At 46.9% G+C, this 72,089-nt stretch overlaps 1 long non-coding RNA gene across 1 annotated transcript; it reads left to right on the top strand.

The window, feature by feature from the left end:
• Positions 1-20,804: 20,804 nt before the first annotated feature.
• On the top strand, positions 20,805-62,323 carry LOC139274817 (uncharacterized). Its single transcript, XR_011595619.1, has 3 exons — positions 20,805-21,030; positions 32,336-32,403; positions 62,206-62,323. It is a non-coding gene; the product is annotated as an uncharacterized lncRNA (long non-coding RNA).
• The last annotated feature ends 9,766 nt before the right edge of the window (positions 62,324-72,089 follow it).

Genomic DNA, 72,089 nt, shown 5'->3' with positions numbered 1-72,089 from the left:
AACAAAATGAAGGGGGTCGATGATGCAGATCGGTGCCGGGCCGTGTTCCTCACTGTGTGCGGCTCAAAGATCTACGGTCTGATAAAGAATCTACTCATGCCTTGTGATCCAACAGAGAAAACGTACGAGGAGTTTTATACATTGGTTCAGGAGCACCTCAAGCCAGATGACAGCATCATCATCTCAAGATACAGGTTTTATAAACACGTTCGATCGGAGGGCCAGAGCGCGGCGGAATTCATTGCCGACCTGAGACCTGAGCGGGACCATGCCAGTTCGGGACAGTGTTGGCAGACATGCTGCGGGACTTCTTTGTTATCAGTATCAACCGCGAGGTGATCCTGCGCAAACTTCTGGTGGTGGAGGAGTTCGATTTAAAAAGGGCCATCCAGATCGCTCAATCATGTATGACGATGGACAGGAGTCTAAAGCAAATAGCGGTGAAGTACCGAACCTCGGCAAGTACTGTAAATGCAATTGATTCGGCGTTCGGCAGAGCGGCACATGGCAGGGCCTATCCGGCTGCGTTCGCGAAACCTGTGGCTGCCCAAAGTCCGCCAGCGGGAATGTATCCGACTTCTCTGTGTTGGCGTTGTGGGGGAAATTATCGGCACCAACAGTGCCGATTTAAGCAAAATATAGTTGCAAAGGCTGTCTGAGAGTGGGGCATCTCCAGCACAAGCGAGCTGCGACACACCACGTGGAGGACGAGAGTCAGACTTGCACTGATCCGGATACGCAATCCGAGATGCCAGAGGAGGAAGTGTATGGACTGTACTCCTTCATAACCAAGAGTAAACCAATTTGGATTAATGTGAAGTTTAATGGGCTACCGGTATCGATGGAACTGGACACGGGGGCGAGTCAATCGATCATGAACGAGAGGGCATTTTATAAGCTGTGGGATACTAAGACTGTGAGGCCCAGGCTGAGCCCTGTTAACGCCAAGCTGCGCACGTACACCAAAGAACTGATAAAGGTGATTGGCAGTGCACAAATTAATGTGTCATATGACGGTGCGGTTCATGTGTTACCGCTGTGGATTATTCCAGGCAATGGCCCACGCTGCTCGGCAGGAGCTGGTTGGAGAAAATCAGATGTGACTGAATGACATAAAGACATTGTCATCGGAGGAAGATACATGTGCCCAAGTATTGAGCAAGTTCCCCTCGCTGTTCGAACTGGATAACGGCAACTTCACGGGAGCCAAGGTGCAGATCCACGTGGACTCAGATGCAAGACCCGTCCATCATAAAGCATGGGCAGTGCCGTATATGATGAGGGAGGTGGTCAATATTGAACTGGACAAATTCTAACGTGAAGGGATCATATCACCGGTCGAATTTAATGAATGGGCCAGTCCCATTGTTCGTGTGCTAAAAAGTGATGGCACAGTCAGAATTTGTGGAGATTACAAGGCTACGATCAACAGGGTTTCGAAACAAGATCAGTACCCATTACCGAAGGCTGACGACTTGTTTGCGATGCTAGCCGGAGGGAAGTCGTTCACAAAACTGACTTGACGTCGGCCTGTATGACACAGGAGTTGGTCGAGAATTGGAAGAGACTTACATGCATTAACATGCACAAAGAATAGTTTATTTACCACAGGTGCCCTTTCGGAATTCGCTCGGCTGCAGCAATATTCCAGAGAAAGACGGAAAGTCTACTGAAGTCCGTTCCCAAAACCGTCGTGTTCCAAGATGACATCTTGATCACCGTGATTCCGAGGAACATCTGAACAACCTGGAAAAGGTTCTATTGCATTTGGATAGAGTGGGACTCAGACTGAAACACTCGAAATGTGTCTTCATGGCATCAGAGGTTGAATTCCTCGGGAGGAAAATCGCCGCTGATGGCATCAGACCTACTGACATGAAAACCAAAGTCATCAAGAATGCACCTAAGCCGCAGAATATGATGGAGCTGCGTTCATTCCTGGGACTACTCAACTACTTTTTTAACTTCCTATCTAAATTGAGCAGCTTACTAGAACCACAACACATGCTATTGAGAAAAGGCGACAACTGGGTGTGGGGCGCATCGCAAGACAGAGCTTTCGAGAAAGCCACCAATCTGCTTTGCTCGAACAAGCTGCTGGTACATTATGACCCATGTAAATATTTAGTTTTGGCCTGTGACGCATCATCATATGGAATTGGTTGCGTACTCCAACAAGCCAATGAGTTGGGGAAACTTCAACCTGTCGCGTATACATCCAAAAGTTTGTCTAGAGCGGAAAGAGCCGACAGCATGGTAGAAAGAGAAGCTTTAGCATGTGTGTACGGTGTTAAAAAGATACATCAATAGCTGTTTGGTCTGAGGTTCGAATTAGAGACTGATCACAAACTGCTCATTTCATTGTTTTCTGAGAGCAAAGGTATCAATACTGTGAAGTCCTGTCCCCTCAGTACATATTCACACGAGGCATGTAGTGAAGTCAAGGTCACTCTGGACCTGCACCTTTTATTTCACAGCTCTGGAATGCTCCACTTGCCTGAGACCTGTGCTTATATACCTGTCTCTTGCAAGTGCACACCTGGTGGTAAGGAATGCTGGTGGTTACAGGTCATATCTTATTACAGTCATGAAAATCATGTTGGGATACAGTTATATATAATAATGTAAGATACATGACATCACCCTCCCCCAAGGTCTTATTGTCTTTATAGGTTCAGTCTCTCAGGTGGTCTACGCTCTCACGTGGAGCGTCTGAGTTGTGGTTCAGTTGATTTACTTGGTGTCTGTTTTTCTTTGGGTGTGGTTGCTGGTATCTCGCCTGGGCTGTCTGTTTCGATTGGTGTGATTGTTGTTGACTCACCTGGGCTGTCTGTTGGGATTGCCCTTTCCTCAGGTTGTTCCCTCTGACTGTCCACCAGGTGTGGTACGAGTTCCACATTGTAGTCTGCCTCTGGTTCCGCAGTGCTGTTGGTAAATCTGCTTTTGACTTGGTCTACATGTCTCCGGCAGGTTTTGCCATTGTCCATTTGTACTATCAGTAGCCTGTTTCCTTCCTTGCCCGTTACTGTCCCTGCAAGCCATTTGGGACCCCTGCCATAGTTTACTACAAACACTTTGTCCCCTATCTCATTCCATCTCCCCCTTGAATTTCTGTCATGGTACTCAGTCAGCTTACGACGCTTTGCCTCAACGATTCGTGCATGTCTGGGAGGATTAATGAGAGCCTTGTTTTTAAAGTCCTTTTCATCAACAGTTGCGCGGGGGGGATCCCAGTCAGTGAGTGCGAACAAGATCTGTATGCCAACAGCAGTTGCGACAGGCGACCCTGCAGCGTGGGACCTTGGATTTTAAGCATGCCTTGTTTAATGATTTGTACTGCTCTCTCCGCCTGGCCGTTGGAGGCCGGCTTGAACGGTGCCGTCTTGACGTGATTTATGCCATGGTCAATTATAAAGTCTTGGAATTCTGCGCTGGTGAAGCACGGACCATTATCACTGACCAATATGTCAGGGATTCCGTGCGTTGCAAACATGATGGAGGTTGTGCTCGAGTTTAAAATGGTGCATTCGATCCACTGTGAAAATGCATCTACAACTACGAGGAACATTTTGCCCATGAATGGGCCCGCACAGTCGACGTATACCCGCGACCACAGTTTGGTAGGCCAGGGCCAGGGGCTCAGTGGAGCCTCCCTGGGGGCATTGCTGAGTTGGGCACAAATGGTGCACCTTCGGACGCAGAGCTCCAAGTCCGGGTCAATACCAGGCCACCAGACGTGGGATCTGGCTATGGCCTTCATGAGAATGATCCCCGGTTGCTCACGGCGGAGCTCCCGGACAAATGCCTCTCTGTCTCGCAGAGGCATGACTACTCGGCTGCCCCACATCAGGCAGTCTGCTTGTAGTGATAGCTCATGCATGCGCCTGTGAAAGGGTTTTAATTCCTCGGAGCAGGCATCATGAGCCTTTGCCCAGTCACCGGTTAGGACACATCTTTTTACTAAGGATAACGTGGGGTCGGTGGCCGTCCAGGCTCTGATTTGGCGAGCCGTCATGGGCGAACCTGTGGACTCAAAGGCATTGATTGCCATGACTATCTCACAGTCCTGTTCGTCAGACCCTTCCGTGGTCGCTAGGGATAGCCTGCTGAGCGCGTCGGCACATTGTCTGTGCCTGTTCTGTGCCTTATGGTATAGTCGTAGGACGCCAGCATGAGTGCCCACTGTTGAATTCGCGCCGAGGCGTTGGCGTTTATTGCCTTGCTCTCAGATAGGAGGGTCGTGAGGGGCTTGTGGTTGGTTTCTAACGCGAACTTGGCCCCGAAAGGGTATTGGTGCATCTTTTTGACACTGTACACGCACGCGAGCGCCTCCTTCTCTACCATTCCGTACCCACGCTCCGCCCGCGAAAGTGACCTGGAGGCATAAGCTATGGTTTGTAATTTGCCCACACTATTGACATGTTGCAAAACGCACCCGACCCCATACGCTGACGCATCGCATGTGAGGATGAGCTTTTTACCTGGGTCAAAGAAAGTCAAAACACTGTTGGAACACAGAAGGTTGCGTGCCTTATTGAAGGCGCGTTCCTGGGCGTCCCCCCAAAACCAATCGCACCCCTTCCTGAGTAGCACGTGTAGAGGCTCCAGCAGCGTGCTTAAGTTCTGCATAAAGTTCACAAAGTAATTGAGTAGCCCGAGAAAGGCGCGCAGTTCTGAGACATTCCGGGGCCTGGGTGCCAGGCGAATTGCTTCTGTTTTGGACTCTGTTGGGCGGATTCCATCAGCGGCAATCCTTCTGCCCAAAAATTCAACCTCGGGTGCAAGAAACAGGCACCTGGATTTCTTGACTCGTAGGCCTACCCGATCCAACCGCTTTAGTACTTCCTCCAAATTACGGAGATGGGAGTCGGTGTCCCTGCCCATGTCGTCTTGAAATACAACCGTCCCCGGGATGGACTTGAGCAGACTCTCCATGTTGCGCTGGAATATGGCAGCTGCCGACCTGATGCCAAATGGGCATCGATTGTACATGAAAGGGCCTCGATATATGTTGATGGTGGTGAGTAGCTTGGATTCCTCGGTCAATTCTTGCGTCATATACGCAGATGTGAGGTCTAATTTTGAGAAAAGTTTACCTCCAGCCAATGTGGCAAATAAGTCCTCCGCTCTGGGCAGCGGGTACTGGTCCTGTAGGGAGACTTTGTTTATGGTAGATTTGTAGTCCTCACAGATTCGTACTGATCCATCAGGCTTCATGACTGGGATGATGGGACTTGCCCAGTCGCTAAATTCCACAGGTGATATAATGCCTTCCCGCAGAAGCCTGTCTAGTTCGTGTTCAATCTTTTCACTCATCACACAGGGTTCAGCTCTGGACTTGTGATGGACTGGTCTAGCATTCTGTGTGATGTAGATTTTGACTTTGGCCCCTTTGAAAGTGCCCACACCTGACTGAAAGAGATGTTCAAATCGCTTTATAACTGTTGAGCAGGAGGTCCGTTCCTCGAATGACATGGCATGGACATCATCCCATTTCCAGTTTAGTTTTGCCAGCCAGCTTCTCCCCAGCAGTGCTGGGGATTCTCCGGGGACAATCCACAGGGGAAGTCGGTTCACTATCCCTTCGTGTGTGACAGAGAGCATGGTGCTGCCGAGGACTGGTACGATTTCTTTGGTATAGGTCCTTACTTTGGTGTTGACCCTTGTGAGTTTTGGTCTGTCTCTTTTATGCGGCCACAGTTGTTCAAATTGTTGAGCGCCCATGAGAGATTGACTCGCTCCTGTATCCAGCTCCATGTTGACAGATATCCCGTTGAGTAGGACCCTCATCATTATAGGAGGCGTCCTGTCGTAGGAGCAGCGGCAATTGATCGTGTTGACCCGCTGTACATCGGTGTCCCGGGTACTGTCCCCACCATCTTCTGGTCCGCTTTCCGACCCATCCGATTCGTATACCAGCCGAGCTGTCGTTATTTTGCACATGCGGGCCAAATGCCCTGTATATTCACAATTTCTGCAAACAGCCTGCTGAAATCGACAACCCCTTGATGAATGCCCACCCCCACACCTCCAGCACAGACTGCTTGCAAAGAATGAGCTGCGTCTGGCTGATCTCTCTTGAGCCTCTCTCAGTTTGTAGTTGATTGCTCGCATTATGGGTTGATGAGGTATGAACGGCCATTCCTGTGGCCCTTGATGGCTTCTGTTGCTACTGCTTGCTGTCGAAAGCCTGTTCTGCCAGTTTTGTCTGTGTGTGGGGTTAGCAGCTTTTCTAATGCTATGAACTCCTTGTTCCATTATTTCGTTAGTTGTCGTACCTGCATTGTAAATCAACCTTGTTTCTTCTTCCCCTACCAAGAATGTCTGTGCAACCAGTGCTGCTGCCTCTAAGGTCAGGTTCTTGGTCTCTATGAGCTTTCGGAATATGCCTGCGTGGCCTATTCCTTCAATGAAAAAGTCTCTCAGCATTTCTCTCCTCAGTTCATCGGAGAACTCACATAAACTAGCCAACCTCCGAAGTTCCGCCACGAAGTCGGGTATGCTCTGGCCCACACAGCATCTGTAGTTGTAAAACCTGTGTCTGGCCATGTGTAGGCTGCTCGCTGGCTTCAGGTGGTCTCTTACCAGTGTGCTCAATTCTTCAAACAACTTGCTTGCTGGTTTCTCAGTTGCTAACAGATCCTTCATTAAAGCATATGTTTTCGAGCCACAGCTGGTCAAGAGATGGGCTCTTCTCTTGTCTGCCTTATCATCGCCTAACCAGTCTTTGGTTACAAAGCTTTGCTGGAGCCTTTCTATAAAGTCCTCCCAATTGTCTCCCGCATTGTACTTTTCATCTGATCCGTTGTTCGCCATTCTGTGGATTCTGTAATCCCGTAACCCGTCGCCACTGTAAAGTCCTGCCCCTCAGTACAGATTCACACGAGGCATGTAGTGAAGTCAAGGTCACTCTGGACCTGCACCTTTTATTTCACAGCTCTGGAATGCTGCACTTGCCTGAGACCTGTGCTTATACACCTGTCTCTTGCAAGTGCACCCCCGGTGGTAAGGTATGCTGGTGGTTACAGGTCATATCTTATTACAGTCATGTATAACATGTTGGGATACAGTTATATATAATAATGTAAGATACATGACAAATACCAACGCTTCATCCCGCATCCAAAGGTGGGCGCTGACATTATCTGCCTATGATTATGTCATTCGCCACAGACCTGGCAGAGAGAATTGTGCCGATGCTTTGAGCCGGTTGCCTTTGCCCACACCGGAGGTGGAAACGCCACAACCGGCAGATCTAATGTTAATCATGGATGCTTTTGCGACTAAAGGAACCCCTGTCATGGCTCAACAAGTTAAGACCTGGAACAGCCAGGACCCGATTTTATCGGTGGTAAAGGGTTGCATCCTCAAAGAGGATTGGTCTGCCATACCTAAGCAAATGTGCGAGGAGGCCAAACTGTACATTCGTCGCAAGGACGAACTGTCTATTCAAGCACATTGCATATTGCGAGGCAATCACGTTGTAATGCCCAAGAAAGGGAGAGAGAAGTTCATGCGTGAGTTACACAGCACACATCCAGGTATAGTGATGATGCAGGCCATTACCAGGTCCCATGTATGGTGGCCAGGAATTGATTCTGAGCTGGAAGCGTGCGTGCATCAGTGCAACACTTGCATACAGCTCAGCAAAGCACCAGCAGAATCGTCGCTGAGTCTGTGGTCCAAGATCCATGTAGATTTTGCAGGTCCCTTCCTGGGCAAGATGTTTTTAGTGGTGGTGGATGCTTATTCAAAGTGGATTGAATGCATAATCATGTCATCCAATACATCCACGGCAACCATAGGGAATTTCAATGTCATGTTCGCGACACATGGTCTGCCTGACATAGTGGTGAGCAACAATGGGTCGTGCTTCACCAGTCAGGAGTTTCAGGAGTTTGAGAAACATAATGGCATAAAACATGTAAAGTCAGCACCGTTCAAGCCTGCATCCAATGGGCAAGCTGAATGTGCAGTACAAATTATCATGCAAAGCAAAGGGTCACTGCAGACCCGCTTGTCCTGCAAAGTGCTGAGTTACAGGACAAGACCCCACACACTCACAGGGGTCTTGCCTGCTGAACTCATGAGGTAAAGAGGTCTTAAGACCAAGCTATCGCTGGTACACCCGGATTTAAATTATCATGTTGAATACAGAAGACAAAGTCAACAAGGGTACCATGATCGCGCAACTGTGTCATGCGAGATTTCTGTTCATGATCCTGTATATGTGTTGAACTATGGTCAGGGTCCCAAATGGATCACTGGTACAGTCATGGCCAAGGAGGGCAACAGAGTATTTGTAATTAAGCTCAAGAATTGGCAAACTTGCAGGAAACACATGGATCAGACAAAGCTGAGGCACACAGACGAGCCAGAACAGTCGGACGAAGAAATCATCAACGACCAACCAACCTACCAGCAATCTTCAGAGGACTCAAGGGTTATCAGTGAACCTGGAATTTCCATCACGGACCTGTTCAATAAAAATGGACTTACAATTCCTGACATGGCCACTGCCACCTCCAACCAGTCAGTCATCCAGACATCAGTCACAACAGACCCCGCACACTCACCCAAGGCTGGAATCGAACTGAGACGGTCAACCCAGGAGCGCAAAGCACCAGACCGTTTCAACCTGTGAAAGACTGTGATAAGATCTCAGAGGGGGGTATTGTCATGTATGTAGATTTTGTTTGTAGCCACCAGATGGCATCATTGTTGGAGGCCACTGATCAGCACGCAGATAGTGCTGCTCAGGTATAAAAGGCCAGCAATTTTGAGAGTCAGACACTTTGGGCCTAAATAAAGCAGAGCCATGGTTGTACCTTGCTTAGTTAAACAGTACTCAGTTTGAACCTTTATTGCATACGGAACAATTACCATGGAGAACTGTCTTCACAGACTCAGGCTCAGCCAACACAGATACAGAGCTGTCCAGCTCATCTACCTCCACTTTTTTGTCCTCTTTGTAAAAGAAGGAGAGATATCAGCTCTGAAGGTTAAAGGCTGCCATAACAAAACCCTCAAGCTCTCAGTGGTAGTATGAAATGGGCAATGTCCACAACACTAGGGGCTGGTGAAGAAACTGATGGTATCTACATTAACTGTCTCCAGCTGGATGGTACCCTAACCTACACAAATATAACTTGGAATCATAGAATCATAGGCCCCAAACTTGGTGGAAGCTAAGTTCCATCCAAGTGCCGCCCAAAGGACCGCTGAGATACCTGACGGTACTTTGGGCGGGAGTTTTATGGAAAAGTCTTGGAAAGACCGCCCAGCGTCAAAAAAATGACTTATGCCATGAAACTGGGTGGAAGCGAGTGGTACCTCCCAATCTCGGCGCCAAATGCAATCCTCGGTAAAGTACCGCCGAGGATTGAGTCGGGCCCAGGGAGGGGGGATCATATAAACTTTAAAATTTCCACAAAAAAAAACAACACTGGAAAACGTTCAGGGGACCCCATCTGCTGAATCGCTGGAAAAAAACTAAATAAAAGAAGTTTACCAATTATTTTTGCAGGTCTTCATACTTACTGTTGAGGTTAGACCTGCCTCCATGTGACGGTATTTTCCCCCGCTGCAGTGGACTCACACCCGGACCAAACTAGCAGTTTGGTGGACGGGAGGACACTTATGTGAGCTGTGCGCCAGTGGACGTCAGTGGGCAGTTCCCAGCAGTCTTTCCTCCCCGCCGGCGTGAGGCCTCCACCAAAGTTGCTCGGAGGGGAGACTGCCCAGAAAACTCGAGGGCAATCGGCGACAACGGGAAGCAGCGGGTGGCGAGTCTGCCAAGTTCGGCCCCATAGAATGGTTACAGCATGAAGAATGACTTTCAGCCCGTCTAGCCCATGCTAGCGCTTCAGCTAGTCACACTTCCCCGCCCTTTCCCCGTAGGCCTGTAAATTTTTTCTTTCGGGTGTTTATCCAACTCTCTTTTGAAAGCAGTGATTGAGTCTGTCTACATCATGCTTTCAGGCAGTGCATTCCAGATCCTAACCACTCGCCGTGTAAAAAAGTTTTTTCTTATGTCGCCCTTAGTTTTGGATTTGCCAATCACCTTAAATCTGTGTCCTCTGGTTCTCGACCCTTCTGCCAATGGGAAAAGTTTCTATCTATCTATTGTCTAGACCCCTCATGATGTTGAACACCTCTATCAAATCTCCTCTTAATCTTCTCTGCTCTAAGGAGAACAACTCCAGCTTCTCCAGTCTATCCATGTAATGGAAACATAGAAACATAGAAACATAGAAAATAGGTGCAGGAGTAGGCCATTCAGCCCTTCGAGCCTGCACCACCATTCAATAAGATCATGGCTTATCACTCCCTCAGTACCCCTTTCCCGCTTTCTCTACATATCCCTTGATCCCTTTTGCCGTAAGGACCATATCTAACTCCCTCTTGAATATATCCAACAAACTGGCATCAACAACTCTCTGCGGCAGGGAATTCCACAGGTTAACAACTCTCTGAGTGAAGAAGTTTCTCCTCATCTCAGTCCTAAATGGCCTACTCCTTATCCTAAGTATATGTCTCCTGGTTCTGGACTTCCCCAACATCGGGAACAATCTTCCTGCATCTAACCTGTCCAGTCCCGTCAAAATCTTAGACGTTTCTATGAGATACTCTCTCATCCTTCTAAACGCCAGTGTATAAAGGCCCAGTTGATCTAGTCTCCCCTCATATGACAGTCCAGCCATCCCGGGAATCAGTCTGGTGAATCTTCGCTGCACTCCCTCAATAGCAAAAACATCCTTCCTCAGATTAGGAGACCAAAACTGAACACAATATTCCAGGTGAGGCCTCACTAAGGCCCTGTACAATTGCAGTAAAGACCTCCCTGCTCTATACTCAAATCCCGTAGCTATGAAGTCCCTCATCTCTGGAATCATTCTCGTGAATCTTTTCTGCACCCTCTCCAAAGGCCTTCACATCCTTCCTAAAGTGCGGTGTCCAGAATTAGACATAACATTCAAGTTGAGGCTGAACCAATGTTTTATACAGGTTCATTATAATTTCCACGCTTTTGTACACTATATCGCTTTCTCAACCTGCCCTGCCACCTTCAACGATTTGTGCACGTATACCCCTGGGTCGCTCTGTTCATGCACTCCCTTTAGGATTGTACCCTTTAGTTTATATTTCCTCGCCTCATTCTTTCTACCAGAAAGTATCACTTCACCTTTTTCTGCGTTAAATTTCATCTGCCACGTGTCCGCCCATTCTACCAGTCTGTCTATGTCATCTTGAAGTCTATCGCTATTCTCCTCACTGTTCACTATACTTCCAAGTTTTGTGTCATGTGCATATTTTGAAATTGTGCCCTGTACACCCACATCCAAATCATTAATATATATTCCCCCAGTCTGAAAAACAATCGTTCAGCACTACTCTCTGTTTTCTGTCACTTAGCCAATTTCTTATCCATTCTGCCACTGTCCCTTTTATTCCATGTGCTTCAACTTTGCTGGCAAGCCTATTATGTGGCACTTTGTCGAACGCCTTTTGGAAATCCATGTACACCACCTTAACTGCATTGCCCTCATCAACCCACTCTGTTACCTCATCAAAAAACTCAATCAAGTTGGTTAAACACAATTTGCCGTTAACAAATCTGTGTTGGTTTTCCTTAATTAATCCACACCTATCCAAGTGACTGTTAATTTTGTCCCCGATTACTGTTTCTAAAGCTTCATCACTACCGAAGTTAAACTGACTGGCCTGTAGTTGCTGGGTTTATCTTTACACCCTTTTTTGAACAATGGTATAACATTTGCAATTCTCCAGTCCTCTGATACCACTCCTGTATCTACTTTAAGTACAGCCAGCCTTTCTAATACCTCTTCTTTATTAATTTTTATCCTATCAAGTGTCTCCGCTACCTCCTTCTTCACTATGTCTATGGCAGTATTCTCTTCCTTGGTGAAGACAGATGCAAAGTACTCGATTAGTACCTCAGCCTTACCCTCTGCTTCCATGCATAGGTCTCCTTTCTGGTCCCTAATCAGCCCCACACCTCCTCTATTTATATGCCTATAGAAAATTTTTGTTGACTGAGGATTGCTTGGCAAAGCAAATTGGTTCTCCAATAAACCTGCCATCAATTCATCCCACACTCCTCCATAAACATAGAAACATAAAAACATAGAAAATAGGTGCAGGAGTAGGCCAGTTAGCCCTTCGAGCCTGCACCACCATTCAATATGATCATGGCTGATGATGCAACTTCAGTACCCCATTCCTGCTTTCTCTCCATACCCCTTTGATCCCTTTAGCTGTAAGGGCCACATCGAATTCCCTTTTGAATATATCTAACGAACTGGCATCAACAACTTTCTGTGGTAGAGAATTCCACAGGTTCACAATTCTCTGAGTGAAGAAGTTTCTCCTCATCTCGGTCCTAAATGGCTTACCCCTTACCCTTAGACTGTGACCCCTGGTAAACCTTATAGATATAAAGGTACATTTTTTTTATACATTCACGGAATGTGGGCGTCACTGGCAAGGTCAGCATTTATTGCTCTAATTACCCTTGAGAAGGTGGTGGTGGGCCACCTTAAACCACTGTAGTGTGTCGTAGCAGTTTGGTACAACTGAGTGGCACGCTAGGCCATTTAAGGGCAGTCAAGAATCAACCACGTTGCTGTGGGTCTGGAGTTACATATAGGCCAGACCAGGTAATGATGGCAGATTTCCTTCCCTAAAGCACATTAGTGAACCAGATGGGTTTTTACAACAATCTGATAGTTTCATGGGGCTAGAGTTTCCTCATTTTTTGCATGCTTAACGTCCACTTAACGTTCATTTTACCGCTGAAATTACGTATAACGTCCATATATCGCCCATTTAGCCACAAAATGGAAACTGACGGGCATTTTTCGGAAACCTATCGGCAAGCGTTACTTTCCCCATGTGCATAACACTGGGAAAAAATAATATCGCCCGCCCACTTTTTTTGGGCGGAATCATTAGAATGGGCAAAATCAAAGCCCATAATATCGCCCAGCGTTAGTTTCCGCACGGAGTTAACGCCGAGATTCAATAATACTAACCGCCCATTTTTTTTTGTCGTAAAGAGCACATTTGGCGAAACTAACGCCCAGGAGATTGTCCACCGTCACTTTCACCACCTCGCACACATATTGCCCACAATCTCGCTCGCCCAAAAAAATGCCCAGAAAAAGTGGAACTGTTCTGAACTAAAGCCAGCGGTGTGGCTGCCATTTTTAAAATTGCCGTACGCTTCATTCAAAAGGCTGTTTCAACTTCGGGGGAGTTTGGATTGACTCTGGAGTTCTTCTCAGGTGAAATGAACATCTCAACAGACATATTTTCAGACTCTGGACTATTGAAGATTTACTTTAGGTGTATTTTAGTGAGGAAATTATTGCTTCTGATTAATCGCTATTATACTTTCATTGCAACGGGGCCAGCCATTTCTCAGCCCGCATCGATTAATACACAGATGCTGCGGAGTGCAGATGGCTCAATGTGTGATGCACATCATTATGTCCCCAATTTAAGACGTGCAAGAATGAGGAGGGCCAGACCATACACATCCCACACATACAGGGAAAAAAGGTCTTACCTCGACATGTCCGACCGCACCTGCCTTCGGAGACTGCGCTTCCACAAGGTGGTGATCAATTAAATATGTGAGCTCATCAGGCCACATATGCAGCCTGCCATCAGGATATCAGTGTCGGTTGAGGTCAAAGTCAGCGCGGCACTGTCTTTCTATGTGTCTGGTTCTTTTCAGGTCTCCGTGGTCGAGATTTGCCCTCTGCCACACATCGTTGCATTGGACAGGTCACAGAGGCCCTGTACACGAGAAGGATGGACTTTATCAGCTTCCTCATGACCACGGAGGCTCAGACTGACAGGGCTGGAGCATTCTACCACATTGCCAAGTTCCCCAGGGTGCAGGGAGCTTTCCAGTGCACTCACATCGCCATGCTGCCAACTTCTCAGGATCCGGAGCTTTTTCATAACAGAAAAGGATTTCACTCCCTGAAGGTCCAACTAATTGATGACCACAACCAGATCATATGGCAGTGAATGCCAAATGTCCGAGCATCTTTGATGAGGCTCACATCTTGCGTGAGAGCGCTGTCTCTGACATCTTTAAGAGACAGCCACAAGGACAATGCTGGTTGCATGGTGATAACCGATATGGCCTAGCCACCTGGCCACTGACTCCCCTGTATGACACCCACACCGAGGCCGAGAAGCGATACAACCAGAGCCACAGAGACACATGCAATGTAGTCCAGAAAATGCTAACTGTGCTTAAGCAGCGCTTCAGATGTCTGGACCACTCAGGAGGGGCGCAACAATATAACCCTGAGCAAGTAGGTAAATTTATGGTCATGTGCTCCATGCTGCACAATCTGGCTATCAGGAGGGGCCAAGAATTGCCAGAAGGGACTGATGCTCCACCTCAGGAGTGAGAAGAAGAGGAGGACGAGGGGCTGGATGCTGACCGAAGGCCAGACAATCAGGCTGGTTATGCGACCATGCCCATAAGCCCCTCCAGACCGTAAGAAAGAGCCCGTGGTGGCTACATAGCTGCAAGACTCTTATGTGAGGAGCTGATATCTGAACGATTTGCCTGAAAGAACTGCTGTGTGTGTGCAGCTCAGACATTAATGGTGCCTATCAGCTTGGTGCCAGTTAAAGTTTACGTTGATTGAAATTACATTTTATTTAAACCTTTCATGTTAAGGAATCACCAGTGTGTAACGGTCCAGCTATCTGAGACAATGCGCAACAAGATTATATTCAATAAAAAAAAATTTATACCAACATTGGTCTGAAATCATAAATATCATGGGCAAAAACACCCAAACCCCGCCCACACCCCACTTTTTCCACCATTGACATCAATCAAATGTTCAACATGTCCAGCAACATAGAATACAAAGGCAAAGCAGGAGAGTGGTCCCCTTCCCCCATACATTACAACAAATTGCATACACCCAGATAGGGATATAACACAGCCATCACCTGTGGACATGCACCTCACTTTCCTTCCCCCCTCCCCATCTTCTCCCCACCTCTACCCCTTCCCCTCCTCTCTCCATGGTGCCTGGCCGAGGAGCTCCTCAGGCTGTGCCTCATTGGGGGGATGAAGGCAGAGGCTATGGTTGCACGGGTATGGGAGTAGGGGGTGCCGAGGGGGCATCATTCTCTGTTGCAGAAGCAGGAGCTTAGTCCTTACTCTCATCTGTCGTTCGCAGTGGTGGTGCGGAACCGAGGGGTGCGCTCTGGGACCACTGGGAGGCCTGTGCCAGAAGTGTTCCTAGCTATCGCATCCAGGGTTCTTCCGCCATCCGCGGAATGCACTCAGTCATGGTGGCCAGCTGTCGGGATATGCCCCCCAATGCTTTGATGAGCTGGACACCAATATCTACAGTCCTCCTGGACAACTGTACCATCTCTCCGTTCTCATGTGGCGCTCGTGGACCAGACCTGCCGTGACCACGAAGCCTCCGCAGGGTTGGCGCCATCCTGGGGACCAATGGGGTGCCCTGTGGTGTGGTGCTTGGGGCCAGTACCTCCAGAATGGAGGCAGGAATGACCGGAGGACCACTAGATGGCCTTGGGGTGGAATGGCTTCTGGAGCATGGAGATGCAGGTTCCTCGAAGTCCGTGCTCTCATCTGTAGAGAACAGACCCAGCGGATTGACGGGTGAGAATCGGAGCTCCCCAGCACCAGATGTAGGACTGTTCGGAGAGTTGGGCCCGGCGCCCCCACCTTCTGGCCTCTGTGGTCTTACCTGGGGCCACGCTGCTGACTGAGTTGCAAAATACAAATGAGGTTTTTAGAGGAGAAGTGGGTGCTAGGGTCACAAGATGAGTCCAGCGCTACACACAGCATATAAGAACATAAGAATTAGGAACAGGAGTCGGCCATTTGGCCCCTCGAGCCTTCTCCGCCATTCAATAAGATCATGGCTGATCTGATCATGGACTCAGCTCCACTTCCCTGCCCGCTCCCCATAACCCCTTATCCCCGTCTATTAAGAAACTGTCGATTTCTGTCTTAAATTTATTCAGTGTCCCAGCTTCCCTCTGTGGAAGGACATTCTTGCTATTGAGGGAGTGCAGTGAAGGTTCATAAGAACATAAGAACATAAGAATTAGGAACAGGAGTAGGCCATCTAGCCCCTCGAGCCTGCTCCGCCATTCAACAAGATCATGGCTGATCTGGCCGTGGACTCAGCTCCACTTACCCGCCCGCTCCCCGTAACCCTTAATTCCCTTATTGGTTAAAAATCTATCTTTCTGTGATTTGAATACATTCAATGAGCTAGCCTCAACTGCTTCCTTGGGCAGAGAATTCCACAGATTCACAACCCTCTGGGAGAAGAAATTCCTTCTCAACTCGGATTTAAATTGGCTCCCCCGTATTTTGAGGCTGTGCCCCCTAGTTCTAGTCTCCCCGACCAGTGGAAACAACCTCTCTGCCTCTATCTTGTCTATCCCTTTCATTATTTTAAATGTTTCTATAAGATCACCCCTCATCCTTCTGAACTCCAACGAGTAAAGACCCAGTTTACTCAATCTATCATCATAAGGTAACCCCCTCATCTCCGGAATCAGCCTCATGAATCATCTCTGCAGGCCCCTGATCGAAATTCAGGCAAAAAAAAATGGCGTCCTGCAGTAAGGAGCGGCTGGACACGCCAGTTTGCAGGAGTTTGGGTGGCTTGATTGCAGACGTGTTACCGCGGAGAATGTGCTAATGTGTAGTTAATGATCCAGCTGCTCCCTGGCCTTCTTAAAGGCCAGGGTCTGCAGCTGGGCTCTGAGGAAAGAAGGAATTGGGTTGCAGGATGGCTGGTGCTCGTGGACCAAGGAGGGAAGCAGATTTACCGATGCAGAATTAAGACCCTCATGCAGACTGTCGAGGCCAGGAGGAGACTGATTTATCCAGATGTGGGGAGACCCACTCATCAGATCTTAACCAATGCATGGAGGGAGATTGCTGGGGAGGTTTCAGAGACCTCCATTCATAACCGGACTGTGATGCAGTGCAGAAAACGTTTGAATTATATCACCCATCTTATGAAAGTGAGTACCTGTTTCACCAACGGCTGACCTTGCATCTACGAGCGTCTCCTTCAACATTCTTTTATTTCCCATCCTCACTGTTTAGTCATTGAAGCAACATTTCATTGTTGACGCCTTTATGTGTGTGTGTGTTCTCGCAATGGAGGCTCCCTTTCATCGCACACTTAAGCTGCATGTCAGGGACAAACATTTGTGTACCCATTTCTGATGCATCATCACATGGTACTCACCAACCATTCTTTGTTTTGCAGGCCAAACTGACTCACAATCGTATGGAGCAGTGGATCACTGATGGTAGCAAGGCAGAGATCCCGGTTCTCACACCCATGGAGGAGAGGGTCGAGCGTTCATGGGCGGACATGGTGCCTTCCCTGTGGACCTCGGTACTGCCAGCGCTTACTGTGCCTTTCCTTCTGGAAGTCTGCTAGTTGCAGGCTCCATGCCTCAATCCCCTATCTCCCCCTCATGGCAGTACTTCTCCCATTTATGCTTGCAGATGATAGACTGAATGGCAGCACACCCAGTACAGTGGGGAGTGAGGAAAGACCTCGCAGACCAGCTGGAGGCCTGGATGAGACACTTCACAACATCCCAACAGAGACGTCAAATGAGAGCAGTGACGACATTGAGGGGTCAAGCCCTGGTGACAGTATGGAGCACATTCCATTGTTTGGGGATATGACTGATGAGGAAGAGGAAGAGGAGGACACTGCTGGCGCCAACGTGTCACTGCTTCTACCCACACGCGCCAGCTCAGATACGGGGAGTGCGCTGTCTGATACAGTTGAGGTAGTACAGGGGTCTGCACTGGGTGTGGCACTGGGGCCTAGTTGGCTGTAGCAATGTGACAGGGCGAGGCAAGCTCAGGTGCCACCTCTTCGGGGGACGAGTTCGCACCGGAGCGCTGTCGAGGAAGACTCAGACGATGTCATTGATGTTGCGACTTACGAAAGAAGACTGGAGGCCATGTACTCGCAGATGTTGGGGGCACTGACAAGGGTGCCAGAGCGGCTGTCGGAAGTGGTCCACCCTCTGTGCACACCATGGAGCCTATCATTGTCCGTGCGGATCCAGCTGTGATGTTGTAACCTGCAGGTGATGTGGCAGTGAGGGAACAAGTGCATCGGTGCTGAATTGGAGAGGATGGCCGCGGTCCTGGAAGCTCAGAATGCTCAAGCTTTCTGGGCAGCAGGTCACGGAGCGTCTTACTGCTGCCATGGTGCGTCAAACTGCTGCCATTTCTGCCGACTTTGAGACTCTAGCTGCTCTCATGCAGTCTCAGCTCGATGCCACCCAACACCTCAGTGGTGTGGTTGAGGCTGGGTCCAACACGGGCCACGGGGGACCTTCCGGTGTCGTACCACAGCACCGACCTGACCTCCCTCAGATTGGTGGTGGTGATGATGTGCCGCCCCCGGTGAGTGACGCAGGCTCCTCGGACCACGACCATGATGATGTGCTCACTCAGGATCACACCATTCCTGGTGCCAGACCTGTCACTCTGCCAGTGCCTCCAAGCTTGGCCTCGCCCGAGCCAAGCCAGACTGAACTATCCCAGGAGGGTGGTGACCAGTCTGCACCTGGCCCTTCCAAGGTCGAGGGCATATGAGAAGGACATCTGCATCTTCCGCACAAGAAACACAGCAGCCTTCCCAGACCCATGATGTAGCCACAGGGGAGAACTTAGGCATAGTAGTAGGATAGGCATGCATAAGAGGTGTTATAAGGAGGTGCACAAGGGTGAGAAATGATGCTTTTGTGTAAGTTTCTTGTACTGTTTTTTGTTGTGTTGTCTTTTTGCACTGACTTGGATCATGTCATAAATTTTTATTTTTTGCACATATATCAGGGCAGGTGTATCATTTGAAAATGGGCAATTCTGTGTAAAAGCACTCATTAGGATGGCCATGGAAAGTAGGAGCTGAAGGGTCATGTGGGGATGAGATTATATGAATCGAGCAGTAATGAATCGTGTCTGCATCTGCAGCTCCCTTGCAGGGTTGCAATGGCGATGACGCATCCTCCTGCGCCTCCTCCTCATCAGGTGGTGCTGCTGGCTCGACCTCCAGCGGCAGGCCCCTCATGAGGGCCAGGTTGTGCAGCATGCAGCAGACTACCACGAATATGGAGACCCGTTGCGGAGAGTACTTACTGCAAGGCACCACCAGACCAGTTCAGGCAAAGGATCCTCTGCTCGATGATGCACCTGGTGCCAGAATGAGCATTATTGTAGGCATGCTCGGCCACTGTCCTGGGGTTCCAAAGTGGAGTCAGCAGTCAAGTCGACAGGGGATATCCCTTGCATCGACAATTGATTTGGCCCAGTAAAGAGGGCAGGCACACTGGTCTGGCGCAGATTGAATGAATCATGGTTGTTGCCTGGATACCTAGTATCAACTGCCAGGATCCTCCACTGGTGGTCGCACACCAGCTGTACATTGAGGGAGTGGAATCCCTTCCTATTGACAAAGAGTTCGGGATGTTGTTGTGGTGCCCTCAGGCCAATGTGTGTGTAGTCGATGGCACCCTGCACCCTGGGGAGCCCTGCAATGCGGATAAATCCAGCCTGCCGCTCAACTTGCTTCTCCCTGGTCATCGGGAAGGAAATATCATCCACTCTCCTCCTATGCAGAGCATCAGTGTCCTGCCGGATGGAGCGATGGGCAGAGGATTGGGAGATGTTCGCGATGTCAGCAGTGACAGACTGGAATGACCCGTAGCATAAAAGTTCAAAGCTATGGTGACCTTGGTCTCAATGCTCAGAGCGGTCCTCAACTTTGTGTGAGGCTGGAGATCTTGCCACAGGACATTCCACAGCTCCCTTAGTACGTCATTTCTAAATATGAGCCTTCGTAAGCATTGCTCATCACTGAGCTCCAGGAAGGAGAACTGACTTCGGTAGACCCTTTGACAATAGGGCCTCCTTCCTCCAGATCTATGTGGCCACCTCCCATGGGAGCTGGCTGATCACCTTCTCCCTGTTCCTCCTCATGTTCTGGAGCCTCTGCACGCTGCTGCTGGCAAGGCTCCTGGCCCAATATGTGGTGTGAGAGGTCAGCATACCTGACCCTCCTTCTCACGCCATCGTCCTCTTGGCCACTCTCTATATGTTGGAGATCTGTGGCCACCTGCAGGCCCTTCTTGATGTTGGGCAGCCATGGCTGCTGACTCCCTTGCCCGCTGCCTCAGTACCCATTGATGACAGCACTGCCTTCTACTGCATGCCGTCCTGCGTCTCACAAGGTGGACAAGACGTTCCCTTGCCAACATTGAGCCCATTCTGTCTGAAGGCTGGACCCTCACAAGCAGGCCTCTGTGGGGCAGAGAATGAGGCCTATAGGCCTCCACTAATCACTGAAAGTTAAAAAGTCTTCAGAACTCTCCAAAACTTATGAATAGTACTCTGCAGGTTTACCAAATTGCACAGAATGCAACAAAAAAAGTTATGACCAAAAATACCCGATCACGGTAATCCTCTGTTCTCCTCCTCCAACGGTGTCAAGTAGCACGGCAAAGTGCTCCGACCAAGAAAACTGGCGGGGCCACTGTGGAATAAAAAGCGCCGTTTTTGATGCTGAACTTTGGGTGGCATGGCCGCGTAGCAGCAACGCGCATCCTGATGACGTAGGTACATCCGAAGCCCCATACCACGGCGGAAGTCGGCGGTTTGCAGCGGATGTGCACACCGGCCAAAAAACTCCCACGCTGAATATGCGTCACGGGGCCAATCGACTGGAACACAGCGGACACTCGATTTTGCCGAATGGCTGCTGAAAACCCACCGCAACAATTCTTCACGGGACCCTGAATTTCGGCCCCTATAATTCTTATAAGAATCACGAAGATGCTGAAGCAAGATTTTTATTTCCCCATTGAACGGCATGGAGGAGATCATGATGTAATGATTCATACACTGCACTGCACGAATACTGAAGATTGTGTCCACTACAGGTATAGGAAGGAAGTTGATGAATTTTGAGTGGTCTCATTAGAAAAAGAGTGTAAAAGTTTAGATGATGAATGGAGAATGTCACTGCTATTAAAAAAAAAGACCAGCATGGGAGAGAACACAGCCCTAGGGAACCGCTAAGTTAATGGGAAAAGTTAACAGGATGAATTAGCAACTGCAGCATGGCTAAATCTTGAAGTGACACCATAGGATAATTGATACGCTCATAATAAAGGATGAAACTGAGTACTGTGAACAATGTGTAACTATGACCTTAGCTCCTTTAATAAGACTCCAGAGTGCAGGTACATTGTGGGTGGTGTGCTTATATACAATGCTCCCAAGGGATGCTGGGATCCCTTGGGACTCCAACAGGTAGGCCCTCTGGTGGTGGTGTGATACAGGTTACCAAGGGTTAAATACATAACATCACTCACTCATAAAGTTAATAGTACAGTTATTTACTGAGTGAGACGATCTGGGGCTTTTCGCTCTCTTGTCGATCGTCTCAGTACAAATGCTGGTGTGGGTGAGTTGGTTAGTTCTTCACTGGGCTGCTGGGCAGCCGGCGTTGCCGGGCTGCTGGGGATGGTGAGTTTGGCTTCATGGTCAACCATGATGTCGGTTGCCACTTGTGTGTGTGTGTTGGAGGGTCAAAGTTGGTGGTGTCTTCTTTGGGTTGTTCGTGGCTGTTGGTGAACTGCAATTTGATTTGGTCCAAATGTTTTCTGCATGTTAGCCCATTGGCCAACTTGATCTGAAACACCCTACTCTCTTCTTTGGCTATGACCGTGCCAGTGAGCCATTTGGGACCATGTCTATAATTAAGTACAAACACAGGATCATTGACCTCGATATCGCGTGGCAAATTTGCACGGTCATGGTACATACTTTGTTGATGCCGCAAGCTAGCACTAATCGTTTATGTTATATATTTAAACCTGTATATACCTTGTATAGCCACCAGAGAACTCATGCCCTGGAGTCCCAAAGGATCCTACAATCCCTTGGGAGCACAGGTACTTAAGGAGTCCTCACAGGTTGGAGAGGTACTCTGGAGACCTGCAATAAAAGACTAAGGTCACACTTTACTTTGAGCTCACAGTATCCAGTCAGACTCTTTATTCATACAAAACAACTGGTGATGAGATACAGATGATGAACCCAACGATGCAGAGAACAGTGGGCATCCTGGAGAAATTCTCGGAGGGAGATGATTGGGAAACCTTCGTGGAGCAACTCGACCAATACTTCATGGCCAACGAGCTGGAAGGAGAAGCGAATGCTGCCAAATGAAGGGAGATTCTCCTTACCATTTGCGGGGCACCAACGTATGGCCTCATGAAAAATCAACTTGCTCCAGTGAAACCCACAGAGAAATCATAAGATGATTTGTGCACAAAGGAAAGCATTCTGATGGCGAGGTACCGGTTCTACACCTACAAAAGGTCTGAAGGCCAGGAAGTGGCGAGTTATGTCGCTGAGCTAAGACGCCTTGCAGGACATTGTGAATTTGAAGGACATTTGGAGCACATGCTCAGAGACTGGTTCATACTTGGCATTAGCCATGAAGTGATACTTCGCAAACTTTTGACTGTAGAGACCCCAACCTTGAGTAAAGCCATAGCGGTAGCCCAGGTCTTAAACAAGTTTCCTTCGCTGTTCGAACCAGGCATCGGGAAGTTCCAAGGAGCAAAAGTGCAGATCCACCTAATTCTGGGGGCGCGACCCATCTATCACAAGGTGAGAGCAGGACCGTACATGATGAGAGAAAGGGCAGAGATCGAGCTGGACCGGCTGCAATGAGAGGGCATCGTTTCGCCGATCGAATTCAATGAGTGGGCCAGTCCGATTGTTCTAGTCCTCAAGGGAGATGGCACCGTCAGAATCTGTGGTGATTACAAAGTAACTATCAATCGTTTCTCCCTGCAGGATCAATACCCATTACCAAAGGCTGACGATCTTTTTGCGACGCTGGCGGGAGGAAAGACATTCATGAAGCTGGACTTGTCCTCGGCATACATGACGCAGTAGCTGGAGGAATCACCAAAGGGCCTCACCTGCATCAACACGCACAAAGGTCTCTTCATCTATAACAGATGCCTGTTTGGAATTCAATCAGCCGCGGCGATATTACAGAGAAACATGGAAAGCTTACTGAAGTCAGTCCCATGCACGGTGGTCTTCCAGGACGGCATCTTGGTTACAGGTCGGGACACAGTCAAGTATCTTAGTCGACTCAACCACGTGGGGCTCAGGTTAAAATGCTCAAAGTGAGTTTTCCTGGCACCTGAAGTGGAGTTCCTGGGGAGAAGAATCGCAGTGGACAGCATCAGGCCCACCGATTCGAAGACGGAGGCAATCGAGAACGCACCGAGGCCACAGAACGTGACGGAGCTGTGGTCATTTCTAGGACTACTGAACTACTTTGGTAACTTCTTAACGGGTCTCAGCGCACTGTTAGCATGCCTTACTGCATAAAGGAGATGAATGGGTATGGGGCAAAAGCCAAGAAAATGCCTTGGTAAAAGCTAGAAAATTGTTATGCTCAAACAAATTGCTTGTGTTGTATGATCCATGTAAACGTTTGGTACTAGCATGTGATGCGTCGTCGTACGGCGTCGGGTTTGTATTGCAACAAGCTAATGATTCTGGGAAATTGCAACCGGTTGCTTATGCATCCAGAAGTCTGTCTAAGGCTGAGAGAGCTTACAGCATGATTGAAAAAGAAGTGTTAGCGTGTGTTTATGGGATAAAGAAAATGCATCAATATCTGTTTGGGTTCAAATTTGAATTGGAAACTGACCATAAGCCACTGATATCCCTCTTTTCCGAAAGTAAGGGGATAAATACGAATGCATCGACCCGCATCCAGAGACGGGCGCTCACGTTGTCCGCATACAATTATGCCATCCGCCACAGGCCAGGCACAGAAAACTGTGCCGATGCTCTCAGTAGGCTGCCATTGCCCACCACAGGGGTGGAAATGGCACAGCCCGCAGATTGAGTCATGGTTATGGAAGCATTCAGAGTGAGCAATTACCCGTCACTGCCCGACAGATTAGAACCTGGATGAGCCAGGACCCTTTACTGTCCCGAGTAAAAAATGTTGTGCTTCACGGGAGCTGGTCCAGTGTCCCAGTGGCAATGCAGGAAGACATAAAGCCGTACCTGCGGTGCAAAGGTGAAATGTCTATACAGGCAGACTGCCTTCTATGGGGTAATCAGGTAGTGGTCCCAAGAAGGGCAGAGACACCTTCATCAGTGACCTCCACAGTACCCACCCAGGCATCGTAATGATGAAAGCGATAGCCAGATCCCACATGTGGTGGCCCGGTATCGATGTGGACTTAGAGGCCTGTGTGCACAAATGTAACACATGCTTGCAGCTAAGCAATGCACCCAGGGCGACGTCACTAAGTTTATGGTCTTGGCCCTCCAAACCGTGGTCCAGGGTGCATGTCGACTATGCAGGCCCTTTTTTGGGTAAAATGTTCCTTGTGGTTGTAGATGCGTACTCCAAATGGAGTGAATATGTGATAATGTCGGCAAGCGCGTCCGTTGCCTCCACTGAAAGCCTGTGGGCCATGTTTGCCACACACAGACTGCCTGATGTCCTTGTGAGCAACAACGGGCCATGTTTCAGCAGTGCCAAGTTCAAAGAGTTCATGACCAATAACGGGATCAAACATGTTACATCTGCCCTGTTTAAGCCAGCGTCCAACGGTCAGGCAGAACGAGCAGTTCAAACAATGAAGCAGGGATTGAAGAGGATAACTGAAGACTCTCTGCAGACTCGCTTATCCTGAGTCCTGCTTAGCTACTGCACGAGACCACACTCGCTCACTGGCATCCCACCTGCTGAACTGCTCATGAAAAGGGCACTTAAGACAAGGCTCTCGTTAGTCCACCCTGATCTACATGAACAGGTAGAGAGCAAGAATGTCCTTCCTCAGGTTAGGAGACCAAAACTGTACACAATACTCCAGGTGTGGCCTCACCAATGCCCTGTACAACTGTAGCAACACCTCCCTGCCCCTGTACTCAAATCCCCTTGCTATGAAGGCCAACATGCCATTTGCTTTCTTAACCGCCTGCTGCACCTGCATGCCAACCTTCAATGACTGATGTACCATGACACCCAGGTCTCTTTGCACCTCCCCTTTTCCTAATCTGTCACCATTCAGATAATAGTCTGTCTCTCTGTTTTTACCACCAAAGTGGATAACCTCACATTTATCCACATTATACTTCATCTGCCATGCATTTGCCCACTCACCTAACCTATCCAAGTCGCTCTGCAGCCTCACAGCATCCTCCTCGCAGCTCACAGTGCCACCCAACTTAGTGTCATCCGCAAATTTGGAGATACTACATTTAATCCCCTCATCTAAATCATTAATGTACAGTGTAAACAGCTGGGGCCCCAGCACAGAACCTTGCGGTACCCCACTAGTCACTGCCTGCCATTCTGAAAAGTACCCATTTACTCCTACTCTTTGCTTCCTGTCTGACAACCAGTTCTCAATCCATGTCAGTACACTACCCCCAATCCCATGTGCTCTAACTTTGCACATCAATCTCTTGTGTGGGACCTTGTCGAACGCCTTCTGAAAGTCCAAATATACCACATCAACTGGTTCTCCCTTATCCACTCTACTGGAAACATCCTCAAAAAATTCCAGAAGATTTGTCAAGCATGATTTCCCTTTCACAAATCCATGCTGACTTGGACCTATCATGTCACCTCTTTCCAAATGCGCTGCTATGACATCCTTAATAATTGATTCCATCATTTTACCCACTACCGATGTCAGGCTGACCGGTCTATAATTCCCTGTTTTCTCTCTCCCTCCTTTTTTAAAAAGTGGGGTTACATTGGCTACCCTCCACTCCATAGGAACTGATCCAGAGTCAATGGAATGTTGGAAAATGACTGTCAACGCATCCACTATTTCCAAGGCCACCTCCTTAAGTACTCTGGGATGCAGTCCATCAGGCCCTGGGGATTTATCGGCCTTCAATCCCATCAATTTCCCCAACACAATTTCCCGGCTAATAAGGATTTCCCTCAGTTCCTCCTCCTTACTAGACCCCCCGACCCCTTTTATAACCGGAAGGTTGTTCGTGTCCTCCTTCGTGAATACCGAACCAAAGTACTTGTTCAATTGGTCCGCCATTTCTTTGTTCCCCGTTATGACTTCCCCTGGTGAACCTTTGCTGCACTCCCTCAATAGCAAGAATGTCCTTCCTCAGATTAGGAGACCAAAACTGAACACAAGACTCCAGGTGAGGCCTCACAAAGGCCATGTACAGCTGCAGTAAGACCTCCCTACTCCTATACTCAAATCCCCTAGCTATGAAGGCCAATATGCCATTTGCCTTCTTCACCGCCTGCTGCACCTGCATGCCAACCTTCAATGACTGATGTACCATGACACCCAGGTCTCGTTGCATCTACCCTTTTCCTAATCTGCCGCCATTCAGATAATATTCTGCCTTCATGTTTTTGCCACAAAATGGATAACCTCACATTTATCTACAGTATACTGCATCTGCCATGCATTTGCCCACTCACCTAACCTGTCCAAGTCACCCTGTAGCCTCTTAGCATCCTCCTCACAGCTCACACCACCACCCAGCTTAGTGTCATCTGCAAACTCGGAGATATTACTCTCAATTCCTTCATCTAAATCATTAATGTATATTGTAAATAGCTGGGGTCTCAGCACTGAGCCCTGCGGCACCCCACTAGTCACTGCCTGCCATTCTGAAAAGGACCCGTTTATCCCGACTCTCTGCTTCCTGTCTGTCAACCAGTTCTCTATCCACGTCAATACATTGCCCCCAATACCATGTGCTTTAATTTTGCACACCAACCTCTTGTGTGGGGCCTTGTCAAAAGCCTTTTGAAAGTCCAAATACACCACCTCCACAATGCCAACAGAGTGTTAACTGCCTCGCATTAACGATTGATGGCAGACTCTGGGTCATCTGAGGTCGTGCAGCAGCTGGCGTGTACATTCTGCCATGTATATTCCTGCTCGGAAACGATGTTACTTTATGCGCAGTACTGACCGAAACCTCTTTATGTTGCGAAATTTGTTTTGTTTTGTCGCTGGTGGTCATAAATACCTGGGCTATCATTATGGCTTTGCTCAGGTTCAGAGTTTCAACAGTCAATAGTTTGCGAAGGATTACCTCATGGCCAATGCCAAGCACAAAAAAAGTCTCTCTGCATTTGTTCTAAGAATCCCTCGAATTCGCAATGTCCTGCAAGATGCCTTAGTTCGGAGACATAGCTCGCCACTTCCTGGCCCTCCGACCGTTGACACGTGTAGAACCGATACCTCTTCATCAAAACATTTTCTTTGGGATTTAGATGCTCCCAGACCAGCGTACACAATTCTTCATAGAATTTAGTTGTTGGTTTTACCGGAGCTAGAAGATTCTTCATGAAGCCATAGCTTGTTGCCCCACAGACGGTAAGGAGGATCGTCCTTCATTTGGCAGCATTCTCATCCTTTTCCAGCTCATTGGTCATGAAATATTGGTCGAGTCTCTCCACGAAGGCTTCCCAATTGTCCCCTTCTGAGAACTTCTCCAGGATAACAACTGTTCTTTGCATTTTCGCGCGGTTGTTCGTTATCTCGTCACCAATTGATACACTCATAATAAAGGATGAAACTGAGTACTGTGATCAATGAGTAAGTGTGACCTTAGCTCCTTTAATAAGACTCCAGAGTGCAGGTATCTCATGGGTGGTCTGCTTGTATACAGTGCTCCCAAGGGATGCTGGGATCTCTTGGGACTCCAACAGGTAGGCCCTCTGGTGGTAGTGTAATACAGGTTACCAAGGGTTAAATACATAACATTAAATGTCCATGGAAAAGTGATCATGGTAGAGTTCCAAATATTTCTTACACAGACAACACGATCACTAGTGGAATGGCTATGTCTAAAACTGTATTGGATTGAGCCATAACTTTCAAGATGATGGAAAGTTTGAGAGTTATTAAATGCCAATTACAAGGAAATGTGGCAGTAATTTGAAGGGTAAAAGGGAGCACCAAGCCTAAAGATTGAGCAAGTATCCAAGCCAGAGAAAAAGTTGGAAAGAAAAATTCAAGAAATAGAATAGAACAGTGGTAGGCTGGAAGGAATTTATTACTCCAAATCAGGCCATCTCTCAATTTGTTTACTTATGTTCAGAACAAAATACAGCATCTGGAGGCCTTACAGGTCCCTTATAATCTGAAACATACGCCTTTGTACATATTTCACATTGATGTCCCCTCTCACAGGATTAATGATTGCCCTTTTACTGACATGTTTCACACTGGCTGTCCAATATGCACTCGTCTTTGCAGAAAGGCAGACAATTCTACATTGTCACGGCATCATTCAGACCAAACCTAATAAAGACATTTATTTCAGTTGAATTATACAGCAGAAAAATATAATGCTTGACTTACATACACAATGGGGCCGAAATTGCCCCTTTCGATAAGACCTTTGACCGCTGGAAAGCAGCGGACACGGGAACGGCACGAAATGGCCGCGACTCTCCGTGGAGGGGCTGCCATTTTAGAAATTGCCCTTCCTCAGGAGCGGAGCAGTGTCCGGAACCGCTCCACCTGTTTTCCCACCGTGGCATGCACGCGCCGGCCGCTTACCATCAGGTGGGAACCCCCTCGCGAAATTGCCCCTTACCCGAAATTGCCCTGCGGGAGCAGCCCCACCATAGGCTGGTTCCCCCCACAGCTTTTGCTGTCAGTGCACTCTGTGTGAAATAGTAGCATGGCCGCCCTTAAAGGGGAGGGTGCACTGCCACGGCCGCCATGTTATTTTATTTGTCGGTCGGCTGCCAGGTTGGCCTGACAATTATCCACTCTTGGGTGCCAGACCGCTGGCCTGGCCAAAATCCTCCCTGGTAGCCCAGTGGACCTAACTAAAATGAATGCAGTTTGCAGCAGCCCTCCCCTTTAACTGAAAGGGATAGACATTGTGACGCGGCAGCGCTGATGACTGACAACTGCGGACATTCAGTGCCGCCTCCACTTCCGCCCCCATGTTGATCCAATTCCGCCCCGCTGGAAAAAAAACACCAAGGAGCTGCATTTCGCCGGATGGGCCACTGCATCCATTGTGACGGCCAGAACACTTCAAAAAGGGAAGGTGCACCCCGTTTCCAGCAGAGGGCAATTTCTACCCCAAATAAATTGGTTCCAAATGGACCTTGCACGCCAATTCTGGGCGGCAGCAGGCGGTAGGTCCTATTCTGGGCGGCAAATGCAATCCTCAGCAAAGTACTGCCGAGGATAGAGTCGGGCCCAGGGAGGGGGGGGGGAATGGCTCAAATAAAAAATAACCACCAGAATTCCTTCAGGGGACCCCATCCACCTAAATCCCTGCAAAAGGAATAAAGACAAAAAGTGCACTAACCTTTTTTTTGCAGGTCTTCACACTTACCGTTCAGGTAAGACCTGCCACCACGCGGCGGTCTCATCTGCTGCTGGAGCAGTGGACCGACCGGACCAAACTGGGGACGCAGCGGGCGGGAGTATTTTTGTGAGCGTTGCACACCGGCGCACGCTTGCGGACGCCAGCGGACAGTCCCCAGCGGTCGTCTCTCCCCGCTGGCATGAGGACCTGACCAAACCCGCTCGGAGGGGAGAGCACCAAAAAAAACATCGCGACCGTCGAGAAACTTTGCGGCAGCCGGCAGTGAGTCGACCAAACTCGGGCCCGAGAAGTTTCATATGTACTCAATGTTTCAAAGCCAGGAGGGAATTCCTGATGCAATTAACATGTCCAGAATATCTCCAGCTCACCAATGGTTAGAGAGCCCCAATTAAATGTATATATACCTCTACACTGCTCGGCTAATGTATTAAGCCACTTCCCCCAAAGCACAAAGGAAAATTCATTATTATTAGAAAGCAGTCAACGTAGTTTCATTTTAAACTCACAATAGGATCTATCTGAAATTCCATGTGAAAAAAGTAAGTCAGAAATGTGATAAAGTGAGGCAGGATGGTCTTCAGAAAATAATTATTGGAGTAGAAACTGGGAAATCCAATAAGAATTGATATTGGTCATAATATTAGAACAAAATGGAGAAATGGAGAAAGTTCTTTATCAAGATGACTGATATTAATGTGGGAAGGAAAATGTAAGTGCAAAAGGTCAATGAACTCTCTTTTTGGGAGGGTTGGTATCTGTACCATCAGGATGGAAGAGGCTTAGAAATGAGAATTGACAGAAATGACAAGACACAACTTTGGTAAAGAGCTGGAGCAGTAGTTGCTAGAGTAGCATTTTTATGATAAAGTTATATATAGTAGCAATAATAGTGGATGTACAAAGGTTGCGAGCAGAGATTAAATTGCCTCAGTTGAAGTCTTTGTTGCAGTTCTCACTTTTGATTACTGGGTTTTATATTTTGTTGGATATTTCTGCTGAGGGAACATGATATCCCCCAGGTTTGAGCCAAAGATAGTCTTTCACTGTTGATTACCTTGAGCAAAACATTCTTATTTCACTTTCTCTAACACGTGGTTTGCTCAGTACTGAGTACACCACCATTATAGAGCATTTGCTGTTAGCAGAAACTATATGAGATTCATTGATAGGGCCAAATAATTCACTGGTAAATATTGGAAAAGGACAGCATCAGTTTCAGCTGAGACACCCCCATAATTTAATAGCCTGCTCATACTCAATGTCTCAGATCACACATGAAGAATGTGTAAGGTACCAAAGTGCTCATATACCCTCGAGTCCGTGGCCAAGTATGAGAGAAAAGAGAAAAAAAGAAGCATTTTGTTGAAACCTAAATCTAGTACTAGCATGTGACAGTGTAAGGGCAAAACCTGTCATGGAAAATCAAAACAAATAGCTAATAAACTGGGTACATGAATTTGAATTAGTGACTGACTCTAGTTGGAAGACTGAGAGTCTATCATACACAGTCTGTTCTGCTGTGATACCAGTCTGTAACAGGTATAAAGCAGGCATTGTCAGGTTGTAAGATTTCAAACATTCATCAAAAGAAATTGAGTGTGCATGCTTGATCGAGTCCAGTTTTAGAGTTTACAGGATTGTACTTATAAATGCAGCAAAGAAAGCAAATATAAGCAAGGCAAATTTTAAACAGTATATATAAGGAACATTGATACATAGCTGTTCACAGTTATAAAGACACAAAACAAAGATATGAGTCCACAAATCACAGTCTCATTACTTTCCTAACAATTCCTGGGGTTGTGCATTGGCCTGTGACAATACAGCCTAAAGGTTTTCTGTGAAGGTGTTATATACATAGCAAAAATGTGCCTGCTCACAGTTTTAGGACTGAAACAGAAAATACTTGTCTGTACAGCTGGTAACAACATTACATTGTCTATTGTCAGGTCACAAATGGAGTTACCTGTCAAAACAGCTTTACTTTATCTTAACCAGAAACATGTAAGCTACTTCATTGGGCAGCATCAGTTCTCCACTCCAGATCTCCTACGCCAGCATTTTAAAGTTAATCTGCAGATTAGATTAGATAGGTGGATAAAGGATAAGGAGGCCGAACTTGGTGGACTCACCGTCCGCTGCCGCCCACTGCCGTCAAGTTTTCTGGCTGTTCTGCCCTCCGGGCGAGTTTGGTGGAGGCCTCCCGCCGGCAGGGAGGGAAGACCGCTGGGAACTGCCTGCTGACGTCCGCTGGCATGCAACGCGTGCAAGTGTCCTCCCGCCTGCTGAGATGCCAGTTTAGTCCAGGCAGGAGTCCGCTGCAGCAGGGGAAAGAACCGCCACGTGGAGGCAGGTGTAACTTCAACAGTAAGTAAGAAGGTTAGTAAACTTTATTTTTTTCCAGCGATTCAGGTGGATGGGGTCCCCTGAAGGTTTTCCAGTGTTTTTTTTTGTAAATTTTAATTTTTATCTGTTCCCCCCTCCCTGGGCCTGACTCAATCCTTGGCGGTACTTTGCCGAGGATTGCATTTGCTGCTGAGATTGAGATCTCCCGCCCACTACCGCCCAGATTCAGGCTGTAAGTCCTTTTTTTGCAGCCGTGTGGTCTTTCCAAGACATTTTCATGAAAGTGCCGCCCAAAGTACCATCAGGTATCTCAGTGGGCCTTTGGGCGGTACTTAGCTTCCACCAAGTTCGAGGCCAAGATGTTGAAGGGACATGGGAACAGGGTAGGTAAATTTGATTAAAACTATTTGCTCATGTGGAGTCTAAATGCCAACAGAGACTGGTTAAGTCAGATGGTCTGTTTCCATGTTGTAACGTTTATGTATTTCTATGCAGGTACCTGATATGGAAAGATGTCCACTAAGTATTTGACAGAGACATTGAAAATGCATGGATGGTGTTGTGTAAGTAGTTGTCAAATAACATGAATATTCCAGGAGTGAAGAACTGCACATAATTCCCAAATAACAAAGATAGAATTGGGTTCTACAAGTGTCCTCCATGAATAAGATCAAAGTAGTTCTCAATGATTTCTTGTTGTGTACTATAGAGTAGTCTTACTATTAATATGTAGCAATTACTGTTGGTGTAAAAGCTTATGCCAGCAGTGATTGAGAGTAATGCAACAGTCATATCAAGAGTGCAGCTTATGACATATCCTGATTGTTTCCTGTACTGATCCACATTGCTGGCAACATAAGAAGCGCTCTGTGCACTAAAACACACAGTGCAGGTGAAACAACTATTCAGATTACTGATATCAGCATAACTGGGGTGACAGGTGGGGTGACCAGCATTGGCGATGTGGCAGGAGAAGGGCCTGATTAACCATATTCCTCTCAAATGTGCTTGCACATCCTTCTATTCAAGCCAGGCTTCTCAAAGAATGGAGATAGTGCCAGAGAGCAAGCCAAATCTAGCAGCTATTCCATTGTTGGATGTGGCACCAGCCATTTCAGGGACATCGCACCCACCCAGAGGCTCAAGGTCACACCACACAAGAGTAACCTGATACAACAGTTACTCCTTCCACTCAGAGAGCACTTAAGGTTGAGGAATAGGACAAGAATGTCTTAACGGGGCCCCAAAAGGAAGCACAGTTGTAAGGCTTTAAAGATGAAGGGTAATGCATTCAAATTGTGCAGTAAAACAATTTAGGATTTTGATTCATTACTTAAGGGGGGGTCTCACCCCATATGCCTCACACACCATGCTCAGCTCACCCACTTGAAACAGGTGTTGAGGAGATTCTACACTGAAAAAACAGAAGTCTTTTTTTAAAGGTGAGTACATTTGAAATTTATTTTCACATTCTAGGTTTTTGTCCACGATGAGGATTGTAGAGAGACAGACTATTATCTGAATGGTGACAGATTAGGAAAAGGGTCGGTGCAACGAGACCTGGGTGTCATGGTACATCAGTCATTGAAGGTTGGCATGCAGGTACAGCAGGTGGTTAAGAAAGCAAATGGCATGTTGGCCTTCATAGCAAGGGGATTTGAGTACAGGAGCAGGGAGGTGTTGCTACAGTTGTACAGGGCCTTGGTGAGGCCACACCTGGAGTATTGTGTACAGTTTTGGTCTCCTAACTTGAGGAAGGACATTCTTGCTATTGAGGGAGTGCAGCAAAGGTTCACCAGACTGATTCCCGGGATGGCGGGACTGACATATCAAGAAAGACTGGATCAACTGGGCTTATATTCACTGGAGTTCAGAAGAATGAGAGGGGATCTCATAGAAACGTTTAAAATTCTGATGGGTTTAGACAGGTTAGATGCAGGAAGAATGTTCCCAATGTTGGGGAAGTCCAGAACCAGGGGTCACAGTCTAAGGATAAGGGGTAAGCCATTTAGGACTGAGATGAGGAGAAACCTCTTCACCCAGAGAGTGGTGAGCCTGTGGAATTCTCTACCACAGGAAGTTGTTGCGGCCAATTCACTAAATATATTCAAAAAGGAGTTAGATGTAGTCCTTACTACTAGGGGGATCAAGGGGTATGGTGAGAAAGCAGGAATGGGGTACTGAAGTTGCATGTTCAGCCATGAACTCATTGAATGGCGGTGCAGGCTTGAAGGGCCGAATGGCCTACTCCTGCACCTATTTTCTATGTTTCTATGTTTCTATGTAATTAGAGTTGGTAATGTCTCTGAGTCAGAAGGTTGTGGGTTCAAGGCCCACTCCAGAGCCTTGAGCACCAAAACTCCAGTGCTGCACTGTTGGAGGTGCCATCTTTCAGAGGGGACATTACACCGAGGCCCCACCTGCCCTCAGGTGGATGTAAAAGATCCTATGGCACTATTTCAAAGAAGAGCAGGAGAGTTCTCCCTAGTGTCCTGACAAATATTTTTCCCTCAACCAACATTACGAAAACAGATTATCTGGTCATTATCTCATTACTGTCCGTGGGACCTTGCTGTGTGCAAATTGGCTGCCGTATTTTCTACTTTACAACAGCGATTTGGGACATCCTGATGTCATGAAAGGTGCTATGTCAATTCAAACCTTTCTTTTTTTTTGTTTCCATTGTCACTGAACTTACTGTGATGCTCAGGCTGCCGACAATATCAGGGGCCCGAAATTGCCTCTCCTGGTAAGGCCTCTGGCCGCCTGAAAGTGGCGGCCATGGAGCGGCGTGGAATGGCCGCAGACTTGCTGCTGACTGGCCGACGTTACGGTATAACCCTCAGTCTGAAGATCCACCCCGCTCCCCCCACTTCCGCCCCACTCCTGCAGATGCGTCCTTAATGATATCATTAGAGCGTGCACCACAGCAGCTCTGCCCCAGAAGGAAAATTGGGTTCCAAAAATTCTTCCGGCCGCCTTTGCCAATGACAGTTTTTTGGGTTGGTGCACAGTGCCAGGTCAAGACTGCCAGTGGCCTTTAAAGGCATGCTGCGTGTAGCACCATTCTTTTTGCCGAGAATATTTCAGACTTTTGACAAGTTTGCTAGTTGCCTTGTTCAGAGCGGGATTGAGTGCTAGTGAGCTCAGGTCTTCAATATCAACAGCACAGAGCCCTCATTGTGGAGGTTCTGCTTGCGAAGGCAATGGGCTCAGTGCTGGCAGCGAATGTCTCCTGCACATTGTGCGCGGCAAGTAGGCACGCAGGAGAAAGCGGCGCCATCTGCAACAGCTCCAGAGGCAGCAGGCAAGGGACGCAGCAGACATGAATGCCCAACATGTCAGGGAAATGGCGACAGACCTCAACCCAGAGAGGTGGCCCAGAAAGGACCTGTCATCAGCAGGAGGGTCATATCAGATATCAAATAGTGAGCGAAATTGAGAGAAGGCAGGATGCACAGGAGATAGATGCTTGCTAGCAGCAGACTGCAGAGGGTGAGGAGCAGCAAGAGCATGAGGGAGAAGGTAATGAGCCAGCTACCATAGGAAGATGCGACAATAGACGTGGGGCTAGAAGGCTCTGTATTGTGCAAGGGTCTACAGGCAGCAGTTTTCGTTCATGGACCTGACGGATGACCAATGTCTCCCGAGACTTTGATTCGAGAAAGACGTCGTCAGGGAGTTGTGCAATCTCTTGATGCCAAACCTCTGACCTCAAACAAGGTGAGGCCAACTCTGAGCATTGCAACCAAAGTGACCATAGCACTCAATTTCTATGCCACTGGAGCTTTCCAAGCTGCTACATCAGACATATCGAACATTTCGCAGTTCGCCGCACATAGCTCCATCCGTCAAGTGACAGATGCTCTCGATAAGAGAAAGAGCGATGACATTTCCTTCCGGATGAGCAGGGAGAAGCAGTTGGAGTGGCAGACTGGATTTGTGCGGATTGCGGGCTTCCCCAGGGTTCAGAGTGCACCCACGCTGCATTGAAGGAGCCACAGAACAATCCCGAGGTGTTCAGAAACCGCAAGGGATTCCACTCCCTCAACGTGCAGCTGGTGTGCTACCACCACCACAAAATCATTGCAGTTGATGCCCGTATCCCGACAGCAGCTATGATGCTTTCATCCTGTGGCAGACCGGTGTGCCCGGCATGTTTGCTGGCCCAAACCAAGATTGCAGCTGGCTCCTTGGAGACAAAGGCTACCCACTGTGCACTGAGCTGCTGACTCTCCTTCGCTACCCCAGGACTGCTGCGCAGCAAGCCTACAAGTCTTTTGTAGAAAACAAAATTGAACAGTTAAATCAAGTGCCCCCTGATCTGGGGGACACTCCAAACACTTATCAAGGCCCTTTTTTGTTTTTTGGGGGATTTTTTTGTGTTTTTTGTGGGTTTCTTGTGGGGTTTTTTGGGCACTAAAATCATACATTATATAAGTGCCCCCTAAAAAAGGGGAATAGAAAATTTCTCACCGTGAGTTAATTGACCATGGCAGGCTTCAAACCTGCAATCCTCTGATAACATCGAGTAGTCAAAGACAAGTCAGATGCCTTTTCCATTAGGCCATGCGGACGCACACCTACAATGACTGTCATTCAGCCACCAGGTGCTTAATTGAGCAGTTCATCAGGATCCTTAATCAGAGGTTCCGTTGCCTGGATTGCTCTGGTGGAGTGCTGCAGTACTCGCCTGAGCAGGTCTCCATATTCGTGATCGTCTGCTGCATGCTTCATAACCTGGCAATTATGAGGGCACAACCATTGGAGGACGAGTCAGCAGTACCATCTGAGGAGGAGGCGCAGGAGTATGATGTGGTGAAGGAGGAGGTGCCGGAGGAGGACCAGGATACGGGTCGCCAGCCACACAGGAGGCAGCGCCGCCATCCAAACGACGCAAGGGAAGTGCAAAATTATCTCATTGCTGCAATTTTCCGATGAGTTCATGCCCACTTCACTCTTCATCTTTGCATCTCCATGGCCAACCCAATGAGCCATTTCACACATCATTGGCCACAGTGAAATGAGAGACCTGCATAGAGAGTGGAACACAAAATAAAGATTTATTACACAAGAAAGAAAAGTGCAAAAAACATACATATAATCATTTATCACCCTTGTGCATTTCCTTATAACCCCTCTTACGCAAGCCTATTCTCGAACTATGCCACAGTGTCTCCCCTGTGGCTGCATCATGGGTCTGGGAAGGCTGCTGTGTTTCAGGTGTTGAAACTAGGACACCCTCGACCAGCTCTGGCCCTGGAAGGGCCGGCTGCAGACGGGCCAGCACCCTCCTCGGTGTGTTCAGTCGGGATTGGCTGCGGCAATTCCATGCTTGTCGGCAATGGCAGAGTGACAGGTCTGGGGTCAGGACTGCTGTGATCCTGAGAGAGCACTCCATTATCCTGATCCGAGGATCCTGCGCCACTCCCCTGGGGCAAGCACCTCACCATCCCCACCAATCTGCTGGAGCACAGGTCATTGATGTGGCGCGACACCGCAAGGTCCCCCGTGGACCGTGGTGGACCCAGCCGCGATGGCAACAATCAGATCTCATGTGGCATCCACCTGAGATTGCATGAAAGCAGACAAAGTCTCGATGCCACCAGAGATGACAGCAGTAAGACGCTCCGTGGCCTGTTACCCAGAGTGTACAAGAACATTCTGAGCTTCCAGGGCCGCGGCCACTCTCTCCAAAGCAACACTCAAACACTCGTTCACTTGTGCCTGTGCTGTAGTGGCAGCTGCCACATTGCCAATAAGACACGGCATCACAGCTGGATCTGCAGTCACTCTGGGATCCATCATCATTTGCACACTGGCAATGATTGGCTCCATGGTGTGCGCAGAGCTGTCCACAATGCGGGAGGTGGACTCCGCCACACTCCTGACCATTTGCGTCAGGCTCTTGGGCACCCCTTGCATTGCTGCCAACAGTGGGAATGCATGGCTTCCACCTTTCATTCATAAGTCCCAAAATCGATGGGCTCATCTGAGTCCTCTTCACCAGAACCCGTGTGTGAACTCGCTCCCCGGAGAGATGGCACCTGAGGTTGCCTTTGCCCTTCACCATGCTGCAGCCCACTAGGCCCCGGTGCATCACCCAGTGCAGACCCCTCTGCTACATCTAACTGACCCGACTGCATAATCCCAATATTGGAGCTGGCGCATGCGAGTGTAGGAAGCAGTGAGGCAGTACTGCCAACAGTGTCCCCTCTTCATTGGCCTCATCAGACATGGTGCCTGTTATGTCCAGAACAAAGTAATGTGATTGAGTACTAGAGACATGAGTAAATGTGACCTTAGTCTTTTTATTCTAACTCCAGAGTGTTGGTACAGCATGGGAGGCCTGTTTATATACAGTGTTCCCAAGGAATGCTGGGATCCCTTGGGACTCCAACAGATACGCCAACTGGTGGCGGTAGAATGCTGGTTACATAGGGTTGCATACATAACATCATTCCCTCCCAAAGTCAATAGTACACTTATTTACAGGGTGAGACGATCTGGGACTTTTCGCTCCCGAGTCGATCGTCTCGGTACAAATGAAGATGCAGGTGATTTGGTTGGGCCTTCGCTGGGCTGCTGTACAGCTGGCCTTGCTGGGCTGCTGGGGATGATGAGTTCAGCTTCGTGGTCAACTGTGATGTCGGTTGCCACTGTGTGTGTCGGAGGGTCAAAGTTGGTGGTGTCCTCTTCAGATTGCTCGTGGCTGTCTGTGAATCGCAGTTTGGTTTGGTCCAAATGCTTTCTGCAAGTTAATCCATTTGCGAGTTTGACCTGAAACACCCTACTCCCTTCTTTGGCTATGACAGTGCCAGCAAGCTATTTGGGACCATGTCCAAAGTTGAGTACAAACACAGGGTCATTGACTTCAATATCGCGTGACAAATTTGCGCCATCATGGTACATGCTTTGTTGATGCTGCCTGCCCTCGACATGATCATGGAGGTCAGGGTGACGAGAGAAAGCCTTGTTTTGAGTGCCCTTTTCATGAGCAGCTCGGCTGGGGGAAACCCGGTGAGCGAGTGGGTCTGGTGTGGTAGCTGAGCAGGACTCTGGACAGGCGGGCCTGCAGGGAGCCTTCCGACACGCGTTTCAAGCTTTGCTTGATGGTTTGGACTGCCCATTCTGCCTGACCATTGGATGCGGGCTTGAACAGGATCAAGATGTGACGTGCTTGATCCCATTGTGGGTCATGCATTCCTTGAATTCAGCGCTGGTGAAGCATGGCCCGTTGTCGCTGACAAGGACATCAGGCAGGCCGTGCGTGGCAAACATGGCTCGCAGTTTTCGATGGTGGCAGTGGACGTGCTTACAGACATTATTACACACTCAATCCACTTAGACCAAGCATCCACAACAACCAAGAACATTTTGCCTAGAAACGGGCCAGCAAAGTCAACGTGGATCCTAGATCACGGTTTGGAGGGCCATGACCACAAACTTAGCGATGCCTCCCTGGGTGCATTGCTCAGTTGAGAGCAAGTGTTGCATTGGCACACGCAAGACTCCAAATCTGAGTCGATGCCGGGCCACCACTCATGGGATCTGACTATAGCTTTCATCATTACTATGCCTGGGTGGGTACTGTGTAGGTCGCGTATGAATGTTTCCCTGCCTTTCTTGGGCAAAACTACGCGATTACCCCACAAAAGACAGTCCCGCCTGTATGGACATTTCATCTTCAGGCCGCCAGAACGAATTGATCACTTCATGCATCTTCGCTGGGACACTGGACCAGCTCCCATGGAGGACACAGCTTTTTTACAAGGGACAGTAAAGGATTCTAGCTGGTCCATGTCCTGATCTGGTGGGCCGTAACGGGTGACTTTTCGTTTTTAAATGCATCCATCACCAAGAGCAAGTCTGCAGGCTGTGCCATTTCCACTCAGGTGGTGGGCAATGGTAGCCGACTGAGAGCATCAGCACAGTTCTCTGTGCCCGGTCTGTGGCGGATTACATAGTTATATGCAGACAGCGTGAGCGCCCTTCTTTGGATGCGAGCTGAGGTATTGGTATTGATAACTTTGCTCTCTGAGAATAACGATATGAGCGGCTTATGGTCAGTTTCTTACTCGAACTTGAGCCCAAACAGATACATGCATTTTTTTTACCCCGTAAACGCATGCCAGAGCTTCTTTTTCAATCATGCTGTAGGCCCTTTCGGCATTGGACAAACTCCTGGACGCATAAGCGACCGGTTGCAATGTTCCCGATTTGTTTGCTTGTTGTAACACACACCTGACCCCGTACAAAGAAGCATCGCAAGCTAACACTAAACATTTACATGGATCATACAGGACAAGCAGTTTGTTGGAAAATAACAGACTTTGGGCTTTCTCAAAAGCAGTCTCTTGTAATTTCCCCCATACCCAGTCATCTCCCTTGCGTAGCAACACGTGTAGAGGTTCTAGCAAGGTGCTTAACGCGGGTAGGAAATTACCAAAATAATTGAGGAGTCCCAGGAACGACTGCAGCTCCGTCACGTTCTGTGGTCTCGGCGCGTTCTTGATGGCCTCCGGCTTGGCGTCGGTGGGTCTGATGCCGTCTGCCACGATTCTTCTCCCTAAGAACTTGACCTTCGGTGCCAGGAAAACACACCGAGCGTTTCAACCTGAGTCCCACATGATCTAGCCGACTTAGAACCTCTTCCAGGTTCTGCAAGTGTTCGATGGAGTCCCGACCTGTGATCAATATGTCGTTCTGGAAAACCACGGTGCGTGGAACCGACTTTAGCAGACTCTCCATGTTCCTTTGAAAAATAGTCGCGGCCGATCGAATCCCAAACGGGCAGATCTTTCTGCGTGTTGATGCAGGTGAGGCCTTTCGAAGATTCCACCAGCTCCTGCGTCATGTAGGCCAAGGTCAGGTCTAACTTGGTGAACGTCTTTCCTCCTGTCAGCGTTGCAAATAGGTCATCTGCCTTGGGTAGCGGGTACTGGTCCTGCAGCGAAAAACAGTTAAATGTTACTTTATAGTCCCCACAAATTCTGACCGTCGCCCTTGAGAACCGGAACAATCGGAGTGACCCACTCGTTGAACTCAACTGGTGCGATGATGCCCTCTCGCTGCAGCCTGTCCAGCTCGATCTCCACTTTCTCTCGCATCATATATGGCACCGCCTGAGCCTTGTGGTGGATGGGTCATGTACCGGGAATCAAGTGGATCTGCACCTTCACCCCCGAGAAATTTCCGATGCCTGGCTCAAACAATGCCGGAAACTTGTTCAGAACCTGGCCACATGAGGCGTCATCGACAGACGAAAGTGCTCAGATGTCGTCCCAGTTCCAGCGGATTTTTCCCAGCCAGCTTCTGCTGAACAGTGTGGGGCCATCTCCTGGTACAATCCATAGTGGTAGTTCGTGCACTGCTCCATCATAGGAGACTTTTTCTGCTGCGCTGCCAATTACAGGGATCAGCTCTTTAGTGTAAGTTCTCAGCTTGGTGCGAATGGGGCTGAGCTTGGGCCTGTGTGCCTTGTTGCACCACAGCCTGTCGAAGGCCTTTTTGCTCATTATAGACTGACTCGCCCCGTGTCCAATTCCATGGATACTGGAATTCCGTTCAGTTCAAATTTTAACATGATCGGTGGACATTTTGTGGCGAAGGTGTGTACCCTCTGCCTCTCGATTTGAGTCTCTAGTTCCATCATGGATCCGTCATGGATCGGTCTTCCTCTGCAACGTGGTGGTTTGCAGGATTTGCAGCTCGCCTGCACATTCGCTGGAGGTGTCCCATTGTTCCACAGCCTTTGCACACATAGTGTTTGAAGCGGCATTGATGGGCTCGATGATCACCTCCGCAGTGCCAACAAGGTGTTAACTGCCTCGCATTAACGCTTGATGGCGGACTCTGAGTCATTTGAGGTCGTGCAACTGCCGGCGTGTACATTCTGCCATGTACATTCCTGCCTGAAAACGATGTTACTTTGTGTACAGTACTTGCCGAAACATCTTTATGCTGCAAAATTTGTTTGGTGTTATCGCTGGTGGACATAAATTCCTGGGCTATCGTTATGGCTTTGCTCAGGTACGGTGTTTCAACAGTGAATAGTTTGCGAAGGATAACCTCATGGCCAATGCCAAGCACAAAAAAGTCTCTTAGCATTTGCTCCAGGAATCCATCAAATTCGCAATGTCCTGCAAAGCGCCTTAGTTCGGTGATGTAGCTCACCACTTCCTGGCCTTCAGACCGTTGACATGTGTAAAATTGATACCTTGCCATCAGAATGCTCTCCTTCGGATTTAGGTGCTCCCGGACCAGCGTACATAATTCTTCATATGATTTGGCTGTTGATTTCACCGGAGCAAGAAGATTCTTCATGAGGCCATAGGTTGTTGTCCCGCAGACGGTGAGGAGGATCGCCCTTTGTTTGTCAACGTTCACACTCCCTTCCAGCTCGTTGGCCACGAAGTATTGGTCGAGTCACTCAACAAAGTTCTCCCAATCGTCCCCTTCTGAGAATTTCTCCAGGATACAATAGTTCTCTGCATTTTCGCGTGATGGTTCGTTATCTTGTCGCCAATTGTTATGTCCAGAATAAAGTAATGTGATTGAGTACTGTAGACGTGAGTAAGTGTTACCTGAATCTATTCTAACTCCAGAGTGTTGGTTTAGCATGGGAGGCCTGCTTATATACAGTGCTCCCAAAGGATGCTGGGATCCCTTGGAACACCAACAGGTGCACCCTCTGGTGGCGGTAGAATGCTGGTTACATAGGGTTGCATACATAACAGTGTCAATAGATGAAATGGCCTCGAGGGTTTGGTCGTGCCTTTGCCTCCGACTCTTATCAACGGTCTGTGCCTATCTTTGGCTGCCAATGCCCTCAATGGTGTCGTCCTGGTTTGGCTCACACTCGGGGTCTCATCTCCAATCATAAGTGGCACAAGGGCTCCCTTGAGGGTGAGGTAGGGCATTGCACTATGCAGCCTGCAACTTGCACACAATCATAAGCAAACACATGGTAGAAGCTGGCACTTTGAGGGAGAGATGGCATTAAAGGAAGGCCTTCACTTATCGATGCTGCCCCCAGTGGGATCCACACGACCGGCAGCTACAGGGAAGGCAACATGTGGGCCCACTAGCCTCTGAACCCTTTCTTCCAGGTGAGTGAGCTGCTGGATCTCTGGCTCGCCACCACCAGTCCTCCGTTGATCTATACGGTTGTGCGAAACCTTCGCCTGCAAAGCAAATACAGCTTGCTGAATAGCAGTGTCATGAGGCCTTGGCAATGAGTGCAAGTGTGGGTCCATTACATGCAGGTGTAACTGTGACTTAAGGAAGCCTTCTTTGCGAGAACGTACATATATAGGCCTCAACAATCAAATGCTGCTTCAGTGATTATATAGTGAAGGTTGGAAATAAGAGAAGGTGAAGGAGAGGCTCACAGATGGAAGATGAGGAGTTGGGGGAACACGTACTCACTTTCATCAGGTGAATTATGTCATTGAGCCTTTTGCAGCATTGGGTGGCGGTGCGGTCATGAATGGAGATCCCCGACACCTCCACAGCCATCTCTCTCCAGGCATTAACGAACACAGCGCAAGTGGATCTGCCTGTGTCGGGGTAGAGAACTTGCCTCCTTCTCTCCACAGCCTCAATGAGGGTCTCCAGTTCCACGACCGAAAATCTGCTGGCCTTCCTTGCTCTTGTTGGATTCACCATGCCCTCTGTTATGTCTTGAATAAAGAGTCAGACTAAATACTGCAAGCTCAAACTAAGGTGTGACCGTAGTTCTGTATTACAGATCTCAGAGTGCCTCTCCAGCCTGTGAGGCCTCCTTATATACAGGTGCTCCCAAGAGATTGTGGAATCCCTTGGGACTCCAGGGGATAAGCCTTCTGGTGGTTAGACATGGTATTTACAGGTTTACATACATAACAACACTCCCCCCTCAAAGTCAATAGTGTAACTATTTACAATGTGAGTCGATCTGGGACCTTCCTTTCCCTGGTTGATCGTCTCGGTGCAAATACTGGTTTTAGTGAGTCGTTTGTTGGGCCCTCGCTGGGCTGCTGTGCAGCTGGCCTTGCTGGGCTGTTGGGGATGGTGAGTCCTGCTGGGCTGCTGTGGGTCATGGGTTCTGCTTCGTGGTCAACCATTGGGTCGGTTGCTACTTGAGTGTGTGTTGGAGGGTTGAGAAAGGTGGAGTCTATTGTGGGTTGTTCTGGATAGTCCATAAATCTGAGTTTGGTTTGGTCCAAGTGTTCCCTGCAGGTGAGTGCATTTGAGAGTTTGACCACAAACATCCTACTCCCCTTTTTGGCCAAAACAGTGCCAGGAAGCCACTTGGGACCTTGTCCATAGTTCAACACAAATAGAGGATCATTTATCTCAATTTCGCGTGACACATTTGTGCGATCATGATATGTATTCTGTGAAGCCACCTGCTCTCTACCTGATCGTGTAGATCAGGGTGTACTAACGAGAGCCTTGTCTTGTGCCGTTTTCATGAGCAGTTGAGCGGGAGATACCCCAGTGAGCAAGTGGGGTCTTGTGCGGGAACTAAGCAGGACTCGGGATAAGCGAGTCTGCAGTGAGCCTTCAGTTACCCTTTTCAAGCTCTGCTTGATTGTTTGAACTGCTGGATCTGCCTGACCGTTGGACACTGGTTTAAATGGAGCAGATGTGATTGTTTGATCCCATTGCGGGTCATAAACTCCTTGAACTTGGCACTTGTAAAGCACGGCCCATTGTCACTTACAAGGACATCAGGCAGGCCATGCATGGCAAACATGGCCCGTAGGCTTTCAATGGTGGCAGCGGACGTGCTTGCCGATATTATCACACATTCGATCCATTTGGAGTATGCATCTACAACCACTAAGAACATTTTTCCCAAGAATGGGCCTGCATAGTCGACATGGACCCTGGACCACGGTTTGGAGGGCCAGGACCATAAACTTAGTGGTGCCTCCCTGGGTGAATTGCTTAACTGTGAACATGTATTACATTTGTGCATGCAGGACTCTAAGTCTACATCGATATTGGGCCACCACACATGGGATCTGGCTATTGCTTTCATCATTACGATGCCTGGGTGGTGCTGTGGAGATCACTGATGAAAGTGTCCCTGCCCTTTTTTGGCACCACTACCCAATTACCCCATAGGAGGCATTCAGCCTGTATAGACATTTCAGCTTTGCGCCGCTGGTACGGCTTTATTTCTTCCTGCGTCTCTAACGGGACACTCGACCAATTTCCGTGGAGCACACAGTTTTTTACTAAGGACAGTAAGGGGTCCTGGCTCGTCCAGGTTCTAATCTGTCGGGCGGTAACAGGTGATTGCTCACTCTCGAATGCTCCCATTACCATAACTAAATCTGCGGGCTGTTCCATTTCCACCCCGGTGGTGGGCAATGGCAGCCTACTGAGAGCATCGGCACAGTTTTCTGTGCCTGGCCTGTGGCGGATGGCATAGTTGTATGCGGACAACTTGAGCGCCCATCTCTGGATGCGGGCCGATGCATTCGTATTTATCCCCTTGCTTTCAGAAAAGAGGGATATAAGCGGCTTTATGGTCGGTTTCCAATTAAAATTTGAGCCCGAACAGATATTAATGCATTTCTTTACCCCGTAAACTCATGCTAACGCTTCTTTTTCGATCATACTGTAAGCCCTCTTGGCCTTAGACAGACCTTTGGATGCATAAGCAACTGGTTGCAATTTCCCAAATTCATTAGCTTGTTGCAAAACACACCCGACCCCGTACGACGAAGCATCACATGCTAGTTAGTACCAAATGCTTACATAGATCGCACAACTCACGCAATTTGTTTGAACATAACAGCTTCCTAGCTTTCTCAAAGGCATTTTCTTGGCTTTTACCCCATACCCATTCATCTCCTTTCTGCAGTAAAGAGTGCAGAGGATCTAACAATGTGCAAAGGCATGGTAAGAAGTTACCAAAATAGTTCAGGAGTCCTAGAAACGACCGCAACTCCATCACATTCTGTGGTCTCGGTGCATTATTGATTGCCTCCGTCTTCGAATCGGTGGGCCTGATGCCGTCTGCCGCAATTCTTCGCCCCAGGAACTCCACTTCAGGCGCCAGGAAAATGCATTTCAAGTATTTTAGCCTGAGCCCCACACAATTAAGCCGACTAAGAACCTCCTCCAGGTTCTGCAGGTGCTCGACGGTGTCCTGATCTGTAACCAAGATGTCGTCCTGGAAGACCACGGTGCGCGGGACCGGCTTCAGCAAGCTTTCCATGTTCCCCTGGAATATCGCCGTGGCCGATCGAATCCCAAACGGGCATCTGTTGTAAATGAAGAGATCTTTGTGCGCGTTGATGCAGGTGAGGCCTTTTGATGATTCCTCCAGCTCCTGCATCATGTAGGCCGAGGTCAAGTCCAGCTTCGTGAACGTTTTCCCTCCTGCCAGCATCGCAAATAGGTCGTCTGTCTTTGGTAGCAGATATTGATCCTGCAGTGAGAAACGATTGATAGTTACTTTGTAATCACCACAGATTCTGATGGTGCCGTCTCCATTGAGGACTGGAACAATTGGACTGGCCCACTCATTGAATTCGATCAGTGAAATGATGCCCTCTCATTGCAGCTTGTCCAGCTCGATCTCCACCCTCTCCCTTATCATGTAAGGTCCTGCTCTCGCCTTGTGATGGATGGGTCTCGGCCCCGGAATCAAATGGATCTGCACTTTTGCTCCTTGAAACTTCCTGATGCCTGGTTCGAACAGCAAAGGGAACTTGTTTAGGACCTGGACACATGAGGTGTCATCGACGGACAAAAGCACTCGGACGTCATCCCAGTTCCAGCGTATCTTTCCCAGCTAGCTCCTGCCGAATAGCGTGGGGCCATCGCCCGGTACCACCCAGAGTGGTAACTCGTGCACCGCTCCATCGGAGGAGACGTTTACGGTAGCACTGCCGATTACAGGAATCAGTTCCTTTGTGTACATTCTCAGTTTAGTATGAATTGGAGTCAGAGCTGGCCTTGATGCCTTGCTGCACCACAATTTATCGAAAGTCTTTTGCTCATTATGGACTGGCTTGCACCCGTGTCCAGCTCCATGGACACTGGGAGTCCATTTAATTCAACCTTCAGCATTATCAGGGGACACTTTGTGGTAAATGTGTGCACCCCACATACCTCTGCCTCCTGAGTCCGAGGCTCTGATTCGTCGTGATCCACCGTGGATCTGTCCTCCTCCGTGACATGGTGTTTTGTAGGATTAGTTGGGTTTGCAGCTCACCTGCACATACATTGGAGGTGTCCCATTGTTCCACAGCCCTTGCAAACGTATCCTTTGAAGTGGCATGAATGGAAACGATGATCACCTCCGCAGTGTCAACAAGGTGTTAATAGCCTTGCATTCACCACCCTTGATGGTGGACTCTGAGACATCTCCGGACGTGCAGCTGCAGGCATGTAAGTCCTGCCCTGTACATTTCGATTCAAAGACAAGATACTTTGTTCATAGTACTGGCAGCAGCCTTCGTGTGCTGAGAAATTTGTTTGGTATTGTCACTGGTGCCGATAAACGCCTGGGCTACCGCTATGGCTTTACTCAAGGTTGGGGTCTCTACAGTCAAAAGTTTGCGAAGTATTACTTCATGGCTAATGTCAAGTACAAAGATGTCCCTGAGCATGTGCTCCAAATGTCCTTCAAATTTGCAATGTCCTGCAAGACGCCTTAGCTCGCGACGTAGCTCGCCACTTCCTGGCCTTCAGATCTCTTGTACTTGTCGAACCGATACCTCGCCATCAGAATGCTTTCTTTCGCGTTTAGATGCTCCCAGACCAGTGTGCACAACTCATCATATGACTTGTCTGTGGGTTTCGCTGGAGCGAGCAGATTTTTCATGAGGCCATAAGTTGGTGCCCCGCAAATGGTGAGGAGAATCACCCTTCGTTTGGTAGCTTTCGCTTCTTCTTCCAGCTTGTTGGCCACGAGGTATTGGTCGAGTTGCTCCACAAAGGTTTCCCAATCATCTCCCTCTGAAAATTTCTCCAGGATGCCCACGGTCCTCTGCATTGTTGCGGTGGGGCTCATCATTTGTATCTCATCGCCAGTTGTTATGTCTTGAATAAAGAGTCAAAGTAAGGCGTGACCGGAGTGCTTTATTACAGATCTCAGAGTGTCTCTCTAGCCTGTGAGGCCTCCTTATATACAGGTGCGCCCAAGGGATTGTGGGGTCCCTTGGGACTCCAGGGAATAAGTCCTCTGGTGGTTAGACATGGTATTTACAGGTATACAGACATAACACCCTCGATTCAAACTGATTCCCTGCTCAGGGCCGAGCTGCAAACCCTGCCCTTTAAGAAGGCCAGGAAGCTCATTAGCAGCATATCAGCACCAGGTAAATTTCGCAGCCCAGTTGTGGCAAACTGCCGATTTCCGCCACCAATATCGCTCCGATCCTTTTTTTCTGCAAAAATGCTGAATTTCGTTCTAATGGCCGCTGTATCCATTGCAGTGGTATTGAATGGCATAAGGTGATAGGTGCGCCCCATTTCGGGCGGAGGTGAATTTCTACCCCCAGGTGTTGTCAGGTTTAACTGCTCCACTACACAGGTCTCTGATACCAGACACAGCAAACTGGTAATGACAGTAGAGATATGTTTAAAGAGGCTGAAGTGTAACATGAAGGCATTGACAGAGCTGTGCCTTCAGGAAACTTCCACATAGCATATAACATTCATGCAGCATTAATGGATATGAATGTTAGCACGGCCCTCAATCTTTACACAGACTAGCACTAATGACTTCTGAAGGGTCTGCAGGTTGCTAGCCACAAATATATCAAGTTGGTCATCTGGTGCCAACTCTTTGCAAGAAAGCACTTTGTTTGTTTTCACATTTAGTTCCGAAGGTCAATGTGGATTGTGATGCGGTAAAACAAGCGATTCTAACAGTTTCTGACTTGACCTCGGAAGCAAACAGGCAAAACATTAAAGGGTTATGGGAAGCTCGGGACCATAGTTGCAGACAACTAGCAATAGAAATGGATGATATATTGACATTTTGACTGGATGGGGATATGGTAATGCATTAAATAGAATTACATAGAATTTATAGCACAGAAGCAGGCCATTCGGCCCAAACTATGCAGGTGTTTATGCTCCACATGAGCCTTCTCCCACTCTCCAGCCACGATTTTGCCTACCGAGGCGGGCTCAGTGCGGCCAAGGTAGGTGGCAGGTAATAACCCCACTTCCGGCTCCATCCTGCACTGAGAAGAAATTGATGGGACTTGTTAAGCACGCCCTGCGAGGTTCTGGGCTAATTAAAAGGAAGACGATCTGATGATGTCATCTGGTTTCCTTAAAGGGACCATACCCACATTCATTTTGACAGTTGTACTATCAGAGTTCTGTAGCATTGAGCTGCTACAAACACTGACAAGCACTGTACAAAGGTGCACGGCTGCACCCAGGCTCTCCCATGTCTCCCTCCATATGCTAATGCTTTACCCATCCCTCTCTCTCTATCTATATTATCACATCCCCATCTCACTAGCCACCGCTGATACTCATCCTCATCGTTGTCCAATCATACCAACTAACAACACACAAAGGTAGGCACTTGAGTCTTTTGGCCAATGTTCGTGTAAAGTTTCTGTTAATGTGTTGCCAAATATTGAAAACGTTATTTTCAATACTTTGCATTCTTGGACAGATTTGTGTTCTCCTTTGGAAGTGGCTTAGTGAGTTGTAGTGAATGGTGAGACATAACGGTACAACCCGCAATGGTAATGTGAAAGGGATGACTCGGGCATTGTAGGGATGCTTTATGGTGCTGATGTGGGGTGGTGCCAAACTGCCAGATCATGCAGCAGCCAGGGTGGACAGCATCAAATGAAGTAAGTCTGGCCATGGTGAGGCCATCCCTGGTAGCAATATGGTCGGGTGCTGATGCCCTGTGTTCTATGCAACATCAGGTAATTGCAGAGCAGATTGGTGATGCTGTTGATGATGCTGATGTGTCTGGTGATGTTGGTGTTGGAACTGATCATGGTGGGATTCTGAGGGCCAAGGTGAGCGTATGAGAGGAAGCTTGCAGGGAACATAAAAACTGACTGCAAAAGCTTCTATAGATATGTGAAGAGAAAAAGATTAGCGAAGACAAATGTAGGTCCCTTGCATTCAGAATCAGGTGAATTTACAATGGGGAACAAAGAAATGGCAGACCAATTGAACAAATACTTTGGTTCTGTCTTCACGAATGAAGACACAAATATCCTTCCAGAAATACAAGGGGACCAAGGGTTTAGCGAGAAGGAGGAACTGAAGGAAATCCTTATTAGTAAGGAAATTGTGTTCAGGAAATTGATGGGATTGAAGGCCGATAAATCCAAAGGGCCTGATAGTCTGCATCCCAGAGTACTTATGGAAGTGGCCCTAGAAATAGTGAATGCATTATTGGTCATTTTCCAACATTCTATAGACTCTGGATCAGTTCCTATGGACTGGAGGGTAGCTAATGTAACCCCACTTTTAAAAAAAGGAGGGAGAGAGAAAACAGGGAATTATAGACCGGTTAGCCTGACATCAGTAGTGGGGAAAATGTTGGAATCAATTATTAAAGATGTAATAGCTGCATTTGGAAAGCAGTGACAGGATCGGTCCAAGTCAGCATGGATTTAAGAACGGGAAATCATGCTTGACAAATCTTCTAGAATTTTTTGAGGATGTAACTAGTAGGGTGGACAGGGGAGAACCAGTGGATGTGGTGTATTTGGACATTCAAAAGGCTTTTGACAAGGTCCCACACAAGAAATTAGTGTGCAAAATTAAAGCACATGGTATTGGGGGTAATGTATTGACGTGGATAGAGAACTGGTTGACAGACAGGAAGCAAAGAGTAGGAGTAAACAGGGTCTTTTTCAGAATGGCAGGCAGTGACTAGTGGGATACTGCAAGGTTCAGTGCTGGGACCCCAGCTATTTACAATATACATTAATGATTTCGACAAAGGAATTGAATGTAATATCTCCAAGTTTGCAGATGACACTAAGCTGGGTGGCAGTGTGAGCTGTGAGGAGGATGCTAAGAGGCTGCAGGGTGACTTGGACAGGTTAGGTGAGTGGGAAAATGCTTGGCAGATGCAGTATAATGTAGATAAATGTGAGGTTATCCACTTTGTTGGCAAAAACAGGAAGGCAGACTATTATTTGAATGGTGGCAGATTAGGAAAAGGGGAGGTGCAACGAGACCTGGGTGTCATGGTACATCAGTCATTGAAAGTTGGCATGCAGATACAGCAGGCAGTAAAGAAGGCAAATGGCATGTTGGCCTTCATAGCGAGAGGATTTGAGTATAGGAGCAGGGAGGTCTTACTGCAGTTGTACAGGGCCTTGGTGAGGCCACACCATGAATATTGTGTACAGTTTTGGTCTCCTAATCTGAGGAAGGATATTCTTGCTATTGAGGGAGTGCAACGAAGGTTCACCAGACTGATTCCTGGGATGGCAGGACTGAAATATGAAGAAATACTGCATCGACTAGGCTTATATTCACTGGAATTTAGAAGAATGAGAGGGGATCTCATAGTAACATATACAATTCTGACAGAATTGGACAGGTTAGATGCAGGAAGAATGTTCCCGATGTTGGGGAAGTCCAGAACTAGGGGTCACAATCTAAGGATTGTAATGTCTGTCAGCTTGTAATGTTTGTAGCTCCACGCGGTGGATGTGGACGTATTGTGTACTGCAAGTGCAGGTTTAATAATAAACAGAACAAGGCAGATTTCCGGAGACTTCTGAGAGAGCTGCCTGCCATATTAGGAAGCTGTGTGTGCTGTATTCTGTGAAAATATCACATTTGGCGACGGAAGATAGGATTTTTTGGATGATTTAAGGCTTAAATTTTGTTGGTGAAGTGAGACTTTGGAAGTTTGGAAAAAGCTACAAAAATTCAAGGTAAAATACAGCACATGGTGTGAACAGCTAGAGATTAAAATGATAGCACCCGCAGATGCACTGGGACATTTGGGTGAATATAGACACGACCAGGAATGTTTTAAAGCGTTTGTCTATCGGCTAGAAATGTATTTCATTGCAAATAACATAATCGAAGTTCCAGACAATACAGTGCAGAACCGGGCTGTGTTGGTACGTAAGAAAGCGATCTTCATATCGGAGGCAGGTCCAGCATTATATGACACTCTTGTAAATCTGCTTGTGCCTGACGAGCCAAAGTTCACAACGCTTAAAGAGACTTTAATGAAGCTGGAGCAGCATTATAACCCCAAACCGTTAGAAATTGCTGAAAGCTATCGTTTCGGGATTCGGAATCAAAAGGCTGATGCAGGTATCAATGATTACATCATTGCATTAAAGAAGCTGTCGATGCACTGTAATTTTGGAAACTTTCAAAACCTAGCATTAGGGGATTGTTTTGTTTGTGGGGTGAAAAATGATGCGATCAGAAGGAAGTTATTGACAACGGATGACTTGATTTTTGAGATTGCTTGTCAGACAGCGAGGTCGATAGGCATGGCCGAACAATATTCCCGAGAATTAAATAATAATTACTGTCGTCAGTCAACCGAGGTAAATCACCTGCAGGTTCAAAGTAAAAGACGGGCATGGCCGAAAGTCTCAGAAACTGGAAATTCTACCAGAGCATCGAAGTCGTGCTATCGGTGCCTGGGACATAACATTGCTCAAAGTTGTCCATACGTAAAGGCAGAGTGTTTCTTCTGCAGAAAGACTGGGCATCTTGCGAAGGCATGCAGACTGAAGGATAAACCAGTTTTTAAAGCTATGAGTCCAACATTTAAAGCTATGAGTAGAAATCCAAAGAGACTACATAGCATGGAAGAACAACAACAGGACGAGGAGATGTTAGAGTTACACGTCATCAGGAGCACGAGGTTAACGGACAGCGATTCGGAAAGCATCAAAATCCACATAGACGTTGCGGGATTCAAGATACTAATGGAAATAGACACGGGTGCATCCATGAGTGTAGTACCGGAGTCACTGTACCTCGACAAATTGCGTGATTTCCAACTGGAGAAATCCAAGATAGAGCTGCGAGGCTACTCAGGAGAGAAAATTCCTGTGGTAGGTCGTATCACCGTACCGGTGAAATATAAAGATCAATTTCAGAACTTGCCTCTAATAGTAGTGAAAGGAGACAAGTCTGCCTTACTAGGAAGAAATTGGTTGAGCTCACTGAAGCTGGATTGGAGTGAGATTTTCTGTGTGGAAGCGAGATTTTCATCAACGGATGAGGTTATCAAGAAGTATCTGAAGGTGTTCTGCAAAACGGGCATTCCCATCCAAGGCTTCAAGGCGAGTATCAGGGTACAGAACGACGCTAGATCGCTTTGCTACAAGCCACGTTCTGTACCATATGCACTCAAGAAGAAAGTTGAGCAAGAACTCAAAAGACTAGAGACTGAGAACGTTATGTGTAAGATAGATCGATGTAATTGGGCTACACCCATTGTTGTTGTACCTAAGTCCGATGGTAAGGTAAGATTGTGTGGTGATTATAAAGTAATCGTAAACCAGGTTCTAGAGCGTAATGTCCCCAATACATTGCCAAATATAGAAGATTTGTTCGCAACACTGACAGGTGGTCAGATCTTCTCAAAACTGGATCTTACAAATGCCTACTTACAGCTTGAACTCGATGAGGAGTCCAAGTCATGTTTGACGATAAATACTCATCTAGGCCTATATCAATTTAATAGGCTACCGTTTGGACTGTCTTCCACCCCTGCCATATTCCAAGGGGTGATGAACCAGATTTTGCAAGGTATTGAAGGGGTAGTATGTTATTTGGATGACATACTAATTTCAGCACCAAATAGGCAAATTCATAATAACATATTGAATGAAGTCCTCAAATGGCTAGAGAAGCACAGAGTACGAGTGTCTGCTCATAAGTGTGAGTTATTTATAAACTCAGTGGAGTACTTAGGGTACAGAGTAGACAAAAATGATTTACATCCAACCATGGAAAAATTGGATGCAATCAGAAATGCACCCACTCCCAGGAATGTCACTGAACTTCGTTCATTTTGGGTCTTTTGAACTATTATGGGAAGTTACTACCAAATTTGGCTACAGTATTACATCCACTGAATGAACTTTTGAAAAAACAGGTCCATTGGAAGCGGTCAAAAGAATGCGATACAGCATTCAAGGAGTGTAAAAACAAATTGGTAGAGAGCACCATGTTAGTTCACTATGACATATCTAAGGAGATTAAGCTAGAATGTGATGCCTCTCCGTGTGGAGTTGGGGCAGTAATCTCTCATGTATTAAGTAGTGGGGAGGAGAGACCAATTGCTTTTGCTTCATGCACTCTCAGTGCCAGTGAGAGTAATTGAAGCTATGGCATTAATTTTTGGGGTCAAGAAGTTTCACAAATACTTGTATGGTCATAAGTTTACCATCATTACAGACCATAAGCCCCTAACAGTAATCCTCCATCCAAAGTCCCCAGTTCCAACATTAGCTGCAGCCCAAATGCAGAGATGGGCTTTGATTTTGTCTGCATATACATATGATATTGAATACAGACGATCAGCTGATCATAGTAATGCTGATGCAATGTCTCGATTGCCTTCCCCATCACAAGTTACACCCGATAGGGAAGAAGTGTTTTATTTTTCATACATTGATGAACTGCCAGTCACAGCCGAAGAGCAATCAAACGTGACCCCGTGATGTCAAAGGTGTATGAGTATATTGCAAATGGATGGCCAAACCAGGTAACAGACAAAGATACACATCCATTCTTCATTCGTAGGAATGAATTACCAGTCGATAAAGATTGTATCATGTCGGGTGCAAGAGTGGTTATACCAAATAAATTCAAGTCCAAATTATTAGAAGAGCTCCATGACCAGCACCTGGGAATGTGCTTGACCAAGAGTTTTTTGCACGCAGTTATTTATGGTGGCTAGGTCTTGATAAAGATATAGAGTACATCGTGAGTCAGTGTACGACATGTCAATCGGTAAGCAAGCAACCACCACCAGTACCATTACAGCCATGGAAATGGCCTCCCAGGGTGTGGCAAAAGCTACATATTGATTTTGCTGAGTTAGAAGGACAACAATTGTTCATTGTGATTGATAGCCATTCAAAGTGGGTTGTGGTGTTTCAAATGTGGAAAATAACAACAAGTAAAACGTTGGACATTTTACGAAAATTATTTTCTGCATTTGGTCTCCCTGAAGAAATAGTTTTGGATAATGGACCACAATTTCGTTCAGAAGAATTTGCACAATTCACGAGCAAAAATGGTGTGAAACATACCAAGGTTCCACCATACCACCCTGCGTCGAATAATGCAGTAGAGCACACTGTACAACTTGTAAAACGTGCCCTCATAAAACAAATGTTAGATCCAAATCCAGGGAAATGACAGTTGTCATTGGATCACAAATTGGCTAATTTTTTGATTACATGTCGAAATACTCCTCATACAACTACTGGTAGAACACCAACAGAGTTGTTTCTCAAATGACAGCCTCGAACCAGATTCTCGTTGTTAAAGCCAAATTTGGCACAGTCTGTGGAAGAGACACAATTAAGACAGAAAGAGAATCAGGATAGAGGTAGAGTAAAAGAGAGAAGTGTGAAAGTAAACCAGAAGGTGAGAGTGAAGAACCATTACCATAAATGGTTAAAGTGGTTACCAGGAAGAGTGGTGAAGATATGTGGTCCTCGCACATATTTGGTAAAGATGTTTGACAATGGACAGGTTAGGTTTGTTCATATTGATCATATTTTACCTACAGACATGTAAGGAGTTGAAGGTGGGAATGATTCAATTATTTCTGACTCATCAGATAGTTTTGATTTCCCAGTAGTAAATCCTAAATCCAATGTACTGGAAGCAAATCCAGGAGAGAATCAGAATGAAAGTGTGAGTCCGAGTCAGGAAAACAAACAGCCTGAAGTTAGAGTGAATTCAAATGGAAATCAAGGAAATTCCATGGAGGAAAGTGTTCCTCAGGATGAGCCTGGAATGAATTTTGATTCAACACCATGTTTGGAAGGTTCTGTTCGAGAGCGAAGGTACCCTCTTTGAAACAGAAAACAAGTGGTAAAGTTAAATTTCTAAATATGGAAAAAAAAAGTTTATATCCTGTGTTATGTATAAACATGAAAGTTATGTATGATGTTTGTTATGATGGCTTCTTCATTAAGGAGGGAGAAGTGTATTGTTTGTAGCTCCACACTGTGGATGTGGACGTATTGTGTACTGCAAGTGCAGGGTTAATAATAAACAGAACTAGGCAGATTTCTGGATGGAGCTGTCTGCCATGTTAGGAAGCTGTGTGTGCTGTGCTCTGTGAAGATATCACAAGGATAAGGGGTAACCATTTAGAACTGAAATGAGGAGAAACTTCTTCACTCAGAGAATTGTGAGCCTGTGGAATTCTCTACCACAGAAAGTTGTTGAGGTCAGTTCGTTAGATATATTCAAAAGGGAGTGAGATGTGGCCCTTATGGCTAAAGGGATCAAGGGTTATGGAGAGAAACTAGAAATGGGGTACTGAAGTTACATGATCAGCCATGATCATATTAAATGGTGGTGCAGGCTCGAAGGGTCAAATGGCCTAATCCTGTATCTATTTTCTATGTCTCTATGTTTCTGTCAAGGGCGCCGATGCTGTTGGAAAAGATGGCAGCTGAAGTTGAAGTGACAGATCTGATCGGTCAGTGGCAAGAGAGGTTGCTCCAAGGAGGTGGCAGTGGATAGAGAGTTTACTCCAAAAACTTCCAACCTGCATGAAGTGGAAAAGTGTATTCCAAATCCTGAAGGCTCCAGTATGGGCTATGAGGAGGTTGCTAAGAGGCTGCAGTGTGACTTGGACAGGTTAGGAGAGTGGGCAAATGCATGGCAGCTGCAGTATAATGTAGATAAATGTGAGGTTATCCACTTTGGTGACAAAAACAGGAAGGCAGAATATTATCTGAATGGTGACAGATTAGGAAAAGGGACGGTGCAACGAGACCTGGGTGTCATGGTACATCAGTCACTGAGGGTTGGCATGCAGGTACAGCAGGCAGTGAAGAAGGCAAATGGCATGTTGGCCTTCATAGCGAGAGGATTTGAGTATAGGAGCAGGGAGGTCTTACTGCAGTTGTACAGGGCTTTGGTGAGGACACACCTTGAATATTGTGTACAGTTTTGATCTCCTAATCTGAGAAAGGATATTCTTGCTACTGAGGGAGTGCAGCAAAGATTCACCAGACTGATTCCTGGGATGGCAGGACTGAAATATGAAGAAAGACTGGATCGACTAGGCTTATATTCACTGAGATTTTGAAGAATGAGAGAGGATCTCATAAAAACATATAAAATTCTGATGGGGTTGGACAGGTTAGATGCAGGAAGAATGTTCCCGATGTTGGGGAAGTCCAGAACCAGGGATCATAGCCTAAGGATAAGGTGTAAGCTATTTAGGACTGAGATGAGGAGAAACTTCTTCACTCAGAGAATTGTGAACCTGTTGAATTCTCTACCACAGAAAGTTGTTGAGGCCAGTTCATTAGATATATTCAAAAGTAAGTTAAAAGTGGCCCTTATGTCTAAAGGGATCAAGGGGTATGGAGAGAAAGCAGGAATGGGGTACTGAAGTTGCATGATCAGCCATGATCATATTGAATGATGGTGCAGGCTCGTAGGGCCGAATGGCCTGTTCCTGCACCTATTTTCTATGTTTCTATGTCTACGTTTGTAACATTGGAAAGTGAACAGCTGTGAAATGGTAGCTTTTATACCATTTTTGCAGCTGTCACCTATTCAGAAGAATGGAGAGTCATTGAAAATCCGGCCTATTTACCTGACGTGATCCCCGAACATGTGAAACTCATCAAACTGCTGCAAAATTGTAAGTAGATAAAATTGTGTTTAACTTCCTTTTAACAAGCTTTTGACTGTGACAATTGGTTGCCCCGCCGCCTGGTGTTGGGTCTGTAAAGCGCATACAGACCCAACTCTTGGGAAACTGATGTGGAGCTGAGTTGACAGAGGGCTTTTGATCCACTGTCAATCTTTTATATTTATGACAGCAGACCTACCTCCAAACCCACCCTCTGAGTACCTGCAAAATGATGGCCTATTTACCTGATCTAACCCTATCAGCATATCCTTTTATTCCTTTCTCCCTCATGTACTTATTTAGCTTCTCCTTAAATGCATCTATGCTGTTCACATTAATGGTAGAAGCTCCACATTCTCACCACTCTCCGAGTAAAGACATTTCTCCTGAATTCCTCATTGGATTTATTAGTGACTATCTTATATTTCTGGCCCCCCAATTATGGATTCCCCATAAGCAGTTTCTGTTAAAATCAGAATTAGGCGATTTCAAGGCAGGTTTGCTCCAGGTTTGAAATGTTTTAAATTTTAACTTCCAACCTGACCCAAACCCACCTATTCTTGGGGGTTAAATTTCCGCCATCTTCTCTATGTCTACCCTATCAAAGCCCTTCATAATATTAAAGACCTCTTTCAGTTCACCTCTCAGTTTTCCTTTTTCTAGAGAAAAGAGCCCCAACCTGATATTCAGTTCTGGCTTCATCCTTGAATATATTTTTGCACTTTTTCCAATGCCTCTACATTTATGTAATATGGACACCAGAACTGTGCACAGTACTCTAAGTGTAGTCTAACCAAGGTTCTATGGCTGTAACATTCAGCACCTTAGCATTGGTTGATAAGGACGATTTCAGTAAAAGATTGGCAGATGCCTCGTTCCTGCACACTTCCGGCGTGGAATATGGCAGCCGCCATTTTGGGCTGGTCGGCAGCGCAGCCGTTGCCTGCGCTCACTGAAAAAATGGTAATTAATCAGATCGTGACATAAATCAGCGTGCAACACTAAACTGACGCACAACCTGCTATTTTGGACGTCACCGTTCCTTTTAATGCCCTCTCCAAAGCATGCATAGCTGAACGTGTGTTCAGCTGAATGACAGAACCCCCACCAACACTTCTTAAAGGGACACATGCAGCTTTCAGGTAAGTTTAGGTTTTTGCTTTGTACTGGTTTTTTTCACATTTTATTTGAGTAGTGGCTTGGTGTAAGCCATTTAAAAAAGTTGTAAAGTGTGAAGGGATTGCAGGGAGCACTGCTGGACCTTTGCAAAGCTTTGAGTCTTAATGGAAGGCCTCTGAAAATGTCACTTGTCCCTTGTCCTGGGGGCTGTCGTTGCAGTCCCCTTTGGGCTGCAGCATCACATGTGTAACGTCTGTGTGCTTGTAATGTTTGTAGCTCCACACTGTGGATGTGGACGTATCGTGTACTGCAACTACAGAGTTAATCATAAACAGAAGCAGGAGGTTCCGGAGCCTTCCAAGAGCTGCCTGCCATGTTAGAAAGCTGTGTGTGCTTGTGCTCTGTGAAAATATCACAACATGGAAATGGAGTAGGGACAGCAAAGGGGACAAGCTGCTCGCAGAGCATGGAGGAAGCAGGAGAAGGAAGTGGAATCAAGGAGGAAATCCAAACATCCCCTTTCTAGCCAGCATATCCAGAATGGAATCATCCACCTGTGGTACCTGTAAACACAACTCCAATTCCCCTTTCAACATTTGTCCCACACCTTACCTTCCCTCTGTTACTGACCATCACAGGGTCCTCTTGGCCACATTGCTGCAATAAAAGCCACCACAAAGCAACCTTTCCAATCCAACTTTACCCATATATGCATCCAATATTACATCAAAAAATTAACTAATCATCCTTGTGCCTTAGTGACTGTCTTGCATGTGTCTTTGCCTATCCCAGTGATGTTATGCAGTGCTACCCCAGTGGCTGCAGCATGATTGATGGAAAGCTGCTGGAGGAAACTGCAAAAGGCCTTGCAGGATGATCTCAAGAAGATGGTGGCTGGGAGTGTGCTCTCATCTTGGGCAACCACTGGCTAGGCATGCTGGATTTCTTGGGAAGTCTAAAATGAGGAAGGCACAAGGGTAGGGTTATAGTGGGGGAGGGGGTTAAAGCAAGAGGTGAATTCTTACATCATTGCAGCTTCTAAACCAGAAGATATTGTGGGATGAGGGGGAAGTGGGATATTTGGAAGACAGAGGAAACTAGGGCTGGAAAATAGACAGCAGGGGAGTTTGGCAATACTAAATGGTATATACTTCAATGCAAGGTGTATAGGAAATAAGGCAAATGAGCTGAGAGCACAGATTGACAGTTGGGAGTACAATATAGCTAATAATGAGACATGGCTGAAAGAAGGCCAGGTATAGCAGCTCAACATTCCTGGTTAAAGGGTTCTTAGATGGGAGAGAGAGGCGGGTAAAAAAAAGGAGGATGGTCGCAGTATTGATTAAAGAAACAATTGCGGCTGTGAGAAGAGATGATATGTTAGAGGGGTCATCAAACGAGGCCGTTTGGGCTGAATTAAAGAACAAAAAAGGGCCGATCACATTACTGGGAGTTAACGATGGACCCCCAAGCAGTCAGAGGAAGATAGAAGAACAAGTATGTATGATTGAGAAACCGCTCCCCAAACACCCAAAACACGAATAAAAAATTAAAAAAAATACACCACATATTTAACATTAATTTTAATTTGTTATTTATGTCTTATAAAAAAAAATTGTGATTTTTAAAAAAGTTTTAATTATGGTTTAAAATAAACTCACCATAGTGGGGAGGGTTTTTTTTTAACAATATTATTTTATTATGTTTTTGTATGTTTTAAAACTCTTACATCTGTAGAAGTAGGCTATGCGCCTGCTTTTATCAGGCGCAAGAGTTTTCAGGATATTTGCTGGGCAAGATATGGGTAAGTACCGCAATCTTGCCCATGCAAATGTCCTCGCTCCTGAGATGCAGAGAATCTATCAAGCTGGAGCTTGACAGATCGGAAAAGCCGGTTTTCAGCACATGCGCATTGTGTGCTGAAAATCGGCTTTTGCGATGCCTTCCCGGGTCCGTACACACTCCGTACGGACCCGGGGAGACTGGGATTTCTTGACCTACATATTTAAAATGAATTAAAATGGTATTCAATTAAATAATTAAAACAAAAATTTAAATTTTTGGAATATAAATTAGAGTTTAATAGGGCCAAATATAAACTTCCCTTATTACATAGGATTTTTAATGTATAAATTATTGACATTTTATTTTTATGTTTTCTTAAACTTTTATGCTGGTAAAAGCAGGCCTTACTCCTACTTTTACCAGGCATAAGAATTTCCCGGGCATTTACTGGGCAGAAGTTGGGCAAATAGCCCAACTCTCCACCCGTGGAGACCCTTTTCCCGGGATGTATTGGAGCTGTCCAGAAAATTCTTGACAGATCGCAAGTTGTGGGTTTTCATGCATGCACTTCGCGTGCTAAAACCCGGAACTTGTGAGGCTCCTTTGGGCATGTGTACACCACGCACGTGCCCAGAGGGGCCGCAAATTACAGCCCTATACGTTACAGATGCAATAAAGTGGGATCCAAGGCAATCAATAGCTAGTCTGAAAGAAGGTACCATCAGCGAGGCCAAATGCCTCTGAGGGATGTAAGACTACCAGTGTGTAGCGGCCCTGAATACAGAGAATATCATACCGTACTTATGCCGAATTATGGTAAAACAATGGCCAGCAGAAGGTTTGCATGATGTCGGGAATAACCTAATGTCAGCCTGTTGTATGCTGCCTGATCCATAACTTTGTCCTCAATAGAGGCCTCAACATGCAGTGTGTTGGTCTGAAGTGAAGCAATCAGTATGTAATGGGCAGAAGTTTAGGGAGGAGCTAGAAAACAGCAAAATATTGTGTAAACCAGGAGGAGTAAACGCTCTCAACCCACAGTTAATCTTCAAATAGCATCTGAGCAGCAATTTCAAGCCTCAACTCTCCCATGTAATTTTAAGCAACTATTATATAGTAATTTATTAAGTTAGTTCGTCACCCTCTCAACTTCTCAGATAGATTGAATGTTGCATCCTATTCACCATGAAATCAACAGAGAACACAAGCTGCTGTGAGCAATTGGTGCATTCTGCAAACATCAAAAGATCCTTCTTCATGAAAGATGCACTGTCCCTTTTCAGCCTCCACAGGCATTTTCCATTTTTGGTGAAATATTGTGGTTATCAATATTTGTGCAAAGTAATGAAACACATTTATTTTATTTTTGGCACTCAGTATTACCGTTGAAGATTCGCAGATTAGATATAACGCCCCTGAAATTCCACACGGCTTTTTGCAACAATTTTGCACCCCTATGCTGGGACAACCACCATAATATACACTTAAATATCTACTGGGACCTCAGTAGCGCAAATTCCGTGTGACTGGGGGGAAGAGGGGAGGTTTGGAAATTAGCATCCATATTTGATACAGACATTCTCAAAACATTCACAAGGTGACCACTAACACACACCATTCTTTCTTGCAGGAGTAGCTGGCAAACAATATGCGAGAAGAGGCGGCAACGAGGGCGAGGCCAATTCCACTCAAGGAGAAAGTGCTCAATATTGTGGGCAAGGGAGAGTCGTGGTCATGACCATTGTGACTGGACAGGTTGGAGGACACGTCCCACAGAGTTTCTTCACATCTTACCCTCTTTTTCCCTTCTCACTTCTATCTCAACCTACACACTCAACAGCCATTCATCTCTCGCTGCTTATCCTTGATACGAAAGGCAAAACCTTGTCCCTCTCTTCCATTTCAGGTGCAGAATATCAGGTGTCGAGGGCCCCATGAGAGCAGAGGAAGAGGAGGACAACATCCATAAAGACACAACTTTCCTTAACTGTTCCCTCGCAAGCACCAGCTCATAGATTGGCACCACACCTAGTCTAAAAGGTAGGCTAGAAGGGTCTTCACATGGTGAATCACCATGCACAAGGGCACCTGAGCTAGTGTAGGAAAGGATGGTACAGGAACCATCTTGTTGGAGAGCGACCTCGAATCCTAGCCCTGCTGCACAGAACTCAGATGCAGACTTCGGGAGCAGGCTAATATTTAGGCTTTGAAGGAGTGGTATCCCTTTCTGTTCATATAGATTACAGGCTCCTCATGTGGAATCGATTGGGTCTTGCATCTTTGGGAAGCCTGCAATCCACATGAAGCCTGCAGCTCTACATAAGAACATAAGAAATAGGAGCAGGAGTAGGCCCCTCGAGCCTGCTCCGCCATTCAATAAGATCATGGCTGATCTGATCTTGGCCTCAACTCCACTTTCCTGCCCGCTCCCCATAACCCTTGACACCCGTGTCGTTCAAAAATCTGTCTACCTCCACCTTTAATATATTCAATGACCCAGCCTCCACAGCTCTCTGGGGCAGAGAATTCCCTCTGAGAGAAGAAATTGCTCCTCATCTCAGTTTTAATTGGGCGAATCCTTATTGTGAAACTATGCCCCCTAGTTCTAGATTCTCCCATCTACCCTGTCAAAGCCCCTCAGAATCTGATATGTTTCAATAAGATCACCTCTCATTCTTCTAAACTCCAATGAGTACAGGCTCAACCTGCTCAAACTTTCTTAATAAGACAACCCTTTCGTCTCAGGAATCAACCTAGTGAACCATCTCTGAACTGACTCCAATGCAAGTATATCCCTCCTTAAATAAGGAGACCAAAACTGTATTCCAGATGTGGCCTCACCAACACCCTGTACAGATGTAGCAAGACTTCCATACTTTTAAACTCCATCCCACTTGCAATAAAGGTCAACAGTCCATATCACTTCTTGATTACTTGCCTGGATACTTACTTTTTGTGTTTCATGTACAAGGACCCCCAGATCCCTCTGTACCGCAGCATTTTGTAATCTCTCCCTATTTAAATAATAATTTGCTTTTTTTATTTTTCCTACCAAAGTGGATAACATCACATTTGCGCACATTATATTCTATCTGGCAAATTTTTGCCCACTCACTTAACCTATCTATAGCCCTTTGCAGATTCTTTGTGTCTTCTTCACAACTTGCTTTCCCACTCATCTTTATATCATCAGCAAATTTGCCTACATTACACTCTGTCCCTTCATCCAAATCATTACTACAGATTGTAAATATTTGAGGCACTAGCACTGGTCCCTGTGGCATCCCACTTACCAACCTGAAAATTTCCCATTTATCCCGACACTTTGTTTCCTTTTAGTTAGCCAATCCTCTATCCATGCTAATATATTAACCCCAAACCCCATGAGCTCTTATCTTGTGCAGTACCTTTTACATGGCACCTTGTCAAATGCCTTCTGGAAATACAAATACACGACATGTACTGGTTCTCCCTTATCCACGCTGCTCGTTACATCCTCAAAGAACTCCAGCAAATTTGTCAAACATGATTTCACTTTCATAAAACCGTGCTGACTCTGCTTGACTGTATAATGAATGTCCTAATACCACTTCCTTAATAATGGACTACAACATTTTCCCAATGACAGATGTTAGGCTAACTGGTCTATAGTTTCCTGCTTTCTGTCTCCCTCCTTTCTTGAATATGGGCGTTACATTTACGGTTTTCCAATCTGCTGTGACTTCTCCAGAATCCAGGGAATTTTGGCAGATTACAACCAATGCATCCACTGTCTCTGCAGCCACTTCTTTTATGACCCTAGGATGCAGGCCATCAGGTCCAGAGGACTTGTCTACCTTTAGTCCCATTAGTTTGCCCAGTACTTTCCTCTAGTGATAGTGATTGTTTTAAGATCCCCCCCTACCTATAGCCGCTTGATTATTTATTATTATGGGATGCTTTTAGTGTCTTCTACAATGAAGACCGTACAAAATATTTGTTCAAAGTCTCTGCCATTTCTCTGTTTCTCATTATTAATTTCTCAGTCTCATCCTCTAATGGACCAACATTTACTTTATCTACTCTCTTCCTTTTTATATACCTGAAGAATCTCTTACTGTCTGTTTTTATATTTCTTGCTAGTTTACTCTCATAAACTATATTTTCCCTCCTCATTATTTTTTTAGTCATCCTTTGCTGGTTTCTAAAACGTTCCCAATTCTCTGGCCTAGCACTAAACTTTGCAACATTGTATGCCTTTGTTTTCATTTTGATACCATCTTTTACTTCCTTAGTTAGCTACGGATGGGACATCCTTCTCTTACAGTCTTTCTTTCTCACTGGAACATATTTTGCTGAGAGTTATGAAATATCTTCTTAAATGTTTGCCACTGTTTATCTACTGTCTTACCCTTTAATCTATTTCCCAGTCCACTTTATCCAACTCTGCCTTCATACCTTTGTAATTGCCTTTATTTAAGTTCAGGGCACTAGTTTGAGACCCAAGTTTCTCACCTTCAAACTCAATTTGAAATTCTTACATGCTATAATCACACTTCCCTAGAGGATCCTTTACTATGAGGATCCTTTACTCTCTCATCCTACTTAACTTATCTATGCAGAAGGAGATGTAGTTGTCCTTCATGGAATAGAGAGCCTCTGTCAAATGTCTGAAGCAGCAGAGAGCAGTGAACTGTTGCTGATGTCACCTGTTACAGTCTGAAAGGACCGTGAGGTATAGAAGTTAAGGGCCACAATCACCGTGACAGCCACAGGCAATGCTTTCCATGCCCTGGTTTGGGGCTCCAGTTTGTGCTGCAAAAGGTGACACAGCTCAGTTACAGCTTCCCTGGTGAAGTGCAGCCATCTCACATATTGCTCCTGTGTCAGGTTGAGATAGGACAGTTGAACCTCCACCTCCTCCTCGAGCCCCAAAAGCAGAACATGAGGCAAACAACCCAGTAGAGTGCCCATGAGTTAAATAACCCAATAGAGCACGTATGAGGCAAACAACCATGTCTGCACCTCCAAAAATGTGATCCCAGGTCTCAGAAGTTAGTTCTCCTACAGACAAAATCGCCATAAAAAGATGCAGAAGTTTACCAGCAGCCTAACAGGATGGACCATCTGACTTACCTGAATGGAAGTGACGATCCATTTAAGTAGCACTCCTGCAGGCTCTTCCCTGCTGTTGATGCCATGATTTTCTGGGCAAGTTGATGAAATGTTGAGTCAGATGCTGGGGCATATCAATTTCACAAAAGGGTCCTCAAACAGTGTAGGACCCTTTCTTACATTGAGCTCTTTGCATGTTTCTGGCAGATGCACTGGATGACTACAAGGTGCTTGACCCAATATGGCATATGGCGCACTTCCGGCATCCCATATTGGACCCCTAATGCTTGAAAACTGGATGCTGGGCAATCGAATTTCTAGCTGTATTTTTCCTCTCTTTGAGGAATATAAAACAGACCAATATTGATTGGTTGCTTCTCTGAGATTTCAAACTTCCTCGTCTTGTGAGATTTTTCAACTGCCCTCTGATTTAAACAGATCAGCTCCTTATCCAGAAAAGACTAAAAGGAATATCCCACCATCATATTTAGAAAGAAAGCGTCAGTTGAATAAACATATAAACTGGATCAATCATAGAGCATTGTTTAGGATTGAATTTTTCTTGCCACCAGCCTGTAACCAACAAAGTGTAATATCTCCAAGTTTGCAGATGACACTAAACTGGGTGGCAGTGTGAGCTGTGAGGAGGACGCTAAGAGGCTGCAGGGTGACTTGGACAGGTTAGGTAAGTGGACAAGTGATTGGCAGATGCAGTATAATGTGGATAAATGTGAGGTTATCCATTTTGGGGGCAAAAACACCGAAGGCAGAATATTATCTGGATGACGGCAGATTAGGAAAAGGGGAGGTGCAACGAGACCTAGGTGTCATGGTTCATCAGTCAGCAGGCGGTGAAGAAGGCAAGTGATATGTTGGCCTTCATAGCTAGGGGATTTGAGTATAGGAGCAGGGAGGTCTTACTGCAGTTGTACAGGGCCTTAGTGAGGCCTCACCTGGAATATTGTGTTCAGTTTTGGTCTCCTAATCTGAGGAAGGATGTTCTTGCTATTGAGGGAGTGCAGCAAAGATTCACCAGACTGATTCCAGGGATGGCTGGACTGTCATATGAGGAGAGACTGGATCAACTGGGCCTTTATTCACTGGAGTTTAGCAGGATGAGAGGGGATCTCATAGAAACGTATAAGATTCTGACGGGACTGGATAGGTTAGATGCGGGAAGAATATTCCTGATGTTGGGGAAGTCCAGAACCAGGGGACATAGTCTTAGGATAAGAGGTAGGCCATTTAAGACTGAGATGAAGAGAAACTTCTTCACTCAGAGAGTTGTTAACCTGTGGAATTCCCTGCCGCAGAGAGTTGTTGATGTCAGTTCATTGGATATATTCAAGAGGGAGTTAGATATGGCCCTAACGGCTAAGGGGACCAAGGAGTATGGCGAGAAAGCAGGAAAGGGGCACTGAGGGAATGATCAGCCATGATCTTATTGAATGGCGGTGCAGGCTCGAAGGGCCGAATGGCCTACTCCTGCACCCATTTTCTATGTTTCTATGGGCCCAAGTTTCCACACGATAAAAAATGGGCGCCCCTCCAAGCTGGGCGCCCGTTTTTCGGGCCTGTTTGACGCGGCGCCCAGGGGGGGCGGAGCCTACACTCGCGCCGATTTTGTAAATGGGATGGGGCGGGTACCATTTAAATTAGTTTTTTTCCTGCCAGCAACGCGGCGCATGCGCGTTGGAGCGTTCGCGCACGCGCAGTATGAAGGAAACATTGGCACTCGGCCATTTTTGTAGTTCTTTGTAGCTGTTTAATTTTTGAACATTTTTTAATAAAAGCACATTGCCATCAGCACATCAGCACTGAGAAGGCTGCAGGAAGCCTCAGAAAGTTGAGGCAGCCGTTTCCCTCCCCCTCCCCCCCCCCCCGCGGGAACGAACGGCTTCCTCCTCCGCCCCCCCCCCCGTGGGAACGAACGCCTGCAGCATTCTCCCTGGCTGAAGCACTTTCACACAGGTAGGAAGATGGTTTATTTAATCTTTTCTTTGCTTATAAATGTTTATTCAGGTTGGATTTATTTGTATAATATTTGTATAAGTATAAATAAGGATTTATTATAGAATTTAGTGACTTCCCTTCCCCCCCCTCCCCCCCCCCACCTCGTTCTGGACGCCTAATTTGTAACCTGCGCCTGATTTTTTAATGTGTAGACAAGGTTTTTTCAGTTCTACAAAAATCTTCACTTGCTCCATTCTACTTTAGTTTGAAGTACGTTTTCACTGTGGAAACTTTCAAATCAGGCGTCAGTGGTCGGACACGCCCCCTTTTGAAGAAAAAATTCTGTTCCAAAGTGGAACTGTTCTACCTGACTAGAACTGCAGAAAAAAAAAGTGGAGAATTGCGATTTCTAAGATAGTCCGTTCTCCACCAGTTGCTCCTAAAAATCAGGCGCAAATCATGTGGAAACTTGGGCCCTATGTTTCTATGCTTGTATCAAAGTAAGCTTGGTCCAAACTGCTTACGTACTGTGACTGAATTTAAAGGAACAGCCACTGAATTTATATTTTATTCATGGCCCTGAAATTCCGGCCTCCCCAGGTCCTTTTGGAATGTGTACGGACCTGGGAAGGCATCGCAAAAGCCGGTTTTCAGCGCGCCAAAGAACAACTTTTCCGATCTGTCAAGTTTCTGGCTTGACACATTTCACACGCATCTCAGGGAGAAGAACATTCCCACGGCAGAGATTGGGCTATTTGCCCATCTCTTGCCCTGCGAATGTCCTTAAAACTCTTGCGCTTGGTAAAAGCAGGCGCATAGTCTACTTTTAGTGGTATAAGAGTTTTAAAACATATCAAAACATATAAAAATAAAATTTAAAAATACATATTTATGTTAAAAACCCTGCCCACGCAGGTAATTTTATTTTAAACCATAATTAAAACTTTTTTAAAAAATCGTCAAATATTTTTTTTTTCAAACACATTTCTATCAACTTAAATTTCTATTGTGTATTTATGTGAAGTGTCCTTTAATGTTTTGTGTAGTGTTTGGGTGTCTTTCTCATTCATAGTAACAGTTTCGGACTTTCGAAACTCCTATTACGATGAATGAGAAAATAGGGTGACCAGGCCCACATGACTCACGTCCCAACGTGAACACGCTCCGTTGCACAAGAAGACGAGGCCTCGAGTCTGGAATCTCTGGTGAGCGTTGGACCAAAAGGTAAGTGTGTATCTTTTCTCCTATTTTTAGTCGAACGCCCGCGGGAAGAAGAAACCGGGATTTCAGGCCCTATATTTTTATCATATAGGTTAAGAAGTGTTATAAAGGAAAATTATTTTAAAAAACCTAAAAGACAATAAAAATGCCATCATGAGGGTTCTAGCCAGAGTAGATAGAGAGAAAGGGGCCGAAATTGCCCCTCGCCGGAAACGTGGCGCACTTACCATTTTTGAGCTGTTTTCACGGTTGCCGCAGTGGATGTGATGGCCTCTTGCGCGAAATTCTGCTCTTTGGCTTTTTTTTTGGGGAGTTCCCGGAAGTTGGTCATAATGGGGACGGAAGTGCGGCAGAGAGCGGAAGTTCGCATACTAGAGGGCTGGAAGTTCGGGGCGGGCAGAGTGTCCTCCGCTGTCAGTCATCCCTCTGGCACGTCAACATGTCTCTCAACTTCACCTGAAGGGGAGAGCACCTGCGAGCTTTGCAATTCTTTTAGTTAGGTCCACTGGGCCACCAGGGAGGGTTTCGACCGGGTCGGTGGCCTGGCACCCAAGAGGGGGTGCGAGGCTGCCTGTTGGCGGCTCAGCTGAATCCAGGGGAGTAATAGTCGGCCCAACCTGACAGTTGGCCAACAAAAAAAAGTAAGATGGTGGTTGCAGCAGTACGCCCTCCCCTTTAATGGCTGCCGCACTGCCATTTTGAAAGCACTGCAAGCACAGTGCACCGACAAAAAAAGCTGTTGGTGGCACCGAGTGGCGGCAGCAGAATTCTCTTCGCTTAGACATTGGTGGCGCGCGCTCTGATGCTGCACTTAGAACGGATTGGCAGCAACGGAGTGGTAGTTGGGGGAGCGGGTCACCGCAGGAGGGCAATTTTCAAAATGGCGGCCATTCCACGAAAAATCGGCGACCATTCCACCCTGCAGCGTGGCCGCCGTTTCCGGCGGTAACAGGCCTGAAAGGAAAGGGCAATTTCGGCTCCAAACTGTTCCCATTGCCGAAGGATCATGAACCAGAAGATACAGATTTAAAGTGATTGCCAGAAGAACCAAAGGCAACATGAGGAAAAACTTTTTTACGCAGCGAGTGGTTAGGATCTAGAATGTACTGCCTGAAAGGATGGTGGAGGAAGATTCAATTGTGGCTTTCAAAAGGGAATTAGCTAAGTACCTGAAGAAAACCTTTTTGCAGGGCTACGGGAAAAGGGCAGGGGAGTGGGACCAGCTCTTGCAGCGAGCCGGCAATGGCTCGAGAGACCAAATGGCGTCCTTCTGTGCTGTACCCATTCTTTGATTCAAAATTATTTTTATTGGCACTGAAACAGTAAGAAGAGTCAAGATGGGGCACAGTTTAAGAGATGAATGAGGTAAGTTTGCAGTGGAGAGTGAAGGTGGCAGTAGAGATAGTTCTGACATCTGTCAGTGTAAGGTGCATACGTACATTTAGCAAGTGAGAGATGTGCTGTTCATGAGAGAAAACACCTTTATATAGTTCCCAGTGGAGGCCAGGGATGTTCAAGACTGAGCTGCATTTTATTTTACCATTTAGCAGGACTCCCCAAAGCGCATGGGGTAATAGATAGAATCTGGTTAGCCTTCGAACTCCTCCTGGCAGGACTGCCCTCTATATGAATCAGAAAGGTTATTGCTCTCTCAAGATACAGTTGTTGTGAGACCATTACAACCGCATTATGCAAATCTTACAAATGTTTAGCATAAGGCCCATGCTCTCGTGCACCTCGGTGAAGGTGTTGACGATGGCTTGGAGTTCGGCCTCCGAGTGTGCGCAGAATCAAGCATCATCTCCATACTGTAGTTCAATGACAGAGGATGGGACGACCCTGGATCTGGCCTGGAGACGGCGGCGGTTTAAAACATTCCCATTTATTCTATAATTTAGCTCCACTCCAGCAGGGAGCTTGCTGAGGATGAGATGAAGCATTGCAGCAAGGAAGATCGAAAAGAGCGTTAGTGCGATGACCCAGCCTTGCTTGATCCTGGTCCGGACGTGGACTATATACAGCAGACTCTTCAAAACGCTGGAGAAATACGACCAGAACTACCTCCGCAAGATCCTGCAAATCCATTGGCAGGGTAGATATACCAACGTCAGTGTTCTCATTCAGGCCAACATCCCCAGCATCGAAGCAAAGACCATGCTCAATCAGCTCCGTTGGGCGGGCCACACCGTCTGCATGCCCGACACAAGGCTCCCAATGCAAGCGCTCAACACGGAGCTTCGACACGGCAAGCGAGCCCCAGGTGGGCATAGGAAACGCTTCAAGGACACCCTCAAAGCCTCCTTGATAAAGTGCAACATCCTCACCGACACCTGGGAATCCCTGGCCCATGACTGCTCAAAATGAAAGAAGAGCATCCGGGAGGGCGCTAAGCACCTTGAGTCCCATCGCCGAGAACAAGCAGAAACCAAGCATGGACAGCGGATGGAGCTTGCCTCAACCTAGGCTCCCCACCCACCCTTTCCTTCAACCACTGTCTGCCCTACCTGTGACAGAGACTGTAATTTCCGCATTGGACTCTCCAGTCACCTGTGGACTCACTTTTAGAGTGGAAGCAATTCATCCTCGACTCCGAGGGACTGCCTGTGATGATGATGATGATGATTATGCAAGTGACTGCCCAATAGCCAGGCTGCACTCATAGTGCATTAATTCTGTCAGGTATCTGTTTCACCCCACTTTGTGGATCCCTTTAAGTAAAGGGCTGACTGTTTGGTGATCAGGACTGCCTCGATTGATCATTCATTTGCCACATTCCAACATGCTAGCTGAGAGAAGACAGAATGAGGTTCATACTTCCACCAAGGCAATAATAAAGAACACAATAGGCATCCTGAATCAGCACATCCAGTCTTTGGCTGGGTCAGATATTATACTGCAGTACCAGCCATCCAAAGTCTCCTGTATCATTGGGGCTTGTTGCAGTCTGCATAACATTGCAATGGAGAGAGGCATCAATTCTACAGCAGGAGGTGGAAGAGTACATATCTGATGCCGCTGAACAGGAAGTGATAGAGATTGCCCCACAGGGCCCGATGATGGCTGCCAAACAAATGCCTGATCACAGAAAACCTTATTTGAGCTAAGCATATTACCCTCACCTTCTGTCCTCTCAGCAGTATCTTCATTAATCCACAAATAAATTACAAATATCACATACTTACAATCCCTTGCTGCTCTCCCAGACACACCTTCCATCTTCCCCGCTATCTTCTTATCACTGCTCCA

The sequence above is a fragment of the Pristiophorus japonicus genome, chromosome 10, assembly GCF_044704955.1.
Source record: "Pristiophorus japonicus isolate sPriJap1 chromosome 10, sPriJap1.hap1, whole genome shotgun sequence".
Lineage (NCBI taxonomy): Eukaryota > Metazoa > Chordata > Chondrichthyes > Pristiophoridae > Pristiophorus > Pristiophorus japonicus.
This window is presented reverse-complemented; position numbering and strand designations above follow the sequence as displayed.